This window comes from Numenius arquata, chromosome Z (assembly GCF_964106895.1).
Source record: "Numenius arquata chromosome Z, bNumArq3.hap1.1, whole genome shotgun sequence".
Classification (NCBI taxonomy): Eukaryota; Metazoa; Chordata; class Aves; order Charadriiformes; family Scolopacidae; genus Numenius; species Numenius arquata.
Window position 1 is genome coordinate 50,058,800 of NC_133616.1, and position 72,089 is coordinate 50,130,888.

General features: G+C 40.0%; 1 protein-coding gene across 1 annotated transcript; it reads right to left on the bottom strand.

The window, feature by feature from the left end:
* Positions 1–12,871: 12,871 nt before the first annotated feature.
* On the bottom strand, positions 12,872–42,700 carry CDC42SE2 (CDC42 small effector 2). The gene is made up of 4 exons (XM_074165877.1): positions 42,647–42,700; positions 19,795–19,896; positions 15,236–15,353; positions 12,872–14,791 (listed from the first exon to the last, which is right to left on the bottom strand). Exons 1-3 carry the CDS (start codon positions 42,698–42,700, stop codon positions 15,255–15,257), a joined length of 255 nt encoding a protein of 84 aa, XP_074021978.1. The 3' UTR covers positions 12,872–14,791; positions 15,236–15,254.
* Between the last annotated feature and the right edge of the window lie 29,389 nt (positions 42,701–72,089).

Consider the following 72,089-nt stretch of genomic DNA (forward strand, 5'->3'; position numbering starts at 1 on the left):
GTAGACGCATGTTTAACAGGGAGTGGAAAACTGGGCAGTGCATAGACTGATGGAGCAATTGCATCCAATGCTGGCACTGCCACCATTTTCAGTGTGCAGGAAATGGCCAAGGCAGCAGAGCTGCATGAAGTACAGGGCAGCTCTTCCAATTGTAGCTGACCAGATGATCCTAAGTGTAATTGTCTTCAACAGGAATCACAACAGTGATTGCCCTGTAAATTGGGCAGGCAGCTTTCACATCTGCTCTCATACTAATGATTTATCCACAGAGCTGGCTTCTCATCCACAGTGACAATTTGGAGAAGCATGCATGTGAGCTTTGCTATTGTACAAAGTGTGCATTGCCAGGGCTGTGGGATGGGGAAGTTTATTTTCCTGGTGTTGGTAGGGAACTATTACATGTGGTGCTAGAAATCAGCTTGTCCTGTGGAGGAGCACTGCAAGACAAAGCAAATTCAGGGGCCCAGAGTGGGAAAGGCTTGTTCACTCTGTCATCCCTAAGTGGAGAGGGACTGGAGACTTCCCAAGGGAAATGGCACTGTTAGAGCAGTGTGAGGCCCTTGGGGCTATGACAGCTGTGGTGTGCTCCATGTGGTGTCCACTCCTCAAGCTTTGGGCTGTTCATGCTATTCTGGTACTGCATGTCCTACGCTGCTAGGGTCACCTTTGGGGCAAGGAAGTTGGAGAGGGACGTAAGAAAAGGCACTGCAGGAAGACCTGAGCTAAGGCTGGAAGCTAGTCCAGTTATCTAATATCGTTCCATGTAACCTCTCTCACAAACAGCTTAGACCCAATGAACATTTTGAAAACCAGTACCAGGCTGGAGCATGACCTGAGAACCGGTCATGCTATGCATGCACTGTTTTGTCCTGTGTACACTCTCTTTGAACAGCTTATTTCAAAAACAATGTATTTCCTACCTAGTCCAGAAATGCCTCTTCTTCCACCTAGCCAGAATAAAGGTTGTTACATCAACATCTCTTTGATTTTTTTTTATAGGGAATTAACAGAGATGGAAGATGCCCAAAAGTAACAATTGTTTTCAACAGTGCTTGCCAGGTTAGCAGCGTGCCAGGTGTAAGAAGAGGCAAGAGAAGGAGATACAGAATTTAGCCAGACTTGTTGATGAAAGAGAATAGAATCATAATCTGAATTATGCACACATTTTTGTGCTAACTAGGGCTTATTTCTGAGTGCAAAACACAGCAGAAAGTATGTAGCTTTTTTCTTTGTTATGTATTTGTTAGAACTTGCTACTGACTTGCTCTAGGGGAGAGAGAAAAAAAGCACAGTCTCTAGTTGTTTCTTTGGTTTGGTTTTCAGAGATTTGGGACAGTCTTAAGGGATATGCAGAAGAGCTTTTGTGTTTCTGAAGTGGTAATTAACTTAGAGCAGTAAAATGCTTCTCAGTGTTCTGGTGGGAAATGGGCTCTGGCTGGAACTGGTGCTAAAATGCCCAGGAGCAAGGCTCACAGCTAGAAGAGAGGAGACACAGTGCAATAGGAGGTGGGGTTGCCAGGAGAAAACCAGGGGCACTGACAATTAGGATTTTCAGTTTCAGCTGAAGCAAAAAAGTACAGCAGACAGTAATACAGCACATATAGCACTGTGTCAAACAGCAACTCTGTTTAAGTTCTAGAGGTGACATTGTTTTCTGTGGCCTTTCTTGCCTCTTCTGTGAGCCGAAGGCTCCAAGAACATTGTCACAGAGCTAGTCGTAGTGGGTTGCTAAAATCTGACTGCTCTGCTGAAAGGAGCAACTCAGAGGAAGAGGGCCTCACAGAGCAGATGGGAGTGCAGGGGGAGTCCCAGGTAAACTTGGCTCAACCAAGCCAATCATTTTAAGCTGATTTGTAGTAGAGAGCATTTTAACGGGTGTCCAGGATCTAGTAGGTAAGCAATGTCTCACTAATGTGAAGAAAAAAACTCACAGGTTTTTTTATTCACATACGTGATTTTTCAGGACTTTAGACCTTTTAAAGACTGGCAGCCAAATGCTCAGTGAGAAGTGGGTTTGCCCGAAGTTTGACATCTGAGATAACCTTCACTGAAGCTGCAGAGTGTTCTGCAATGGCAAGAAAGCAAAGTCAAAGGGGAGAAAAAAACATACAGAGTTTTGGGGGGGTTTTTTGGTCTAGATTCATATGCTTCTATTTTTCTCTTAGAAAAAAGCTTTACACCGCATTGGTGTGCTTCTCACTACTTCATGTCACCTTCACCCAAAGACATGTGTAGAGGACCAAGGGCCGCAGCACACCACAGAGACTTACATGGCAACTCATATCACCACTCACAGTATGCTGGGAGACCTCCAAACCCTTGTACACAGCTTTGTTAGGTGAAGTCACCAGTGTATCCTCAGAGGCAGGTCAGCTGTCAGCCAGTATGAAGGTAGGTAGCAGACACATTCTGTGCAGTGCCTTGAAGAAAATAAGGCTTAGCACTCACCAGTCCACCTTGTGTGATGAAAGAGAATAATGACTGCCCACCACACTTCTCGAAAAAGCTCTCAGGCAAAAGGGAGAGATTAATTACAGTGATATACTGGTCTACTGGGTTTGTGTGGCAAGGTTTTGATAGCAGAGGGACTGCAGGGGTGGCTTCTGTGAGAAGATACCAGAAGCTGCACTCATGTCAGACAGAGCCAACTCCAGCTGGCTCTGAGATGGACCCGCTGCTGGCCAAAGATGAGTCCATCAGCAACAGCGGTAGTGTTGCTCTAAGATACCATATTTAAGAAAGGCTAAAAAAAAAAACAAACACTATACAACAGCAGAGTGAGAATATGTGAAAGAAACACCTCTGCAAACACAAAGGTCAGTGAGGAAGGAGGGGGAGGAGGTGCTCCAGGCGCTGGAACAGAGATTCCTCTGCAGCCCATGGCGAACACCACGGTGCCATAGGATGTCCCCCTGCAGCCCATGGAGGTCCACGGTGGAGCAGATATCTACACTGCAGCTTTTAGGGGACCCCATGCCCAAGCAGGTGGACATGCCTCTAGGAGGCTGTGACCCCATGGAGGGCCCATGCAGAAGCAGGATCCTGGCAGGACCTGTGGCACTGTGGGAGACCCATCCTGAAGCAGACTATTCCTGAAGGACTGCACCCTGTGGAAAGGACACACGCTGGAGCAGTTCTTGAAGAGCTGCTGCCCATGGGAAGGACAACATTGGAGAATTTTGTGGAGGACTGTCTCCCATGGGTGGGACCCAAAGCAGGGAAAGAGAGCAAGTAGGAAGGAGTGGCAGAGACGTGTGATGGGCTGACTGCAACTCCCATTCCTCATCCCCCTGTGCCACTTGAGGAGAGGAGGTAGAGAAACTGCTAGTGAAGCTGAGCCTGGGAAGAAGGGAGGGGTGGGGGAAGGTGTTTTTATATTTGCTCTTATTCTCATTATCCTACTTTGTTTAATTGGCAATAAATTAAATTGATTTCCCCAAGCTGAATCTGTGTTGCCCATGACAGTAATTGCTGAGTGATCTCCCTGTCCTTATTTCATCCCACAAGCTTTTCATAGTATTTTTTCCTCCTGTCCTGTTGGGAGGGGGAGTGACAGGGCAGCATGGTGGGCATCTGGCAGCCAGCCAAGGTTAACCCACCATGACTTGCAAACTGACACAGGGGCCAAGTACGGCAGGAATGGAGCAGGACTAGAAAGCTGGTTTCCAGCATAATGAATCCTCAGACTACATGTCAAGACAAGAGGCAAGTTGATGAGGAAATATGAGTCCAATGGCTTCTGAAATAAACTAAATCTTTCAGTTCATCAGCAGGGCATCACTGCATCATTCAACTTTGTCACTTCTGCACCAAAACCCAGGCCTTCATCCCCTCTGAAGGAGGCTGTGCTGCAGAGTTCAAAGCCAGTTATCAATTTTCCATGAGCTAAAAGCAGCTCACATCACTTAGCCCACCGTCTTCCTTGAGTCCTGGTGCTGACAGTCATCTGCCAGCTGAGACTTTGCACACTGCCATGTTTTCATTAGCCCAGAAGGACTAGCCTCAAAAGTGTTCCTTCCTTCAGGGACCAGCCATGGTCTTTTACCATTTTCCTCTATCTAAGCAGGTTTACCTGACCAAAGAAAGCTAGTGGAGCCTGGAGAGCATAAGTTGCTGAATTTTCCTTTTCTCACTTCCAGGAACTGCTGCCAAAGCCTGCTTGTATTTGTGGGCTTTTATACTGAGCCCTGTGCTCAGCCTCAGAGCAGCTGGGCAGCCACACTGTGGGTCTGGCTTTTCAGAGAACCACTGATCCTGCAGTACACACCTTTTTGTGCACATTCACCTCCAGGCAGGCTGGAATTCTTCTGTTGCTTCCCATAGCCCATGAATGCAAACATCAAACCCACTTGCTGATTAAAGAACCACAATCAATCAAAATCAATGTTCAATTTGCATTTAACCACAGCAGCAAAATGGCAAGACCTGAAGCATTTAGCTCTAATGAGGATATGGTGCTATGTTCACCATAGCATTCCTCCATTAATCACTCTGTCTGTAAGGAAAACTGATGGGATGTTTTTGACACGTCCGTTCCCAGAGATTAGGGCTCAAGAGTGTATTACATCAGAGTGATGATGTTGTGTCATTGGGGCTGACTAAAGGGGCACCTTAGTGTTGTAAACCATCTCTGACAATCACATGCAGGCACACTCACAGACAAAGAGATACCTGCTGAAACCATGCAAGGTTGCACAGATCTCTGCCCCTTCTACCGAGCTAGTCAGTGTGTCTGAGCAAAATGCCAATGAGCAGTCTTGTGGACAGAGCTCTCAGTTATAGCAGGCATGATTGTCACAGCTCCCCTTCCGCTCTCCTCCCCACCTTCCTTGGAGGTGTTGCTTATAGGAACCAGAGGAAAAAGAATTATCCCATCTACCTGTGCAAGTTCCTTAGTCTTGGCTCTTGTGGTTTGGTGTTTCTTCCATCATGCCAAGATGTTGGTAACAGGACTGTGTCTCTGCAGCAGCTTGGCAGAGAACAGATCTCATTCCTATGTCCCATCAAACGAACATTTGTGATAGAAGTGACTAAAAGCTGTATCTGAAGATGTGTTAGAAGTGAAAGGTTCTCTCTTTGTTCACTCAGGCAACCCTAAGTGCTCTTCCTGACATAAATTAGCAAACTAAAAGTAAGTTGCAGTGCACTCTGATGAGACAAGTTGTCCTACCCTGGCTTAGTTCCTGCAGTCTTTGGTCAAATAAATTCTTTCATTAAAACAAATGAGGCTTTTTTACAAGTGCTATGATGCCTTTTACTTTTCTCACAAGATCTATCTTTTCTTACCTTGAAGTGGTAGAGGACTCTCTTGTTATCCTGCTGCTTCTGAAGTCATCTTATCTTTCTGGGTACAGAACATAGGCAAGGGACAGGGCATTTAGTTTATGAAAAAAATATCACCTGCTTTATATAATTATTAATAAAAAATAAATTAGTTTTTCTTTTTCAAACTATCCTGTGTGCTTGTGCACCTCACTAGGAAGCTGTGAAGTGACCTTTCAATAAGTATATCTGACTGAAGTGAGGGTGAGGTCAGGGATCCCAGTCATTTGATGCAATGCTACAAAAGAAAAATGTGGCATTGATGTTATGTTTTGGAAGATGTTAGCTCCCTACAAAATATACAGACATTGCTAATGCTGCTTCAAGCACATTCTAGGGGATGTTTAGGGGCAATTTTCCTATGTTTGTTATTTCAAGCCTCACTTAAATTCATTACCTCCTGCTGCATATTCCTGATAATTCATGCAAATGTGGCTATGATGCCATTTGTGAAGGGAGGATTAAGGCTGACCTCAGATGGGAAACAAGCAACACCGGTAGTCCACAGAGTCTTATGAAATAGTTTGCAGGAGGCCAAAACCTTAAGTAGTACACAGTAAAGAAATATAAATGCAGATGATAGTGTACCAGAAATTTGGGCAAATGGTTGTGCAGAAGAAAAAGCAAGGCAATGGAATTCTGAACCGTGCAAGTGTATCCTTAGTTTTGTAAAGTCCTTTAAAATTTTTGCAGCCCTCTGATTCTGGATCCTCTTGGCCTGATTAGAAAGGGCCATTTTCTTTTGCAGGTTCATTTATACAGCCCTGAGGAAAGGGACTTGGGGGTGCTGATTGACAAGAAGCTGGACATGAGCAGGCAGTGTGCACTTGCAGCCCAGAAGGCCAATCACATTCTGGGCTGCATCAAGAGATGTGTTGCCAGCAGATCCAGAGAGGTGATTCTGCCACTTAACTGCTCTGGTGAGACCTCACCTGGAGTACTGTGTGCAGGTCTGGAGCCCTCAATATAGAAAGGACATGGACCTGATGGAGCGGGTCCAGAGGAGGTCCACGAAAATGATCAGAGGGTTGGAGCACCTCTCCTATGAGGACAGACTGAGGGAGCTGGGGTTGTTCAGCTTGGAGAAAAGGAGGCTCCGGGGAGACCTCATAGCGGCCTTCCAGTACCTGAGGGGGGCTACAGGAAGGCTGGGGAGGTTCTGTTTACAAAGGCCTGCAGTGACAGGACGAGGGGCAATGGTTTTAAGTTGGAGAAGGGGAGATTTAGATTGGATATTAGGAAAAAGTTCTTTACCATGAGGGTGGTGGAACACTGGAACAGGCTGCCCAGGGAGGTGGTTGAGGCCCCTTCCCTGGAGATATTCAAGGTGAAGCTCGACGAGGCCCTGGGCAACCTGGTCTAGTTGGGGGTGTCCCTGCTGACTGCGGGGAGGTCGGACTAGATAACCTTTGGAGGTCCCTTCCGGCCTGGACCAATCTATGAATCTATGTATCTATTTATGGTCAGAGGATTGGACTGTAGGGTTTTCCATTGCGAAACCCGTTGTGCTGTAAAACTGGCTTATACCATGGGACAATGAGCTATCTAAAGCAATTGACCATCCAGGGAGGTCAGTGCCTACTTTCCCACTGAGGAAAGCTATCCAAATGAGCAGCTGCACATATCTGATCAGTTTTCCAAGCAGTGACAGCACTGATTATTGTATTGAAAATAGCAGCTCCAGTTGCCCTTACATTAGCTGACTGGGATGGCATAACTCTGCTAAATAGGGGCAGAGAGGAGGAGGACCTGACTTTTCTTTGTGCACAGGTGGCCAAGTCCACTTAGAAAATCAGATTTGAGAAGGATTTTTCTTAACTCAGTGCAATATTATGTGAATTTGTGCTTAGGATGGTAGCAGTGCTGCCCAAGAATGTAATGCAGATGACTCACTCAGTTTGGGGTGAGGCTGGGGCCATCTCAGCTGCCCTGCTCCTGGGCTTCTGCAGTTGCAGGTGTTTGGGTGAGTCCCACCATGGCAGACCCCGCTGGCCCACGCCGAAGCTGAGCTGGGGGCACTGCATTGGCTGCAGGCTTAACCCGCTGGTGGCTGCAACGCCTGCAAGCACTGACAAAAATAGTTGCAAGTCCCTCGTGCCAAATGGCTTTCGCATTTTGGACTGGGACAAATTGTCCTATCAGCACTGCACTGGCCTCTGCCTTGCTGCCAGATGGATATTTGAAGCACTGCTGTGCTGGAGGCAGGTGGATGTCTCACACAGCAGCTGAGAAGTGCCCCGTGCCCCAGAAAACATTAGGAACTCAGAGAAGAATGTCTCATTACAGTATGTATGTAGGGGATAGCATGGGCCACTGCATCTGCGTAGGTCAGAACAGTTTAATTTTGCCCTAAGTGTTTGGGAATCCAAGTGTGTTTTAAGTGGCTGAAAATCCTATTTAAAATTGTTTTAGTAAGCAGTCATGTTGATGTAACTTTGCAGCTCTAGCTGTTACACTAGCCACACTGTTTCCTTCTGTCATGTATTTCCAGTGCTCTGTTTGTGATTCAGAGAATGCTTAGGAAGAGCGTTCAGAAAATGCTCAGAGAATTCAGGAAGCTCGTAACCAAAGCATGCCATGGCAATTTATTTCCCATCCAAGGACTGGGCTGGGTGCATCTTGGCAGTACCTGAGGAAAATAGCATCCGTACAATTGCATATAGATGTAAACAGACAGAAGTAGGTGGTTCTACTCAATCAAAAGAGATACTGAGACTTGGACCTGTAGCAGCAGTATCATCCTGATGTTGTCCAGCTTCAACAAGTGGGTTTGGAAATAGATTTATGAATGTTTTTTTAAGAGATGCGGAGCTGCATGGGCATCCATAGCCCATATATGTTCACCTTAAGAAAAATAGTTTGCATTTAATACAGACTTTGAAAATTGTCAAAGAGTCTTATTTCCCAGCTGTGTTCACCATGCAGCCCTGTTACCCTGGGCTGCTTCTACTCTGCCTGCTTATGCCAGCTGGAAACCAAATGTCTGCTGCAACTTACAGAAAGAGTAATTGGCTTGGAACCTACTACCTAAAACACTGAAAAATGAACAAGCCTTGTGGCACTGGACTCTGGTTTTGTGACTGTCACCAGAGCACCATGGGAAATTGGCCTGGGTACAGTGCTTGGACACCTATCAAAGTTTACTTTGTCCCCAACTTACCCTCCTTTCTTTTCACTCAACCACTGTTATTATCTGCCCTCCCGACAGCCTCCCATCCTTCCAAACCCAGAGTGCTGCTCACTGAAATGTGATTGTTGATTCCTTATTTCCATCTTCTGAAATGTTTTTCTCCTTTATGAATGTGAATTGAAACGCTGCAAAACACCCCCACATCCATGCGTTATCTCTGCTGCTTAATGCACACACCACACACAAGATGATTTTTACTGCTCCAGTAGGTGAAATTGTGACAAGTGGAAAAAGTTGTGGAATGCCAAAATGTACATTAGCATTAACCACCTGGAAAGCATACTCTTCTCCAAGGATTATGATTCTTTGCATGTTTTATTGCTAGTGTAAAGATGATTTCCAAAGGAAAAATCTTTCAGAATAGCCATTTCCCATGTGTTGCCATATTTCATGAAATCCGAGGACTCCAAAATCAATTCCAAGTAATACACATCTTCCTCCTAGAGGCAAAATTTTAAGAACTAGCCTTGCATAACAGCTGACCTCACACATTTGGTAAGGGACTGTGGTGAGTGACAGGAGGTGGAAAAGAAAAACCCCAGCTCCTGTGTGGTGCACGAGGGCTCCTCACACCTTTGCTGTATCAAGAGGAGTCATTAATCTGAGCTTCCCACCAGGAAATTCACAAGTGCAAAATATGTTTATATTGCCTAGCAAATATTTCAAATCAATTAACACTGATGTAATGGTGAGAGATTTAAAAAAACAAACCAAAAGCCAACAGCTTGGCTTTTGTGCCCTCGTGGCACTGAAGGCATAGCATGGGTGAAACAAAGCACATTCCTGAGAAACAAGTGCCCATAACTCTGACGTGCAGAGTGCTGGAAGAAGACCAGCACTCCCTGAATGCTGACATCAATATATGAAGCTTTGTTTCTGCTATGCATTTGAGGAAAAATAACATGTATCCATAGTGGGTGGCTCACAGTTTCATGCTGAAGTATCTCCTATCCTCAATGTTACTGTTGGACCGATAAAGCTTATCATGACTCTCTCATATACCAACACCTTCCCGGACTGCTGGAAAATCAGATTTCAGTGTTATCTATGAGACCTTGAGCCCCCCTCTGTGCCTGTGTCATGGCATTCCAGGAGTGCCTTCTACTATATGCCAAGTCCAAAAGTGAAGCATCCACCTCACTTGAAAGAACTAATAAAGCAAACATAAAACTCTACTTTTGTTTTCTGCTGATATGCTGTGTCTATCCTGTGTCTAAAAACAGATCATCAAAGTTTTGGAAAAAAAAAAAATAAAAAATTGGCTGTAGACAATCCATGCCATGAAAAGCTCCCACAAATAGCTATGTCATAACAAATGAATGTGCTTTCTGCATGACAGCTCAGTCATTCATAAATGTGGTATAGCATTCTGGATCATATTTAAATAAGCAAGCTTGGTATTCAGCAAATTATTGCCAACTCCACCAGCACTGTTTTCTGGGCTTAATAGGAAACCTGCCTGAAGTCTGAACTATTGTCTCTCAGCTTGTGTCAAGGCAGAAAGTCATGTCTTTTTTTTTTTAATTCAGAAAGGTTGATGCTTTTCCACAGCAAGGTTAGGCTATCAGGGGTCCCCATAACAGATTATTTCTGATCCCATGCCACTCACTTCCATGCTTGCTTACTCTGGATAAGCACTAAGAAACTGCTCCAGGTTAAAACTAACCAATTTGGACAAAACCCCAACCTTTACTATAGGTCAGTACCCAGTACAGTCAGCTGAGCAGCCAAATCGGTGTCAGTGCTAGCATGGACTGTGAGAGTAAGTAGATGGGACCAGTCCCAATCAGTTTTACTGGTATGCCTTTGAAGTACTTCTACTACATATTGGCAGAGCCAGGACATAATTTTCAATAAGCTTTAATGTCACAGTCACTGTATATGGGTCTACAGTCAGGACTACATCATTATAATCTGGGATGCTAAATACAATTAAATATTTGTCTATTTATTGAGTAGTGCATAGTTTTAAATAATTTCTATCTGATTTAATAATATTAAGTGATGAGGTGCGCATGTATGACCACTTTGATTCACGCCATGAATACAGTGAAAATAAACGGGTTTTCTTCTTCTGAAATACTGAAGAGCGCATGCAATTCTTCTCCATTACATAAACTTTTAAAATATGCTCACCAAAATACCATTGAATATATGCCAGTATTGTATAAGGTAGGATATCTATCAAGAGTGAGGATGTTTTATTGTGTTTTGTCTGGTTATGTGTTTTCTTTATTTCCAAGGAATCTAGCCAGACCTATACATCCACAGTGATGATTCAAGAAATATGGCTTCCATCTAGAGAGTGTTATTTGCTCAAATTCATGATAACTTCCAATTATGTTGGCTTATTGCATCTATACACAAAGATTGCTCCTAATCACCTAAAAGCGAACTTTGCAAGGACCACCTAAAATTTACCTATTGCTACTTTGATGCACAGATTTTTGCCATCAGGAAATGGTTACGTTTTCATTACATCCCGTTCCGGGGAAACTTGATCACTGCTTGGCCATTCCCTCACTCAGTATCTCTTAGCTTCCCATTGCGTGTGCCATCAGTCTCAGGCAGGTGAACTTCTTCAGAAATAAAGCAGCGCTGCGCTGATTACAATTTTTACATCTTCTTACTGTTAGTAGAATAGTTTTACAAGGAAGTCATAGCCTGTGGCTGTAACCAGCATGTTTTCATAGACTTAATACAAAAGAAGCCTCAAACTCTCATACTCTCATCTCATAAATACTAAGCCTGTGTCTTTTACTTTGAAAGTGTTTTATATCCTGATGTGTTTGTGCTCATGGAATTGCATTATACCACTAATCTGCAGTTTAGTCCAGATTTCATCATTCTATCATGTTAACAACTGTTTTTAAGGAATACGAAAATGTTAAAAAGTTAAATAGTACATAATATATTACTATGCATAATTGTGCAGTCTTCTGCGATTAGCTGTGATCATAGAAAAAGGGATACGGGAACACAGTTGAAATTCAAATAAATGCAATAGTCCCAAACTGCAAAATCCAGGATCACAATCAGGATGAAATCCTCACCAAAAGCTTCTGATCTGTGGGAATGTGTACTACCCAGGCCTCTTCCATTACACTGTGTTCACAAATATAAAAACTTAATAAATTTTGTTTGGTAAACCCTATGCTGCTTCCTGCTAGTTTCACAAGGGGATATAGTACGGGGCTTTTTTTATTTTTTTAAGGCATACAAAGAGAGGAAGTACAGTCAATTCATGAAATCTTTTCAGCAGCACACATAGAGATCTTCATAGAAGATGGAGATCAGGAAATACAATAAAGTGCTGAAGATCTATAGAATCCTTATGAAACTCAAAAATCACTTTCCATTCTCTAGAAAGGGATTTGCTGGATCTGAAGGGTGGGGTTTTTTGGTATATCAAACCATGGCAGAGTACAGTGCTACTTGGGACCAAGACTATGTTCAGAAACTTGGTTTCTAATGCAGCACCTTCTTAAAAAAAGTACAAAAGGGATGAATTGACTCATATAACTGCTTTAGGCAGCTAAACAGACTAAAGACTAAGTGTAAACAGACTGGTTTCTTCTTTCAGAGATCAAACCCCTTTATTTTTATAGATGGTTATATTAAAACATCTGCTCTTCCAGACACATCTTTGTAGAGAGTCCTAAGCTTCTAGAACCTCAATAATTAAAGAACCCTCTAGTTGACTGATATCTCATGACTTTATCTTGATCTTCTTTCCCTTTAGAGCTATCTTTTTTCCTCAACTACCAATTTCAAGAACTTGCCATGAGCTAAAGAATTCATTATGTCTTTAAAACAATTTAGCCTGAAGTTTAAACTAGTAAATTAGTGCTTAAGGAATTAACTTTCAAAGTGTCAAATATAAAAATTAATTGAGCCAAACAGAGAGTGGACAATATAGTGTCTTGCAGGTATATGTAATGCAGATGTGTAAATTATGATGCTTAGTTGTATAATTAAGATTTCTACTGACCACTACAGTAATCTGCATAACAATCAAGAAAGTAACACACATACCAGCTGCAGTCAAAAGGAAAAAAATCGTGTATATAAAGGTTTCCAATGTATGTTTTAAGAAACCTTCCCATGAAGATCCCTGCAGAAGCTCCTGGTATACACCTTAAGTCAATGCAACAAAAGTGCCAATAAAATTACGGTTTAATCCATTTCACAACAAAAGGGTTAAACGGTATGAAAAAACCTGAAGCCTGCAAATTACTTACTGACACTAATAGGTTAGTCCTCAGAGAATTTTCGCCACAAACTTGTCCATAGGCTGCAAGTATTTTCTAATGAAAATGTAACTTATGAAAAAGAAAAAGGGTAGGCCACCAACTGAAAGAAAACATTTATTGAATCAAAGTCAATACTTTCCTTTTAATATCTACAAGCCAACACTGAACTGACTTTATTCAAGAATGAACACAATGTACAAAAAAAGTATGTCTGTTATAAAAATATGTCAAATTTTTTCCTGGCTATTGAGCTGAAAACATTTTGACAAGTGCAAGATAGGTTTGGCAAGAAAATTTAAGCCGCTATTACCAATGACAAAATTCAAATAATTTTATAATCATAGTATATTTAGGACTCATTGATAAAGTGGCATTGAAAATGTTGACCCCTAAAAAAAGACATTACTGCACTGCCATGTGTTTATGCACCCCGCTTAACATCTTGATTTTCTTTTGTCATGAATCAGTACCTTTATCAGTGAAGACTATCCAACCTAATTCGAACTATTCGACCGGATAATTGACACCTACCACTGGAATACAACTTAGGGAAGGTAAACTACCTCCATGGCCCTGTTTTGTGTGTTACTTGCGAACTGAGAGAGAAGAGTAGGTAGGTTCATACACGCTTAAATCAACCTGACAGCTGTTGCAATGTGAAATCAGGCGAAGGATGGAAAAACAATAATTTATGACAGCAATCTGTAGTTATGAACACAAGTGTGTTTACATATAAAAATGGATCTGACTAGGCTCAGTTATTGTTTGGATGTTTTTGGTTTTTTTTCAGATAAAAATTTAACTACACCAGGACTCTAATTATTGACTTCTCTCAAACCACCACCAAGGAGGAAAAAAGGGACCATTTACAGAGATAATCTGAAAACAGTGCAATATTAAAATACAATTTCACAACATGTGAAAGAAACATGCTTTGGAACCTGAGCAAAAGGCATTTACTGACTTAGTAAAAAGTCACCCTGTATGTTGTTTTCATTGGCATCTGTTCTGCCAGATTAGTATGTTGCTCTTAGCAACTTCCATGGCCCCTAAATATTTAGTACACAGAAACTGCCAACTACTTAGAGAGGTCTACTAAACTTTTCAGCTAATATTTCCGGCAGTCTGACATGCTGCTACTGGAAATGACCGTACAACCTATAATTGAGAAAAATTATAGAAAGAAAAAGCAGCAGCCAAACATGATGCTTTTCTTTTTTAAATAGACTAACGTGCTTCCACAACACTTAGATACGGTACTACACTGGTTTACAGTCTCAAGGTCAGCTCTTTTAAAATAAATATACTGAACATTTACAACAAATGCCTCATGAATGCAAGCTCTCTCTTTATTATTTCAAGACCAGTTGGATAAAAACTAAAATAAAGACATAACTCTGAAGGAGCTAAGTTACAAGTCCTTTTTCAGAAACAGGCATGACTTGGTGCCACAGTAAAATTTTTCACCAGCCTACAGGAAGCTTTTTTTTTTCTTCTAGCACCAAGCAGGCCACCATACAAAGCAACCTCACAAAGCATGCGGTTGTCTACTCTGCTGATTTTGTATGATATAGTAATTTGTGCTTGCAGGTCCCAGACGTTTCAAAAATGGGAATGAACAGCAGGTGATTGACGACATTAATCGAAACTCTCTCATTTCTAAATTACTTGAGTGGAGAAAAGATTAAAGACCAAAAGGCAACAGAGTGTTGCAGATTAGTATTTGTGAGGGATGAGGAAAGCTAAGTTTGGTGCTTTAATTTGCCTTAAAACAAACAAAATCTAAAACCAATCCTGAACACCTCTATGTCCATGATACTGGTAGAGGCCAATGTGTGCATGCCACTGAAAGGCACAGTTGGACCAATCTGATAAATGGCATCATCAGAGCAGAACAGCAACTTTTCACTGGAATAATCACAAAGGGTGAACAATGATCCATCACTTCTCTCGTCATGAGCACAGAAAGCAGTCACCAAGGCAAAAGAGGGGACATAGGAAAGAAGATACAGGAACTCACATAAACCTGGAAGACAGAAAACACACAATAAGCTGACTTTTGAACATTCTGAGTAACCATTTTCCTTCTGTAACATTGCTGTTCATTGATTTAACACAATATATATTATACTTAAATGGATGGAACTGTTGCAAAAATGGTGCCCTAATCATATCACAGAATTCTTCTGAAATATGTTATACAACTAACTTCACTTGTGAAGATTTACCTACAATATCATCTTAGGTATAAAACAGGCTTATGGAAAGACTGATGCAATCAGGAGGACAGTCTCTTGTTCATTGCATAAAAAAATAACATGCTTACACAGTATTGAAATTTTTACTCAGAATTGCATTTTTAAATTGGGCATCATAAAGACAGAGCTATTTATAGGGAGCTCATTATTTATAGGAAGTTAATTCTTCCTACTACTCTTACAGTGCCTAAAAAGCAGAGTGCAATACTTACTGCAAAGGTTTCCCCAAGGTTATCCTGCCTTTGTATCTACAAGCTGCATCTGAACATTTGCAGACATACCACCTCCATAGCCTCCCTTGGATTGCATTTGGTTCTGAATGGAGCTGACCTGGAGACAGATGGAAAAGGCGGGCAGAGAAAACAAGAAAGGCAGTTAGTGAGCTGTGAGGTCTTCTTGTTTCCAATTTGATTTGTTCAGGTTTGATTTTCAAGTGCTCCTTTACCATTAAAGCTACATTACTTTAGCATGAGGACAGGTGCAGCATAGGCTTGCTGGAATTTTCACTTCTTTAGGCAGCTCAGCAGGAGAGATGGAAGAACTGGTGCTGAGGCTGAAGTTTTCCCTCTCTCCCAAAGAAAACTGGTTGATTCAGGCTTTTACTGACCCACTTGATTGGACAAAAAAAAATTAATCAAATTTCTTACTGGTATCCAACTCTACTCCATCTTACAAGCTATAAATTATCTTGTTTTATGGAAAATGTTCTTTGCCAAGTAAGATAAACCAGAGAAGTTGACACTGTTAAGTTAAAAATATAATAGACAAAAAATATCTGGATACTATCTGAGTTGTATGGCTAACTTCAGATAATTAAAAAAGGTCTTTCTAAAGCAAGAAGGAGTTTTTGGTTTGTGGAAGCATATACTGCTTTCCTTAATTGCTACTATTCTTTTAAATGGCAGGACATATGTTGTTTAAACCATATTCAGTCTATCAACTTCTCTGGAAATAGGTTATTTTAGCGTGATACAAATAAATACATAAAAATCCCCAACACACACACATAAAGACACGCACATCCCTGTATGGCTTTCATTGCCTTTATCAACAAAAGGGAAGGGAATCCATAGTTCTTTCCTGCTTGTGTTGCATGAGTCAAAATAATAATCTCCAAGTGTCTGAAGGAAGACAACTCCAACCTTACAGGTTTGGCCTTTTTCTCAGTGCACCCCAGAGCATACATAACAAGTACAAAATCAGCACAGAATAACATATTCATTCAAGGCTATAGCTTCTAAAATTGAGCTTGCAGCAGAGCTTGCACCACTTGCAGTTATTACATGTATGCTCCTTCATAGAGACCTCAAAACATCACTAGAAAGCTGTACTAAAACAGCACTGGAGAAATATTAGCTTGCATGATATCTTCCCTGTCTACAAGAACAAACTAAGTATATTCATTCCCACAGCAAAGCAAAACACATGCACGCACATGAAACGAATCATCACAACTCTATCTCACACAATGTTTCTCAAACCAATGTGAAAAAAAGAACCTGTTTTCAGATCTTTGTTTTCAACAGTATGGCATACTGCAATGCGGTGCAAAAGATCTGATTTTTATTTACTTAAGCAGCACAAAGTAAAACCATTTTCAACATTGGCGCTTTGCTCAAGTAAGTGATACAGCTGAAGCGAAGTGATGTTATATTCACAATTTCCTTCATGGAAAAGTGTTCAGGGCCAATACTCAGTGGTTCTGACATCACCGACTACAAACTCAGTAAGGAAATGTGGAGAAGTGCAATCAAATCACCAGGGTGGTGTTTAAGAACTCTCACGTTTCATCAAGCTGGTTATCTTAACCAAGCATCTGCTGTTGCTCATTGGAACAAAAGGAGTTTGAATTTAGTATTTTTTTCCTCAGAAAAGAATTAATCTACATGTAAATGTGTTCACAAGAACTACTTGAGGATGGCATTAATTTCATCTGAATGAACCCTGCCTCTAGTGAAAAAGAGCAAGAGCATGTCACCTTCCACCCTGACAACTTGCCTTCATGGCTTTAAAATTTTGGAGAACAGCAAATCAACACAAATTGCAAGTCACTTGTGTAAATTTTTTTGAGTACTTCTTGTAAAGGTTAGAATATTTTCTCTGGTACTTGAGATACAGATAGTAGGTAAGGAGGTATCAGTCTAAAATGCAGAGGCTGTTACACCTAAAGCAAAGAGAGTGCAGCAAAGTAAACTTGATTGCATTAACAGTTCAGTGGCTATTTTGTATATGAAAATTTATGTAGGAGACATACAATGTTAAAAACACTGAGAAAAATCAGGTATAACAATTGTAGGCTTATAAGGTGGTATTCCTTCTGAAGCATTGTCCTTTTGATCCAGTCTTGAGTTACAAGAACAAACACTACGAAATGCAATTATTTTTTTTTTTTCCTAAAGATGCAATTGCCTTCCTTTGATGATACATAACAGCAAGGTTGTTCTCTCTTATATCTAATTTAGATAGGATAAGACTTTGGATGGGGAAGAGGATTGCACCAATTAAAGATCATACAATCTGTTGTGCTGCTTATCTATCTCATTAATTTCCTTCTTTTCTTTTCTTTCCCTCCCTTTCAGAAATAGGAAATAGCATAGATGGTCCTTGAGTGATAATAAGGGAATACGAAGTGAAGGATGGAATACATTAAATCAAAAACTAAACTGAGGAGTATGAAGCAGAAGGAGAAAGTGAGAGATTTCACCATAGAATATGAAGGTAAAATAACAAAGTAAGTGATGAGAATGATGAAGGAACAGTGCACAAAAGGCTCCTACTGTTTAAGTGTACCTTTAAAAAAGGAGCAAGGCACTCTACAGAGAACACAAACAAAAAAGCAAAATATTTCAGTAGTCAGGATCTGTACTCAGAATCACAAGGATATGTAATGAAGAACAGTGCTGATGAAAAAAAGCAAAGAGCAGATAGTGGATGAAGAACTAAATTTATATGGGAAAAGCTAATGAAACTGCAGGAGGCCCTCCCAAGGTATTCAGAAGAGAGAAGGCACAAGGACAAGTCTAATATCCATACTGTAAAGGAAATAAAGCAGCAGAAAACCATTTGAATGTTAACATCATAATCTTGGAATTTACACTGTGAAGAATGAACAGGAGACTGGCTGCAGTACTACGACAGCAAGTCAACACAGAAGAGGCAGGAAAATAAGCAGTGTGGAAAAAGTAGAGATTTGTGCATCTGAAGAGAGAGGAGAAAAAGGATTATTTTTTGCATACAGATGCTTTCTATCTGGATTCAGAAAAATCACTGTCCACTGATGCAGCACATTATCCAAATGAAAAAAAAGTGAGAGAGAGAGATAGCCAGTTATGAGCATTCAAAATGAAAAAGTTTATGTAGAGAGAAAATAATGATTACTTACTATCTGGAGACGAACTGGATATTATTTAAGGCAAAGGTGAAGGCAAACAGGGGGAAAGTCTGAGGTGAAAAAGCAATCCCCACAAACCTCACATGAGGCAGGTCAGCTGTGAGAATAAGGAAGATTCTCACAGGAGGAACAACAAAGCAAAAAGCTATGCTTTAAAAAAAAAAACGGAAGCAAGCTGCTCACTTTATTATCACTTTATTATTTCAATTTGTAATGGCTTTAAATATTAATGTAATATATTGTATTAAGTAAACAGCTTTAACTTAATGTTATCAAGTTGAAGCTGTGTTTGTCCATTTAACTTGCTTATAGATCTTTTAGTACAAATCACTTCCAATCCATTATGTTGTTTTTGGGAAAAAGTAGTATTTTGTTTCTCATGCAGATTTTCTACCTTTGCCCTTCCCCAATATGTACCGAGTTACAAAAGCTTTTGTCTGATCTCAATAAGCTGTAAAGTAGTTGAAACTACAAATGACTTCACCTGCCTATGTTAAAACTGCCTCTTTCCCTTACAGCTGTCCGATACCTCTGACAGAACACTTTCTTCTCCTCTGTCAAGAACTATTATTAATCATTTTAATCTCACAATATTTCTTTCCTTTAAGGAGAATTATTACAGCCAAGAAGTATTTTCCATCATTATCTATATACAATCCTTTCCTACATTGCATATTATTGACCTTAAAAACAGATTGACATTTCACATAAATAGGAAGCTGTACAAAAGGAATCTATCCTCATAAGCTGATTTTCTGTATCTATCTTAGCCTCTGTTTTTCACTTCAAGAGAGACAAAAATATTTATCGCTCCTATCATCTACAGGAAGCCACAAAACCTTGCCTGTGACATCACTGCTTGCTCTGGAAATAATTCACACTGCAAAAAGGGCTACGGAGCATAGAAAAGCACAACAACAAGGACACCCAAAAACATTCGTAGGCACCATAAACCAAGGTAACAGAGTTTTACATGAGCTATATTTAAAATAGCTTGAAGTATTTAAGGTAAGAAATCTAGTCAATTATAAGACACTTTAAAAAGTTTTCTCTAAAATAGTCTAGTATATTTTCAAATATACCTCTATTTTACTTCATACATGCCATCAGAAAGACTTTTTAAAAAGTATTCTACACATAACCTGCACAATTTATGCGGCATCTACTATGTGTTATCAGTAAATACAGAAATTTTAAAAATGGTATTCCATAATCTTGAATGTAGGTGTTTAAGACTTGGAATTAAGATGCTAGCAGATTGTTCTTCGGTTTTATAGAGATTCTTTCTTATAGCTGAAAGACTCGTTGCTTCAGTCACAATATATATATATGGTGTTCCTGTATTCTAAGATGAAATATTATTTACTCGCTCATGCTTACCGAATTCATTCCACTGAATAGGTCTCCTGATCCTACATGAGCTGTGTGAACAAAGTTTGTTGGCTCCCCAATCATGCTTCGGTCAATCCGCCGTCGTCTTTTCTGAAAGGAAGGTAAAGAAACCATCTAACTGAGAGTCACTGAAAAGCCAAAACCAATGTGTGTCATAAATGTAAAAGTTAACTGTCCACAGGATATTTCATACACTGTAAGATATTTTCATAGAGTCAAACAGCAGAGTCCAAATTCCGAGGTTAACCAAGACATTGGTAATACTGTCCTTTGTTTTTACTTGGTGGATCTAGAGCAGATCATTAAAGCAGCACTGATACCACTCCTAACATTTGGGCCAACAAACCATTCTAAATAACCTTATTACATTCCAGTTTATTAAGTAATATTTGCAACATTTCAGACAGTAACTTCTGCCTATATTTGTATTTAAATCATGATGTGACAGATAAAATTTGAGGTTTAGTCATTCAAAACAAGAATTAAGGATCAAAGAGTATTAGTATAGCCTATGAAACCACTAGCATACTGATTTTCTGATTTACATGCTGTGTCAACTTATGTCACTATTTATAATATATTTCATGGCGATGTTTAGAACAATGCCTTGAGTTGATTAGGGTTAGCCACAGAGATGTCTTTACTGAGCCCCATATACTAGGATAACTTCCAGTCTGCGTGATTGTAGAGTGTGAGCTGAAGGAGTGCTCTTTACTGAGCCCCATATACTAGGATAACTTCCAGTCTGCGTGATTGTAGAGTGTGAGCTGAAGGAGTGCAGTGTGATAGTAAGGCAGGACGTGAGATTAGGGACTCTGATTCCTGTGCCGTGAGACAGAAGGCAAGAATTGCTTAACCTCTGCCTCTCTTTTTCTCAGAGTCACAGCTTCATTTTTTATTAATGTAATAACACGCAAATGAAAAACTGGAGGCAGTAAGGACTTCCTCTAATTCTAGCTTGTTTGGTGCCTGCCTCCAGCTAAGCCTTGAATCTAAAGGAATAAAACAAGAAACCTATTCCTTATTTCTTACGCCAGAGCCAGGGAACTTACACAGAGCAAACCATGCAGTGTGCAGCCCTGCATATGCCCATATCCTGTATTTGAAAAAACCCCACAATAGCCATGAAGCACAGTATGAATATCTCAATTCAAGGTGTGTCACACATAATACAGTGCAATAGCTAAGAAACCACTTGAGCTCAATTAAAAGCTTCCCATCATCTTAAAGTCCACTCAGTCTCATTTTTAAAGGCATCTCCAGTTCTAATCTGCAGTGAGATCAAAAGACCACCCAAACTCAAGACATGAAGGTACATGCCTCACAAGTGGGCTAGCTGCTACTGAAACACAGCTACAGATTAAATCTTTATGAATCAGGGCCCACAACTATGAGACTACATCATGGGGTTTAGCCAGCAAGTACAAAACACATTTAATCTTTTCCTGTACCTTTTCCATATGACTAAACCCAGATTTCAGTAGGTTTCAGTACCTTACAACATCATATTAATAGCTGGTGTCAGGAGAAACACATAAAACACTCCTATAGAAGTAACAAAAACAAAATGACCCAATCTATGCCAAAACTATGAGTGAATTCTCTACTCTCAACAAATTTCACAAGATCAACCAAATAAAATAATCATAGCTATAAAAATATCTTCATGTAGTTTGAGGGCTTTCACAAAGAAAATGTTTATGGAAATTAACCAAGATGTCTCAATTACAGAAAACATTAGTACAGTTCACAGAGCCATAAATAGCCACAACAAAATCTATTACCATGTCCCATTGATGGATTACATTTCTAGAAGTATATATCTAGAAGTTAAGCTCGCTTATACATACAACAAACGATTTCTTAAGTTATGCATGGTATCAGCTAGTAAAGCATATGTGACAAACTTGGGGGTAGAGACCCCACACCAGGTTTATGCTTCCACTGGATAAGAACTGCTCTCTGACATGTTCAAGAGGAGAAGAATCTCCACCAGGTGCGATGATTATTTTAAATGCACATTGTGTATTTACACAATATAGTGTTGTTAATATGCTGTGAGTATGACACAGAAAGAAGATTTAGAGAGCTATATGAAACACACCACTCAAATTAAAACATTTAAATTGTCTCAGGTCTGCAGTAGTTGCCCCTCTCCCCCTTCTAAAAATATAACAACCAGAGTCAGATTCATTTATATGTCCAAACAATACATCCATGATTTCTTGGTTTTCGTATAGTTTTGAAATGCAGGGTTTTTATGCAGAGAAGATGTAGACAATATCAAAGATTTTGGAATTTTTTGTTTATTTGTTTTACAGACATCTTTGGTCAACTCAACTTACTTTCCTCCTTTACCTGTTGCTAAGACCCCTGGCATGCCAGTAACAGTATTAGAGTGCTGGATCTTATGAACGACTGTAAATGACTCTGCTAATCATCAGCTAGTCAACCAGTAACCACTAGTTAAACTCTCACCATCAAACTATTTTTCTTTTTTCGATCACCATCAAACTCTTTTTCTTATCTTAAACGAGTTTCTTATCAGAGGCCATCAGCCAGATGTTTCTTTAAATAAATAACTGCCACCCACTGATGGGTCCAGAGGTATGTAAAATTTCCTTTTTATTCCCCTCTACCTTTGGCTTTCTCCTCTATTTTGGCTCTCTACTTTTGGCTTTTCACTTCATAAAAGAAGTGATCTTTTTTGACTATCTCCAAATTTTGTCCAGAGGCTAGGATGTTCTTCTTTAACTCAAACCACTTCATAGTGATTGCAACAGTTCTGAATTAGGCAAGTTCTCTGCTTGTATATATGCACATAAAAAAGAAAAGTTTTTGAAATTTTTCTCCTTCGCTCAGTCATGGATCCCTCTCTGCACTTCATGTCAGGCCTTCTGAAAAAAAGAAAAAGAAAAGATATGTAGAGTAACATCGAGGTCTCAAATATATCAGAAAATATTTGAGTGATGTCACTTAGATCTTAGCAGGCTGATAATTACTTTTCTGGAAGCTGCTAAAAGAAGTTGCAAGTGAAGTCAAACAGAATATCATAGAAAGTTATCCCAAAGTCAAGTACAAACTTACATATGCTGGGGATCAAAAACAAAGAAATCTCTTCTATTTATCTGGCAGAAAAGCATGTTCTGCAAAATCTACATCAGATTTTTTGACATAGCTGCAAGATACATACCCCAAATCCAAGTCTGAGTGAAATAAGTGACACATAGCACTTCAAAGGACCCTGCAACACAAAAGCCTGCATGGATTTGACCTGCAGAAGGCTCCATTTCAATCCTCAAATGGAAGTGGTATTGCAGGTGCAGAAAAGGAACATGCCTTCTAAGCAGAACGTGATATATGATAGAAATTGAAGCAATTCAGAGGGGATAGTAAGTTATTGCCATACTGTAAACAAGTAGTTTCTGAATACAATGCTGCTTTATTAAAATTCCCACATATGGCACTTTTCTCCTACCACCTACCATTTAATTTATCTCCACTGCCAAGTCTTTTTCCCTACACAGCAATACTCTTTACCCAGCTGTATGTGGTCCTGGCTTTTTACATCTTAGGATCTCAGTCAAGTAAACTGTAAGAAACCAGGCAACAGAATACCTGCTGCCCTCAATGCTAGTCTACTATAGGGAACAGACCGAGCACACCTACACTAACAACAAATTAGTGGCAGGGGCAGACCGGAATTTTGCATCTCACATTAAGAATAACAAATTTTGGTATCTATGTAACACAGATACAGTTGCTTTTCTATTGAGGAGAATATTTTACTATTATTTATTAATATCATCAAGCTACCCCAAGGCAAGGATAACACTTCCCTACTGCTAACTTTGTAACATTTACCAAAACAAGTGTCATTTTTCATGACTGCACTTCCATATATATAGTTTTGTGTTATTTTATATGCATTAGAAATATATTACACAAAATATATTTATGTATTACATAACAATATACATTAGTATATCATATATTACTTTTCAAGGCATTTTTCTGTCACTTCATACTTATCTATGCTCCAAGCAGTGAAGGGCACAGTAAACTAAATTAGATAAGAAATAGCATGCTGATTGATCTATCCAGTCTAATCTTGTGCAACATGTTTCCATCCAGACTTAAATCAATATAAAGTGATCCATATATAAAATGACAAGTGATGGACCTTCCTTTTTTTGACGGAGTTCTTTTCGTCTTTCATTCTAACTAGCTGTAGAAGAGAAACTTTCATTCAAATTTGTCATAATTTCTCCTTATTCTCCTTATTCTGCAAGACTAGCTTTATTATTTTTCATTTTGGCTTCTCTTTTATTTCAAGACAAAATTTGTATTTGCTTGCCACAAAGACTCACATGCACAAAATCTAAGAAGTGACATTTACTGAGACATAATCCCTGTGCTTTATAGTGTCCCTTTCAGAATAAAATGAGAAACTTCTTTGTATTTTAACTTCAAATGAGGCTTGACGCGTAATCAGAGAAAAATGAAACAAAAAAAACAAAACACTGGGCTTTGGCACCTCATCTGATGCAGAATAAAAGCATAAACTTCCCAAGATTCATTTTCCAGTCTCTAATTTCAGATTTATTTTTTTTTTAAATGTTCTTTAAAAGGAGTGCAGATTGTGTAAATCAAGGTACTCATAATATTCCACATTAGAGTGGGCACAGCAGGAACATTTGAGGCTTCAGTGGGCCCCATTCACCTGCCAGGATTGTCTTCATCAAGTCAGCAATGCTTACTGTTGTCTTGCAGGCTCAGTAACTTAGATAGGACAAAAAATATTTTTTTCATTTTCTTACATGTTTACTGTCATAAACCATGCTTATCTCTCTTGGCAAGAAGATAACTCAAGAACGTTTAATTCCTCTCTGAAGTCTAGTTCAAGACAACAAATTTACTTGCTAAGGCCCTACTGGGAAAATCCCTGGTGAACAGAAGTGTATGATCCATCTGGACAGTATAAAGAGTTCAGCTTTGCAGAATGAGTTCCTGTGGTCAGATAATGACCACTTATATTTATTACCTCCAAAAATTTTTCACTTTTCAAAGCAGAAAGACAACCGTGAATTCATAAAAACTAGAAAGTTACTTAGCTTTTAAACTTGTCTCCACAACATGAGGGTCAATTTTTCGGACTGCTCGGTTACTGTTATCTCAGACATTAAAATGTGTCCCTGCATCAAATACAGTAAGAAGCAAATCACTCTCTAAGATAGCTCTTTGCAAGCTTGACTTTTAAATAACAGCAAGGTAATTTGAACATAACGAAGTATAGTAACTTTTAACCACATCATCTAATCCTTTGCCACACTAAGAGATCTAGAGTTAATACCTCTCTCCAAATCCCAAACTCTCCTAAAATAAAATAAATCCCAGTAGAGCCACCACAGCTGCTGTTCTTATGGTAGATAGTACAAAAGCAAACAAGGAATACATTCCTGGTTCTCCTCTGTTCCCACGTAGTGCATTTGTTTTCATGATTAGGAGTTAGTTGGCTCATACATCTAAAACAGTATGGACGCACCATCAAGACAGTAGGTACGTGATTTGCTAATTTTTGTTTTTTATTTTTTAAATTGAACCTTCCAGATTTATATGGAGGCTCATAGCTATTGTGTTTCACCTTCTTTCACAAATAACCCTCAAACAAGAACCCTTTTTTGGAGAACTTCTGTTACCATTCATTCTAGTGTTAATTTCAGGCTAACCCAATGCAAAAAGCAAGTTCTTTTCATCTGCTAATTTACTCTCTTCGCAACCAGTCAAGATAGGTGTCTCATAACTTTATTCCAAGGGCAAAGTGTTCTGTTAAACTTTTCAATTATATAACTCTATTGAAATAGAGCTGTTCGCTAGCTTTGTATTCAAGAACTCTGCTGAAACTTCAAAAGCAGTGCAGGCCAAAGATAAAACTAAGATAGAACTCTAAAGAGAGGATTTAATCAAAGACAAGATAGTTAACCATTTCAAGATAGGGGATTTGGATGGTTACAGGAGAAACTGAAGGAGAGAAAATACCCTTCATTTTATTTTCCTTATTTGATCTCTCCTACTTTTTATACCTGCTCTAAAAAGAGCACGAGCAGCAAAAGAGTCCCTATGCTGTGCCACCCAGCCGATCGTCCACATGCTAACACACAGGAAGACTTAGGTACTTGCTCAGAACAGGAGGTATCAAACCACCCTGTAGAGGTGGCTTTCTGTCCTCCCACATACCTGCTGTTCTGCTCCCAAAATAGTCTGATGTGCACAGGATGGCTTGCTGCCTCTCCAGACAAGCTGTGGTCTGAGTTACGTGTCTGAGTTTCCCATATTGACCCATCAAAATTACCTTAAAAGGTCTTAATGAGTGTCTTTCATCAAACCCTACATAAAGGGGCTGCAGAGGGAAGGGTGTCTCTTGTACATGTTTTTGTTTTTTTCCTCCGTAATTGGGAACCTAGAGATTCATGGTAAAAACAACAAAAAGCGTGTCCATAAAGCTGGAATGCTAATACACTCCCATCTCTAGCTACAGGATCATTATGTAGCAAACTAGTATTGTGAAACGAATGGCTGGATGTATATGATCATCATATAGCCAGTAGGCTATTTTTGAAGAAGAAAAGGCATGCCTCCTAAACATTTCCCTGAATATTGTAGTATTGTCCATTTTTTTCCCAGTTTTTTAAACCTATGAGCTTACAGTGCCAATTCCATCATTTATTCAATCTGCACTATATGAATGTTGATGAAATTAAAGAGACACCATCCACAGTAATGTTAAAATTCCAGCCAGGCACTAGCATTTGTGCTAACATTTAATTTAATTCTTGAACTATAAAGTGACACTGACTTTACTGAACTGCAGGAGAACACGTCCTCTCTGAAGAAGCAAGGATGATTAATTAGACCTTTAAGTTTCAAATGCCTTAGGTCTACCATACAGAAGAAACACAGAGAAGCACAACTAAGATATTATGGAAGATAAATTAAAATGCTAGCTAAACCACCAAATTTCAGTGATTTATCATATTTATTCTAAACCAGTAACTAACGTAATGGGTATCTAAGCCAAGCGTAGTGGTGTTCTAGCCAGCACTGTGATCTTCGTCAGCTGTGAAACACCAAAGCTGCTACCATTACTAACATAGTTCCTTATGTGGGCAGTTTCTAGCAGATTGCTTAAAGAGTCTTGAGTGCTTATGGATCTTACAAACTATGGCTTTATCAGTACAGAAGCAGGAGGAAACCAGGAGAGGTTCTCATGCCTGCTGTTAGGCAACAGAGACAAGTAGCAGGCCTTCAGCACACTCAGCTTTCATCAAGTTTTCCAAAAATCCAGGATGCTTCCTGACTTCTCTAGCTAAAGGAGAGTTAGGAAATTAAGGCAAAGGATTGAAAAGAGGTACATTTTTAATGTAAGCTATTACAATTAGCATCCAATAAATTGATTATCAAATGTACACTGGATTTAGACTTAGGCAAAATCACTTGGCATTTGCTGACTCAAGTTGCAAAAAAAGAATGAGTAAATTTGATTGCTTTCTGAACTCCCAAGCAAAGGTACTAGCAGTTCCATTAATATTTAGAAAAAGACAAAAGTAAAGGGAAAATAAAATAATCTAAAATGGCAGAGAAGCTGACTTTATAACATCTTCCAGCCTGATTTTAAGTACAACTTCACATCACGTTAATATATTTTGTACATTAATACCTCAAACAGGATTACATATTGCTATCTCAAACAGCTCCTTTGCTTTTAGCAAATTCAGCATCTTCTTGAATCTTTTGATGTGTACACTTTTTTCATCTCTTTACACAATGTTCCATTATATTATGATGGTGTTAGTCATCATATGACAAAACTGGCAACTGTAGCTTATGTTTTCTAAATAAACAGGAAAATTTGCCAGATGAGGTTAAATGACTCTGAAAGACAATAGGTCCTTTAAGAAATGTGTTTAGCTCACACACTAAAGGGAACTTGTTCCATTCCAGATGTTTAAACCAGCTTTAAGTCACAGAGTAAATCAGAATCAATTCCTTGATATAGCTAGTAAATACTGTGCTTTTCAAAATACACATTAGCACAAATTTAAGATGACATTTACAATTTGTAACTTAGTTGTCATGTTATACCACAAACTAACTTATCTTTCCGGTAAGTTTATTTTCATTACTTTTGGTGATTAATGCCTCTTAAAACAAACAAAAAAAAAAAACAAACAGTCATCTAAGATAATAATACTGGTTTTCTACTATATGGTTTTCTACTTCTTTAATTTAGACAGACTATGCAGTCTGATTGTAGAGTGACAGGTAATTCATCAATGATAAAAATACAGCAGCACCTGATAAAAGGAACAAGTCTGTGATACTGGCTTGTGGTATCTCAGCAAAAATCAGAACTTAGTATTTAACTCTTTTCTTACAGTTGCCAAGCTGCCTAACTTCCAACATGTTAGCTGTTGCTTGGAACAAGTGCTTATTACCAGCTGTGCACAAAGCTTATCACTGCACCTTTTAGAGTGAATTCAGAGCTGTGACACAGGTAAGGGACAAAAATTCTGCTGCACATGGTATAGAAGGAGAGACTGACTGGAAGAGTGAGTTTGTTCACCCTTAAGAAAAGAAGAAACATCTGCTTACGGTCTTAATGGTCTTCCATTACCTAACTGGAGGGTACAGTACACAAATAGAGGTGAACAGTGATAGTATGAGAAGCCACAACCTGAAGTTGCAATATATAATAATTAAAATAAATAATAATTAAATAAATTAATATAATGGTAATAAATAAATAAATTATTATAATGAATATAATAAATATATATTTAATAAAATAATAATTAAAATAGATAATAAGTAAATAAAATAAACAATAATTAAAAACAATTTTTATGTAGGTGGCCAAACACTGGACCAAGAACACAATGAAACTGCATGCCCATCCTTGGAGATCTCCAGAACACAAGTGGACATGGCCGTGTGAAAGCCAGTCTAGTTGGTTCTGCTTTGAGTAGGCGCATTGCACGAGATAGCTTCCAGAGATCTCTTTTCACCTAGACTATTTTCCAAGTCTCTAACTTCAGCTGGTGAGGAAGAGGAAGAATGTAGAGCAGGCTGGAATTGACTTTGCTGTAATACAGATGCACTATATACTGCCCAGTGATCAAAATCATGATGTTAAAGGATACAGATTAAACAAACGATGTAAAGAAACACCACAATACAAACTTTCTGGAAATTTCTAATAACTTCTTAAAAAAGCAAATCACAAAGTCCTGGTAACAACATGCTGCGAACTGCATCATATTAAGCTCTCTTTGCTTTCACTCATTGACCTTTTCCAACAGGAACACAGGAAATACTTGAAAGGTCACCTGGCATGATGAGAGCTGTAGCTGTCTAGAAAACGTGTATCAGGATTACACCATGTAGCCCCTCCTGTTCAGCCAAATGAATGTCACTGTCCCCCAGCTACAACACAAACAAAAGCTTCAGTTGTTCTTAAGTACACTCTGTATTGAAATTCTTTCATTAAGAAATTATATTTCACGATCACAAATCCTGTGGTAAGACTTCCTAGAGCTAGCTAGATAATATAAATAGGTTTGTTATGTCTTGTGTATGCAGGCAGCTGCACACATTTGCATCTATATGGAAGCATACATGTTGCATAAGATATATTAAATACAAGCCTTCTGTACTCCTATGTACACCGTCCTGCTTCTGGAGGGGATCGGGTCTGGCGGGGACACAGCTATTCCATACGATGCAGCCATGCCCAGCCTATAGCCGGGCGCTGGTCGGGGGGAGGGGGCAGGAAGTCGCTGCTTGGGAGCGGGCTGGGGCGTCCCGGGTCCGGTTGTGTGAGAGGTGGTATCGTAATTGTGCTTGTACGATCCTCTGCCAGTGTTATTGCTGTTGTTTTCTTGTTCCCTTTGCTGCTCTGTTAAACTGCCTTTGTCCCAACCCTCGAGTTTTCCCTTGTTCTTCTGATTCTCCCCTCACAGCTTAGCGGGGGGGGAGGGGCTGGGGGTGTGGGAGGCCGAGAGAGTGGCTGTGTGGTTCTTTGTTGCTGTCTGAGGCTAGATCACGACAACACCGTTATTATATCAGATATCTGTATCAGAATGATACGCACATACCGAGCTCCATTAGAGAAAAGTACAAGAAGAAAAAATAAAACTGAAATATTACCTCCAAACACATAATATTTCAGTTCCAGATACAGGATCTTCAGTCACACTCAGCATACAAAATCAATCCCTTAATAAGCCTAACGCTTTCTCCGGATCAGCTAGTAAAATCTGAAGATGATGCCTCTAAACGCCTTGTTGTATGTGCTCGCAAGCAGCAGTTTGGTACTGCACGCTGTGATTCACCCTCAACTATGACAACAAATCAGGCATAGATTGTATTTTCAGAAGACCTTTGCACACAAGTCATAGTAATTCCTTTAGTGGGAGAAGATAGATCTTCATGGTTTTGGCACTGATATTTTTTAGCAGTAGGATTCATGGCTGGAAGGTCTAGTACTTGTGCCACAGGCAAAACCAAAGCCACAATATTTGATAATAATATCCTCGGGAGTTAGCACACACAGACACACGGTGAATTCAGCAGCTTTTAAATGCCTTTGCGAATGTCATCTTAGAAGCCTGACATTAGTTTGCCCAAATAGCAGCAGCTTCTTGTTTGTTTATATACATACGGAATTAAATACCTAAATGTTCACCTGGATTTCTAGTGGTGTACTCTACTACTTATTTCTCAGTGAAGTTTTATAAAAATGAACTTGCTCTGAATTAAGATACTTTTTTGTACAAATCCTTTTTTAAGGAAAATAATCCCATTATAGTTTTGTGTGTGTCAGGTCCATGAGACACGCTCCTGACTGCTGACCTTTCTGTCAATCTTCCCATTCCTTGCTAAGTTATTTGTCACCTGTATGAACTCATCATTATCTCTGGGTTCTCCCTGCTGCTCCATAGACATCCTGACCATCCTCATCAGCATATGAGCACTGTCACACAGCCTAAGGTACACTGTTTTGCAGTGGGGAGGAGCACTCATAAACATGGAATCACAAATTTGATTCAGAGGCCATCCCACTTCTTGCTCCGGCGAGGACTTCTGCAAAGCTCCCAAATTTGACTGTCAGCATTGGAAATCTTTTTATCCAGTTCATTATTTAGCAATGGCCCAGTATTGTATCTTAGATTGCCCAGTAGGTATCTTATGGATGCTTAGATGCCAAGCCTACACATAGCATGGCTAGAAGCATCTCTGGAAGAGTACTCTGCCAGCAACTCCTAAGAAATGTTCAAATCTGCAGCTGCGTTCAGACTTACAATAGCTTTCTGTTCAGCTTTTGACATATTCAGAATCGTATCTGACACAGAGCAGCAACACAAAGGCCTGCACCCAAAGTGTGGCAAATGAAGAGAAGTTATTCAGGAGCTAATTAACAGGTCCCAGGAGAAGCATGGGGGCAAAGGAAGACCAGCATGGTGTGCCATTGCAAATCCGTAGGCTCAAAAGACAGACTATGAAGAAAAAAGACCATTGTGACGGAAAACTTTTAGAAAAGCACTGTATTTCTACCTATTTCAGCTCAACAAAAATCATAAAAAGGAAGTTCTTTCAAGGAGTGTTCTGCTTTCCCTGGCAAAACAAAGGAATCCTGGCTGCCTTGTCCAACCTCCTATCAAAAGTAAAGCACCAGTTCTAAGCATGTACAGGCACTTTTGCATAGTCTAGCTGAGGCATGCCACAATTCCACAGGTCGTGAGTGTAAACAATCATTAACTATTTAAATTTCATCAAGTCAGAAAGTGCCCCATATTCCTAATTAATTTGTCAAATTCTACTCTTCTAAATAGAGTAGAATTGCTGAAAAGAAGTATTCAGGAGCTGAAGCAATAGGTCCTTACTCTTCCACTAACTGCACTAAGAAGACACACAAATTTTGTTGAGAACAAACCCTCAGGTGCATTCAGTATTCAGAATTTACTGCCAGACTCACAACTAGATCAACAGCCCATCCACACAACCACTTCAGAGGCAATGTTGGCTGCTTATAAGGTTCAGAAAAATCTTTCTACTTACTAATTTATTTCTGTGGCAAGCCTATTCTTCCTCGTTTTGCAGGTCTTCAGCACTAAGTTCTCTCTGATAAATTTATTACTGTGAGAGCAGAATTTCTATTACTGTATTATTGTATCTCTTACTTGCATACTTTTTGACACCATTCCTTCAGTCTAGTACTGGCAATTCTGAAGTTGGATCCAATGTAGAAATCCAGGAAATATAGTGGCTTTCTTATTGTTTCAGAGCTAATGACCTTGCCAGAATAAGCCCATATTTAGGAGCTTCTTAAAATAGGAAGAATAGGAAAGCATGGTTCTTTAACAGTCAGCAAAACTGGGGAAGCTTTGGCACTGCAACACTGAGCACCATGGAGGTCTCTGAGACTGCTCCAGGTTCTTGCATTATTGACAACTTCAGGGCAACTGCTTCCCAGTTCCACATGTATAGTCAGCTTCTATCAAAAACAAGATACAGCCAACATCAGCTGATGGCTACAGATTTACAGTCACTGGCAGTTAAAAAAGCAGTCAGAATGAAGAGAAGAAAAAGCAATAATCATACAGAACAAAACCAGTTTTTCTGAAGAGCTGCAGGCTGGGAATTTCTAAATTGGGTGTGTAACAGTAAGTGTAGATTACTTATAGTAAATATTTTTCCTTTTATTCTTCAGCAAATGGAACCATATGATACCTAAAAAGATAGGTACACAACTCCATGTTCCCAAAACTGGATTTCTGAACACAGAATTGAATAGTAATTGTTGGTAGGAAAATATCTACTGTTCCCAAATTAAAAAAAAAACGCCAACAACAACTGAGCTACAACACTACCACCACCACTTTGTTTCATAGCCTGAATGTTAGGTACCCTTTTACCTGGCACAGGTCTCCAACATACAGGTCTCCCGTGGACTCTGGCAGCTATGCAAATAAAACAAGTTGATTTTGAACAGCTGGCTCACAAGCATGACAACTGCCAAATCCTGATCATGTCAGATTATTTTAAGAGTTCCCTGTGCCACAGTGTTATCAGGCTATATCACCCAGAAACATACTTCTATGATCAAGGCACAGAATTCACAAGAAGTTAATTTTCTTCCCAGATTCATAGTTTCTTTCCAGATTTTCATGGTTCTACGCCTCAACCTTGCTTCGCCATTTTACTGAGTTTCCTTGAAATTCTGTGAAGATCCATGGACACAGGCATTAGAGTAGCTGCCTACAACTGCTCTCTTGAACAGACATTGCCCCTTCTGTACTTCTGAATAGCTGAATAGCTTCAAAGTTTTACACTAAGGAAAGCTGCATACTACATCAAAATACTTTAGGACAAGAAGAGATGCATCAACGTGAAAACTTTTAATAGGCAGAATTGGTAAAACACCAGTTGTTACTTTATAGTTACCCTACAGAGAGCTTCTCAGAGCTTCTTTAACCTTTCACTTTACATGTCTGGAAATAGGGCATTGGAGATCTTTCTGAAAATCAGGAGGCTGTGGTGGTCCTGCTGTCCCTCTGGTGTTTGCTCCATATCCCTTTCTTCACTGCCTGCTGGAACGTACACACGTGCAGGCATGGACAGCCAGGGGAATGCCACTGTCCACTCCATACTCGCTTCTCAGGAGCCCCCCTGTCTCAGCTCCTTACTCTTCTCTATTATAGTAACTTTAACTTCTGTCCTGGTCCCCTAAACGTACTGGTCAACTCTGTCGTTTGACAGCCATCCAGGCAGGAATTTCACCCAAATGCTGCTGTTTTTTCTTACTGGGAACAACAACTGATTTACAAGTTACCTCAATCCCAAAGGCTGCATAGCTGTAAGACAATAGAGAAGCATTAAGAAATCCTGCCACTTTAAGCTTCTGGTTATTCCCTCACCTTTCTTTGTCCTAAATCATCTGTAGCAGCTATGCTAAAGTCCCTCCTGAAAAAAAGGAATCGTGGTAGCTTTTCAGAAGCTTAAAAAGCTTGTCTTCATAAAAACAATGTATACTTGATTTATGTTTTTATGCAAAGCCAAATATTACAGCTTCAGAAGTGACATACACTGAAAATGCAAATACACTTAAAGTGCACTTTTTGGATCTAATATTCTTTAAAACATAAATTTCTGCACTAAGAACAGCACAAAGGGGTTTTTGTTTTCCAACCACAAAGCTAAAAAAGTCAGAAGCAGAAAGACGCATGCGTTATCAAGATACCGAACACTCCCTCTTTGGGATCACTAAGCAAAAAATTGAGAAATCCAAAACTTGTCCTTCCCAATTGTTTCTCTGCAGGCTTCATTTTCAGACCACTCCTGTGTGTTCTGAGATTGTATAGTTACAACTCATTTCTGTTTAAGAAACTAGGACAAGTAAATTTGCATAAAACACAACCTAAAACTCAGGTGTGTCTGTTTATCTGGGCAAGAGTAACAGCATGAACCATACCCCAGTTAGTCCATCCTGCAGCATTTCTTGTCTTATGCACTGCAAACATAAGGCTCTGCTATGTTTGGTCATAAAAAATGAATTATCAGTGATATTCACCCCTGCAATGCCTGCAGAGCCAACACTGCTAAGAGCCTAAGTTGAATTCTATTCCTTCTTGGGCACAACCAAATTATTTACTAAATTCCAGTGAGCTGAAGTAAAAGGATTACTTGCAGAAAACTTACTCTGCCAGTGTGGGAAAAAGATTCAGCTTGACTCTCTGAACCCAGAATGAGTTTGTAGACCTGGCAACTGGAAGTTTTACTGATTTTCAAAAGTGGTTCCTTGTTAGAATTGATCACAATGTACTTTATGGAGCAACAACCAACTATACGATAAAACAGAATTTCAAGTTGTATTTCAGAGCAAGCTTCAAAGGGAAAGCTTTGTCTGACTTTTTAGATAAAAAATAAAAGGACATCAAAACCAAATAAAATCCTCTCATTCCCTTTATCAATTTTCTTTCCTTTTCATTTAGTAGTAACGTGACCTGACTAATTCTGGAATGCTAAATGACATAAGTTATTGTTTAATGTAAGGTACAGTAGACTACCTGATCATTTTTCCTAGTATATAAAGTAGAGATAGCTCAAACTGATTTAATCTCTTCTGTTCACTCTGACTAAACAGAAATTAGTATTTACACTGGTGTCAAGCTCAGAGAGAGTGAGCAGAAGACAAAGATAGCACAGAATGTCATTCTGGTGACATGAAGCATGCTACCAGCAGCATACAAAGACACTAATTTTACTGTCTTCAAAGAATGATCAAGATGCCCTCACATTTGTAAAATATAATGGCAGATGCTACAAAGCAGTTATTTCACGCAAGTACTGTCCAATTCAGAAACTCCTCTTGTATTATAATCTCTTAGGTATAGAAAAGCCCTTTACAATGAGCATCGAGTAAGCAGTTGTCTAAAAAATATACATGTAATCTATAATTAACATAAATTGTTCTAAAATCTAGCTTTGCCTTAACATTTAGCATGTGCTGCCTTAAAAAAAAATCATTATGCTTACACACATTCCCCATAAAAACCTACTACTGAACATCCTAAAGTTTTATATTTTTATTATTTGGTAGTGCTTGTCCTCAGAGGATCTCAGCATAGTTAGCAGGATCCCAGACTGGCACTCAGAAAAATACTCTGGCAGATGTTTTTTCCTGTAATTCAGCAGATTATTCCATACACACACACCCCCCAAAAAAAGGCTACCAAAACACCAAAATAAAAGCCATCATCCAAAACATACTTCACAAATCAGAGAAACCAGGAACTACAGTTTGTATGGTTTTGCTATGTAGAAACCCACTAAGTGTTGCAGCCTGCAGAAAACCCCATACACTTCAGTTCTTTAGCCACTAAATCAGCTAACACACACACACACATCTTCACACATTAGTCAACTTCTTGCCAGACTTTAATGTCAGTGTGTATGTATTTGAATGTGTAAATTTCCTCTTGATTATCTTCTCTGTGTATGAACATTACTCTGCTTTTATAATGGACATGTTGGCATTTTATTCCTGAGTTAAAAAGAGCATCTGAATCTCACTGACTTGAGATATGTCCATATGTTTTATGTCTTAAGGAGTAGGGCCATACAAAGAGTCCCTGATAGACCCTTTCTAGTCTTCCAGCAGTCAGTTTAATCCACACTGCTTTTACCATGGCCACTTTAATCACCTCTTTTCCCTCATTCTCCCTACTGGCAGCAGCCTAGCATTGGTTGCATAGTGTTTTACAGATTTGCACTGTCTTCATGTTTAGTTTACAGAAAAGATAATATCTACATAGCAAAATGGGCTTAGAAATCTTAGACAGATTTTAAAATAGTTTTTTAAACCAATAATTAGGTAGCCTCAGTTCTTCTCTCTCACATGTAAGTCCCGTTTCTTCATTCTCTGAAGTACACACATTGCAGTTATTTTCTTTGCTCCCCTAAATCTTCCTTTCTTTGCATTACAAACTGAAGAGGCATTTCATTTTCAAAGCTTAACTCTGATGTTAAAAGAAAAAACACATTTGATATTTTCCCATGGAGAATAAAAGGCCCTGTAGGCTCTTTTGCCTGCAATTCTGTAGATCAGCATGCCTGTTCTTGTGTTGCCATTTCCTCTTCTTTTTACAAGTTCAGCAATGCCGTGCTGCTACCACAAACACAAGCAATTCAGTGTTACACATACGTTACATACATATATGTGTGTGCGTTTGCATACCCTAGCAGATTTGTTTGGAATATGTGCCTAGCAGGATTTATTGCCCCATTTTAACAGTAATCTACTATTTAACCATCATCCTAGAGCCTAGGAACTAAATGTTTCTTAAGTTAACTGGAGTACAGCAAGCTGTATTTAAAGTAATATTTGTTCCAAATAGAGTTAAATAACATGTTGTTCTATATTAATTTTACTCAAGTCTTTCAGGAAATCTTCCTGCAGTGGATTTGGCTTGGAAGCCCCCTATGTTTAGAGGAACTTGATGAGTCATAAGAGTAATTTCCTTTTATAAATAATACACTCCCTTGACACACAACTAACTTGAGTTCCCAGTTGAACATAGCCAAGTGTGCTTTCTTTAAATAATTTCATTCCTGATAACATCAGTTTTTCAGTTCACTGAAACTGATAAAGCACCCAAAAAGGCAAGTTTTATGCATATATGCTTATGAGCTAAAGATTGTTAACTACAGTTCATGCAACCGTCTTTTTGAAAACCTTGATGTGACATCACATCTAAAATTTTATCATTCTGGCATAACCCCCAGTTAACATCTATTCATCAATTCTATTGAAGTCTTTTCCTCCATTTTATTCAAATCCAATTAACTGGGATCTAATTCATTGGGCTCTATCACTGATGTCCAGATCAAAGGGTACAATCTATTTCCAATCCATGTTTAGCAGACAGCCTGAGCTCTCTAGAGCCTGTAAATATTAAAAAGCATATTATGTCCTTCTTCATAAATGTTGATAATGGCAAGACACATTCCCCGGAACAGAAAGCTGGCATAATTCTTGTTTTCACCCATCCCATTATCCATCCCATCAACTATTATTATATTAAATAAATAGCATCAATACAGCTAACTAAGAACTCCTGAAAAATTCACTGCCATAATAAAGGACTGCAAAATGGTCAGATACGTTTCATTCAGGTATTTATACGTAACCACAAAATACTGACTTTTTTCTTTCCTTTGTAAACTTTTAGTACTTCAACATCACAACAGATATTTTAAGACGTTTGGGGGCTACTTTAAAGGTAAAAGAAAATTCGAAAGCAGCTGTATCAGGCTGAAAGCAGCAGAAACAGATCAGGTTTGAGAAATAAAAGCCAAACATTTTGCTGCTTATTTAACTCTGCCCCCTTTGATAAGGTGTTCCATCAGGTTCCTCCTACAACAGCAGTAAACAGGAAACAAAAGGAATTTGAAACATCCAAACTGGCAGCTCAATATGTAACTCAGTATGACAACTCTGAAGTCTTGAGAGCTCTCAAGAGTTGTCACTTTTTACATTTGAGTCTTTCATGGGCTTACTGAATGTGGTAGGCTGATCAAATTTACTGAGTAAGAGAGACTGGGTTTTAGTCATTTTGAGTGAAAAGCTGCCCTTGCACAGCAATGCAGTAGTGAACAGCAAGCCTGGCCCAGTACTTCTTCCGTTACAAACACCTGATTTTCTGTGCATGCTTACTGAAGGTGATTTATTCTGCATTTGTTATGCATACTGAATGCTTCATTATCTTTATTGTGTTCACATTTTTAAGAGTTGCAGTGGTAGATGTATCCTTAGCTTTATGTATGACTCCTCCTCTAGAAAAAAAACTGGAACTGATAATACCCATCAGTGGTTAATTTCCTTAAGTAACCAGAACCAAGATAATTTATGTTTTCTGTAGCATTGAGCATTCGGTTCTGTTGATAACTACTGTAGTACGTGCAGGGCTTCTTCTGCCTGTATTTTAAGATGGACCTGCCCACCCTAAATACAGATCTGTCAGTCTTCTTTCATGCATCAAAAAAGACACATGGAAACTTCACTTTCTAAACCACTTTAAACATTTATGGAATAGCACGCAGCAAAACCATAACAGCCCTTTGACAAAATACAAAATGGAAATTATTTAAACAAGAGTGAAGTAACAAAACAGAAACTAATTAACTAGAGAAGGAAGCTCGGGGCAAGAAGGAGGAAAGCACAGTTCACTCTTTTATAGTACAGCAGTAATTTTACTGCAAGGTCAAAGGAAACTGAAGAGCTCAGCTGTACTGAGCAGTGACCCAAACCAGGTGGGAGTGCACCCAGACCATGACCAAAAGCTTCTTAGACCAAAAATTAACTTTGCAAGTTAAAAATGGACAGAACAAAAAAAGTGGAGGAAAATAACATATTCCTGGTGTAGGCGACGAGCTCTGCCTAAGAAAGAAACCATGGACGTGTTCTCTGAAAGCCTGCAAGATAAAAGGCTCTTTAAGCTTCTGTTACCAAGCAATGCATCTGGTCATGGGGATTTGGCAGAATTTACTGAAACACAGCAGTGGATGGGATGATAGCACATAGGAAGCATGGGAAGAAAGACTCATCTTGTCACTGGGAAGTGCATGAGCAGCTTACAGAACCCATAAAGAGTATCAGTGGGAGGTGTAAAAAACCTGGTGCAATCAAAGAAAGTGCTGCTCTTCTCAAAATAAAAAAAGGTTTGGGTCAGATCATAAGAGATTGAATTCAGGCTACTTAAACAACCAGGAAAACCTGAAAGTAGTTATTAAGAGATTAGTATCTCCTCCTTGGTATCATGAGGTTTTTGTCGATGTTAGGTTAATGGATGGACTAGATGATCTGAAAGGCCCCTTCCAACCTAGATAATTATATGATTCTACAATTCTGTGAAAGCAGACATAAAAGCAACAAGTTGTCTGAAGTCTTCAGTGTGGTAAAATATATTATCAATCCAAATCTAACATAAGAAAACTAGAAGTTGATATGAGAACACCTTCCCTTTGGCTCTTGTTTGCATTCTACTGTGGTAAAGACAGTCTATTAAGAAGCAAGACCTAAGCCATCATCAGGAACAATCTTCCTTCAACTGTATCACTACCTAGTTTTGTTTCTTTGCATATTCAGTGTCTTAATTTATGACCCTATTTCAGAGAAGCATAGAGACCAATGTTCAAACATGCCCCTTCCATGACAGTATGAGTACTGCAGTCTTGGAAAGTGAGGTATTTAGCAACTAAAGTAAGTTAGGAGAGAGAGTAAAACACTGCTTTCCAAGATGCCTGTGTTTTATTTCACAGCAGCAAGGTGCATCTGACAAAGACAAAAAGCTGTGCTGTGACACATTTCAATAAAAGATGATAGTAATTCTTGAATACTGTCCTTTAATTAAGAAATCTCCTAAAGTGCAACATTGTTACTGTTCTGCTCTGGGGTATGCTATTAAAGACGTTATGGCAGTAAAATTAGGTAAGTAATGTGTTCTTATTGACATAAAGTTTGCAAATCTTATCTAAAAGATGTGGTTCAAATCCATGAAAATGCACTGGAAAGCACCAGTATGCAAGCCTGGAAGGCATGCAGAATATTGGCAATAGCCTAGAAAATGCCTTTGTATACAGTGCGAATAATAGTCTTCTATACAATTGACTGAAAGGACTTAGTGCATTTTTCATTTTAAGTGCACTATAGCTGCAAAGCATAGAGATGCCATACTGAAGATTCCTAATATAATACGCTAGAATTTTGCCAGAAGAAAGCAGCAGGGATGGTCCCTGCATCCCAGATTTCAAAGGAGGAGGAAAACTTCTTAGCTCAATGGAAGCTATAAATATCACAGAAACATGCAACTACTGTAAGTTCCCAGTTGTTTTTTTTTTTTTTTTTCTCCTGTGAAGAGGCTTAAAAATTATGTTTCAGAGATTATAAGTTTAAAAACAAAAGGGACTAAGCATTGATCACAACAAACAGCAAATTAAGTAACTTCCTGCTTTCAAGGTCTATTCTAAGAGGCTGGTGGTTGTTAGTGTTGCTGAACATGAAAGTGGTGGCTGGGACACTGTTAGTCAGGACGTGAAGAAGTTGAGATGCAGGAGATAAAATGAAAGAAGGCACATTAAAGAGGTGAAACCAGGCAGATGAGGCATTTCTCCTGAGAATCTGGACTAAACTGACAGATTGAACAGGCAGGGGACAGATAAGTAGCTTTTATGTAACTTTGCATGTTTCATCTATCTTTTGATACAACAGGGCAGTAAGTACCAGTATTTTGGGGCTGAAACCTAGTGTCCCAAACATGCAATCACCCAACACCTTCAGAGACAGGGAAAAACTGCTTCCTTACCTCTTGCCTGGTTTATCAGTTTGTTTACACTGACAGTACATGCTTTGCTACATGCCAGAGAGGAAAAACATTCCTGTAGTTACTCAGATGTATATATATCTGATTAAATACTCCACTTACTGTAACAGTGCATGGCAGAACAACTGCTGTAGAACACGACACAACACAACACAGGAAAATGAGCTGAGTAACTGCAAGGGAAGGACAACTAAGCGCCTACTGTCAAGCACACCAAGAAGGGCCCACAACTTTTTTCTGAGATGCATCCTGAAGAATTTTGGCACTTCATAACAAGCAAGACTCCTACAACATTTGAAAGGCAGATTTCAGGAACTGGGTCAACGCTCAGCAATGTGCTCTTTCTATCTTAAACCTAAGAATGGTTTTAATTTTCTAAGCAAATGCACACTACCAGATCAGCAGAAACATATAAAAATGGGTTGTTTCCTTTTTCTATGCTTTTGAAGTACAGTCCCACCCTTTCCATGAGTCATGACCCACAGATCACCACATGCTGTATTAACATACTGTGCATTTCTTGGGTAGTAACTGTATCATAAAGCTTGAGTCAAGATTTTATAAGGACTGAGCCTCAGGATTCTTGTAAACAAACAGAATATGCCATTTTCTATCTCAAAGGTTTTTAACAGTCACGGCTTACTTTTGAATGAAATATAAGTTCCAAAAACTAGACAAATAACTTTGGCTATATCAGGACACAGGTAAGCATTTTAAAGGGCTGAATGGTGTTCAAGCAACAGGAGGGGACTGCAGCTTTCCATGATAGTATCTTAAATTCATCTCCCACAACTCTACTTGACTAAGAGTGAGAAAAAGTTGTATTCATTCATTAGAAATGTTAATGACCACACTTCAGTATTTGCGTTGCCACCCAAGGATTAGTCTGGCATTCAGGCTTTGTGCAAAGACAATGCCTAACATAAGATTGTTTTTTTAAATCTTTTGGCTTCCCTAAAGCCAAATACTATCTGAGCATATTAATGTGAGTTTGCTGTACTCACCCTGGGATTCTCTTGGTCACCGTAATTTCTTTAGTAGTAACTGGGCTCTTTTTCATGAATTTGCAAGATGACTGTCCTTTCTACACATTCATTTAGCTTGATCTGGATGCCACAGTATACAATGATTTTTCTCACAGTGCTAACCATATTCCTGGTTAATTCCACCTTGATGCAGGCAAACTTTCTGCAGAGAGTGCTGGACTTGTGAACACACTCTAAAAAAGGTACTTAGAGTATATGAAACCCAAGAATATTTCTGTATTTTGTCTTCCTTACGTATGCTTTGAAATGTTCTTTTATCCAACTGTTTGCTATGTACTTTTTCACACAACTGCCATTCCAAATTCTATTTAAAAAAAAAAAAAAGTTTTTACAGTATGAGTGCATACCTTCACTCTCCTAAGGTTTCATCTAAAAATTAACACAACAATTAAGGCTTAATTAAATTAAGGTGGAGGTGGTCTGGATTTCATGCTGGACCTTTTAAAAGAATCCTTTCCTTCCTTTATCATTGTCCAGTCACACCTGAAGGCAGGCTTTAAGCCATACAGAAATCAGGACATTTACAAATCTCCACTCAAAAATTACATTTTAGAATGAATAGTTCAGGTCCTCCTCACCCTTCCCCCTTCCTTTCCTCTCCTCTTCAATTCAAACACATAAAGGCTCTTTCCAAAGACTTTGGACAGATTTGATCTTAAGGATAGGAAAATATGTGTGACAACAGTCTAGAACAGACATTTTTTTGTCCCCACTAAGCAAGGATGTTAGTTAATTCCTTATTTCTTGCTGAGCTTGGCCAGACAGCACTTATTTAAAAAGCTGTAAGAAAACCAGAAAACGTAACCGATGTTGTTAATTATATGAAAACAAAGCAGTGCCAATATTCATACTTACAGGCTGAGGCTGTTCTGCAATACAGCAGTTGAAACACAACCAAAACTCACTCATTCTTTACAGTCTGATGTGGGAACGCAGATGAAAAGCAGGACGCAACCTCTCTAAATCTGTCTCCAGGTAGCAGGTTCTTTAAATAGTTTATTTATAATGGTTCCAATGTGAAAATATTCTCTCTGTGGAGCTCTTCTCCAAAGACAAGTCAGTCCGAGGACAAACAACTTGAAGGCAAAAAGTTATTTCAGCGTCTTCTTTCAGAAGGTTGGTCCCAGCACCACAGAAATATTACATATGCTTCTTTGGTCCTAGTGTTACGTGAACCTGAAAACAGAAGTACATTACATCAAAAAGAAAGAATATACAGAATCTCATGCTCCCAGACAGCCACCCACATGAGTGATTTCTTGGTAATATCTTGAACCACAGACTAAAGAGACACTAGCAAACAAGACACATGCTTATTTCTACAGTGACTACCAAAAATTGCGAACACCAGAAATCTGCATGAGGCTTACACTCCAGCCTTGGTTAGATGAAGTGATATCAAGAAGTAGTGTCCAATCTTTTGGCAGCCATCTCTGATCTGTTTCTAACTTCCAAATATAATTTTAGAAAGTGACAATTGCCCATACAGTCCTTTAAACTTCTTAGGGAATTGTGCCTATTGACACTTCATATTTCTCAATGGAAAAGTTCCCAGTCCATTCATAGCATGAGGTTTAAATAGTATTAAACCCCAATCCTGTAGCACAGCTGTCAAACACAGGTATGCTTTTCTAATTGTTGAGGAACCAAATACATACATTTTTGTATATGGAAAATTTTCAAAATGGCTGGACTTGGTCAACTCAAGGTATTTTCTTTCCACTCTCTCTACCCTCCTGCTTCATGTACAGTTGGCTTCAAAACAGGAGATTACTTATAGAGTTTGAAACTGTTTCCTTAAACTTCTGAAATTCCTCATGCGGAACAACTGTGGCTCCAGATCCCAACCATTCCTTTCCTAAAATAATGTTTATTAGTTAATCTCCAACCTGGTTTATTTCAGTAAGAGTTCAGTAAAAACTCCTGTGAGATTTCACCCTGGTTGTTTATCTTGCCATCTATCACAAACTTTATTTGCAGAGAAAGTGAGATAATGAGTATTCAGAAGTTTTTATATGTATACTCCTTGATACTTCTATATGCAGCTGCATCTTCATTCATAGAAATGTGTGCATAACTATGTATCATTATTTGTATGCAATTCCTCACAGTAAGTATGAAGTGGTTTTGAGAGTCCATGGGATACATAAACTACATATATATATATGTACATACACACACATTCTGTGGCAGAACAGTCCCACTGTGCTACTGATTTCATCAGTCCTCTACATGCCAAACACCTAAGCAATGAGGTTCTCTCATTTACTACATATATGCCAAGTTCCTGTACTGTGCAGCCACTACTAGCCAGGTACTTTCCAGGACTGCTGGCTACAAAGCACACACATAGATATACAGTAGCACCTTTCTTGTACTAAGCCTAAAGCCTCTGGGAGGCTTTTCCACGTCTTACCTTTTAAGAGACAGAACAGCTTGATGGTAAGAAAAAAACTAATCAAAACCTAAAAAATCCTTCTACACCACCTTTCGGCCAACACTTCAAAAAAGGTCTTAGTACAGTGCTTATGTGACATATTTTCACTACTTAAAATAAGATTTTTTTTTCTACCTCAAAGATGATTTTCTAAATCTCATGTATGTACCAAGAAGCTGCAATAAAACATGGGAATTATCAACCAACAGTGTGAAATCCAAGAATGAAAATAAGTTTACAAGTCTGTAAGGAAGTTCTCACTTCATAATTAAGTAGCTTCACATCATTTTCTCAATTCTTCTGGTTACTGAAAGTTTGATCAACTTTGAATAGCAAAAGCTGAACTAACATAGAAAAGCTTGATAAGAAAATACTCTAGTGTTCTCTGCAGTCTCAGAATTTGCATGCTACACAACTATTTTCTAAACTTGATACATTGCGGTGGGCTTCTCTTGCTGCGCAAGTGACCCAGTATTTTGATTTGCAGCTCCTGAAATTCTGACACTCATATTATCACTTACTCACAATCTCTCTTTGACAAAGTCCATATTTAACGTATCAATTTCTTGTTCTCACAGAGGGTTAACTTCCATCCTGCTGTTACATCCGTGTACAGAAGAAGTACATGGAAAGGGCAGGGAAATTCCTCTGCTGATCAGTCTCCTCATTTGCTCACCGATTGCTGGCATGCTCCTCGAACTCACTGCAGCATTAAGTGCCCGTCTTGAGCTGAAGCCATGAGAACAAACCCGAAGGGCTTGCGCATGCTCCTGTGAGCCTGGAAGGCTCTTCCTGGTTACAAAATACTAAAGGGCGCAGAAGAGTTTCTCCACCCAGCCACTCTCAGCACACAGGACTTTTGCCCTCCAGGACAGAGCTCTCTTTGAAACTGACTCTCCCCCTTAAATCAAAAGTTGTTGAATGACAAAGTCAAGCCAGAGACTGTGAATAATGGTCTCTGAGAACACATTCATTCTTAAAAATGTATTTTATCTCCCATAGGCTGTATAGTGCCACATTTCCCTTTAATTTCATGGTTCTGCAATCAGTAACAAGCAGGTCTTCAATCCTTTTTCTTTTGATTAAAAAAATGGTGGTGGGAGGACATATCTGTAAGCCTGGAGAAAACTGACAGTAACCACATCTCTTAAAAGGCAAACAAAAGCATAGCAATATCTGTTAGAGCGCTGGAATTTTATACACCCCAACTCTGCTGAACAAATGATCTTTACAGCGGCCAAGTTAATATAAAAGATTAGGTATGCTGCGGCACAAAAATGGAAAGAAAAGACAAACTGAAGGCAAAAAGGATATGGCAACAGCAACATACTAGGAATTCTCTTACACAGGTAGTTGCTTGTTTAAAGAACAAGTTGAAATGGGAAAACTCTGCTGTTCTTTTCCAAATTATTTGCTATAAAGAAAGAAAGAAAAAGCACCTTACTGACCTATTGCTACCAATCAGGTAATTATGTATTATCAGCTCACTCAGATTGAGAGTATTAGCAATCTCACAAGAAAGTGTTCCTGCAAAGCCTGGACTGCACCCCAAACCTAGACCCCAAAACGTGTGCAATATTTCACAGCTAGTACTCTGCTTTGTTGTAGGGTCAAGCTTTTAATGTGGTGCTGTTTGCAAGTGTTGCTGCATTTGCCAGATGAAGAACACAGTTCAAGACAACAGCTATGTCACTCTTTGTTTTCACTCTTTACACAACTTATGGTGCTTGGAGTGACAGAACACCATACAGCTCATGACGAAAAGACAAGGCGCTTATTCTGTCTGAACCAGAAAGTTAATCAGAGTGATGAATGGTGAAACACCTATTTGCTTTTTCCCATTTAAGCTTTCTGAACTCTGAACGCAATTTATTTTAGAGCATACGATTCACACTGACTATCATGCTGAACAACTTTGTCACATATTAAGTCTTTTATACCTTATGAACAACTTTAATTTCATCCTATTTATAGAAATTCTAAGCAGTGTGAAGAAATGAATATATTAAAAAGGATACATTGTTTAAAATTTAAAGTGAAAATCAGTAAGGTAATGTTCATTACTCTGAAGTCTATTCCACAGTAAGCGATCCAATACCAAACCCCAAACTACTGCTTATTGTTAAATACCAGTCATAAAGGCAGTAAGTGCATTAACAGATAGTGCGGGTGGAGCACATTCTCTTACAGTATCAGCAATTTTTCTTATTAAAGCAGCATTAACTTTTCTGTAAGAAATAAACAGAGCAGGAAAGGAGGAAGGGTAAAAAAAGAAATCAATCTCCCCTCCAAGCTCTTCACATTTACCGGCAAAAAGCAAGTTACAGAGCATTTACCTTAGCTGATCCAAACAGGAATATGCTGCGTGCTGTGAAGGGTCAGTTAGAATAAAGGTACTTATTAATTATATAGCTTAAAAACAGAATACTGTTTTTAAAAAAACACCTATAAAGTTCCTTTTAAGGGTGAACCCTCTATATCCTTTGCCTGCATACTGTTCGCTATTGGTTCAAACAGGAAGTGCGGTAACAACGCTCTGACAATTACTTGAAGCAAATAAAACCACAGGAAGAGAAAGAAAATGAGTGCAGGTGTTAGCATCCGAATTTAACTAGACTTGCTCAAAGGTCAGACTATTATTTAAGGGGGGGATGGGTGGTGTGAAAAAAAAAAAGGGGGGGAAGCATGCAGACAGTCATGACTAAGTATGCCATGTCATAGTATGTCATGATATGACTTGGTGTACCATGACATGAACATGTATGCACAACACCAAGGCCAGAACTACTACTAGTTTTTTAGTCTCAAGTACTTCATAAGAAAAAAATTTGCAATTATTCTTTATATGAGAGTATCATTCTATAAAAGACAAAATTATATATATTTTTTTTTTTTGCCTTAAAGGCTCTGAATAGCTCTACATCTACATCAAACCTGCAAGTTGTAAGTAGAAAATTTTAATTTCAGATTGTATTTTTAAGACTTCTTTCATATTTTTCACTCTAAATCTCTCTATTGTAGCGATGCTATCTCCTCTTACTGCTCAGCAGATACAGTCAAGTAGCAGCAAGAAATGACGAGGGGAGGGGATTAAGATGCGTCCAAACTAAAAGACATTGCGCTGGTGCACAGTTTCATGCACTTATAGCTGTAGCAACTGGAGGATGCTCTCCAGCTCTGAAAGGAAGTGAGAAGTGTTTACTCTTTTGCCATTTTTTGAAATAAAACAATCTAGACAAGAAAAAATAGAAGTTTTAAACAAAAACTGCCTATAGGGAAAGTTGCTTTCAAACATGAGTTTTGTATCAGAAACTTTATGTCACCAGGGCAGTGTACTTGCAGAAGCACTCTTCCTCCCTTCCCTTCTAGCAGAACAGGCACTTCTGGGGACTTTGGCACTGCTTTTAATGCACCAATTATTTTTTGCACTTTCAGATCCTGAGAAACCTGAGCTGCAAGTAACTCTTGCCAAAGAACAACATTCACCATCAGCATAGGCTGAATAAGGCTGAAATCCCTTTTTCACTTCCTCATAACTTTCCCATATGTATTCTGCTCCCCCTCACCTCAAGTGCTTTAGGTTTTAGTTTCAAGACATTGAAGAAGTTTCTTCAAAGCTTGACTTAGACTTTTTTGTGCATTTTCAAACCCTGAACGCATAGGTCCTGACCCTAAAAAGGTATTTTTTGCATGTCTCTATGATAGAGTTCTGACTAAAGCTATTTCTAAGATTTTATTATAGGGTTTTATTTTGGAATTATTGGTCTTTTGAAGTAAGGGTGGAGGGTTTTTTGCCGCTATTTATATTGCGATCATTTTCATTAGTGTATTTCCTTAAGCAAATTCAAATCAAGCTCTACACAAATTAATAGCCACAAATAAGTACATATTATGACAGTGTTTCACTTCTGAAATAAAAGTTTCAAAGAATATTGAAAATGGTAGAATAGGATGAAGGTACTCTTATGGCTTACTTAATGGAGAAAGATGGGTTGTTTTTTTAAATTCTTGTTAATAGAATGGAGTCTAGCTTTAGGAACAATTTCATCTTTCACTGAAGCCAAAACACCTCCAGTTTTTGTTTGTGTTTTCAGTTTGTAGGAAGCTACCACAAGTTTCTCTGCAACAAGTATGCCCATCTGAGATAATATGTGGGAAGGCAGCAAAAGATATAGGAAGGCAACTGCAGCAAATCCGTAAGGAGAAATACTAGGCTTTTCACATCAGGTCACTGACAGCATGAGAAGGAGCTGTAAAGCAGGTGAAGGCAGAAAAGCATACCATTCAGTCAAGGAAAAAACAGCTCACACAGTGTGACAGTAATCACATTGTTTGTGAGTCCCAGCTGGGAGCTTAAAGCAGAGAGCCTTTAAGTATCTTCAAAACATTTTGATAGTGTGAAACTCAAACACTTGTTTTATCACTGACAAACGTCCTGGCCTTCCCACCCCTCCTACCCCCCCCCCCCCCTTTTTTTTTTTACAGCGTCCACCTGCAATTGCCCGACTTTTACTCTCTAGCCATTCTGTCAAATTTGATTTCAGCCAAGTGGCCTGGCCCTCGCATAGTCCTTATTACTTTGTACACAAAACCAACATATGAAATAGAAAGCATTACACTGGTCCCATTAAAATTCCCTGTGTCCAGTATGAAACACAAAACGTAGTTTTTCAGGACAAAACCAAATTTAACAGGGAATACCGTGTTAGTGACTGAGTAGTGCAGGTAACCTTTTCCCCAGCACCGGCATTTCAAAGCTTCCTGTGTCTTCAGTTAATAATTGCTTTCAATATACATGAGTTCAATGCAGCTTCCTGAAACATCTGATACTATTTCAAACTATTTTTCACACAAACATGCAGACAGAAACCTACTTCTCTGAAAACCACAGCACAGAAAATCTCTTAGTTCTGCACTATGAAAATATAGAAAGACTAACAGAAAAATAATGCTCCAAATTTATTTACTAAGTAGCAGCAAGACAAATCAAAGATAAAATAAATACGTTTTGTCCTACATACGACATAGTCTAGGCATAATATATTTTGCCCTACCTACAAAATCAGTCAGTTAAGAACAAGAGAGAGGCCTTTGAGAATCCACTCCTATGGCTTAGGAAATGTGATTTTATATTGCGTGCCCATTCACATTAAAAACATACATAAATCCTGTTGGTCAAATTTTTAATTGGTCAATAACATTATCTTCTTAATTGTTAAGCCCTATTGAAGGTAACACAAAAGAACACTTTTCTCATTGGCCTCCTTGTTAATTCTAACACGTAATACCAGTCAGAGAGAAAAAATAAACAGGCAAACTAGTGGTCTAAGGCAGGCACTGAATACGGTACCACTTCCTTAAAGAATGGAAAGAATAAAAACCAACAAAACAAAACACCAACAAACCCCTAAAACCTCTCTGAAGAACCCCCTGTTATTACTTTTCAAGTAATGATGGGAAATGCTCAACATCAGCATCCAGAGAGTCCATTATTTTAACAACACTGTAACATTAAAAGGAATGGAATAGTCTATGGGAAAAAAAATACCCATGACAAACTATGTGACAGACCATACAAGATATTCAAGGGACCTCTACCTGTTTTTTAGTATTACAATAAGTAAAAAACATTATTCACAGCATTTCTAATATTCATTTCTCTACAGAGAACTAATACACCAAAGCAATTTCCAAGCAAGGTTTAGGAAAGAGGAAAGGAATAAGTGGGAACAAGGGAAGAAAAGGTCATTAAAAGTGTCTTGAATTCACAGAGGCAAACTATCACCAGTACAGTAAGTGTTTTGTGTCAAAAAAACCCAAACTGGTACACTGCTATTGCAGATTTTAAGTTACTATTATAAGATAAACAGCCTTGCAACAGAAGCCTGCCATTGTATCTAAAGTCATTTTAATGCACTTCAGTATATTACTGCTGTCACTTTCTCACCTCTCACTCAAGTACAAAGCAATTATGAGACCAATTGTAGTAAGCAAAGCAGCATCACGTTTTGTGGGACTGGATAAGTAAAGTTTACACAGTCACCCAGTAACATTAGCAAGGGTGCACATTTGCCTGTTTGAAAAGCAAGATGAATCACCTCTGTTCAAGCCCTCATTGGCATGTGGCGATGAGATGTTTCCAACAGGAAGAGTGCATCACCTCAAGTAGCATGCTTCCGCTTTAGCTTTCAGTTCCGTTATCTTGCAAGCAGCAAAATAGCAATAGTTTTCTGTTCAAAGTGCGACAGAACAGCATATCTTTCCTCTGCTAGCACTTAAGGCCCTACCATTTCTTTATATTTATTTTCTAGCCCTTTTATAATTTCTATATTATTATTAGCTGCTTTAGATGACTTGAATTCTGTACACCTGCATGTATGCAGATGGAAGATTGCTTAAGGAAACTTTAAAACTAAGACAAATCACATTTTCATAGATACTTGGATCACTCTAAAATAAGTTAGGAAGGAAAAGCAGTATGTTACTGGGGCATATGGCAGAGCCAGGAAGCACAGAAGTTTTAGAACCAGTGAGAGGTGGCAAGTGCTAGCTGCGCCTGTTAAGATTTCACTCTAAATACCAGTATGGGGAGCTGCACCAGTACGCTGACAAAGCAAGTCTCGAAAGAATGCTTTAGTAAGAAAGATGTGTACACGTAAACATGCTTACCATAGCTACATATGCTTTCAGACCAGAGCATGTGGGGGAAAAAAAGTAAGTAAAAATTGGATAAATTGCTTAGCCTTTTCCTCTTCTCCCATCAATAGCCAGATATCTGCTAGCACAGCACTATGTAACAAGAAGCACAAAGTCAACCCCGAACGGGAGGGTCAGGTTTCATCTTTATCTAGCAGCATACAACAAAAGAAGATTCTCTTCCTCTGCCTCCAGACATTTCTTAAGTCACTTAAGGGAAAGGAAAATTTAAACCTAACTGTGCAACAAATTAGTTGAGTTCACGTATCATAATTTAAATATGCCATCATCCAGAAGACTATCCTAATTCTATAATCCTTAAACAATTGCAAAGAAAACAATGACATGAGATACAACCACTAAGTAAGAAGTATGCAGAGAGATCCTAGACATCCACAGCACAGATAGCCCCTCTTACCTACTTCCACACCAAAGCAGCCTACCAAATACCATGACTGCGTGTGCATGCATGCATATGTCCATATGAAGCCACATGCACAACCTATAATTCAGTAACTGAAGCAATCACAAAGTACTTAATTCCTATGGCTAAAGCTATCATGCTATATAGAGCAAGTATGAAAATAACTGAAAGCTAATAAGCTTTTACCTCTACAAACTTTAGACAGCTAGTCTGTATTAAGGAGAACAACTACAAAATCAAGAAAGTCTCTAGGGACAGCTGGTAAAGAAAAATTTCACATATTAGAGTTGCAGTCAGTACAGTCAGTATGAAATGACATTTTGCAGGTCAACAGCACTTTTTTTTCTGGAAGGAATACTCATTTTTCAAAAAAAAAGAATGAGATTAAGGAAGGGGAGAAAAATGGACAAAAACTATTTAGGAGATATTTTTTATCTCTACAGTTGTTCACACTTAGCCATTATGCATGCACACATAGACATAGCTCATTAGTAGCAATAACATGTTTCATAGAGGAAATGCTATAATTCAGTATCCTATTTTGGGACTATCTTCAGACTGCAGCTTGATTCAGGTACTGCACATTAATTAAGAGGAATTATTGCTCTTTTCCTTCCCTCAAGTTGAGAGTCATTGCAAATAATACTTAATATTCAGTTCAATTGGAGTATTTACTCTTTGGAAGAAATACTTGACCACAGAGAGCTCTGGTATGTCTCTTGCAAAACACTGATAAAATGTTTGTCTCCACAATCAAAGGCAAGAATATGCAAAATGTGATTGCACACAAAATCTTGAAAATCCTTGTTGATTTTCATTTTGTGATAGATATTTGGTTATTAATTTTTTGGTTGGAAGCACAGATCAAGCTTGTTGTTGGGCAAGTCTGAGACGGATGCACTGAGTGAACAGTGCTTTGGCTCAGGCATCACTGACAAGGTCTGACTGAAATCAGCCCTGCTGTACAAACCATGAGAACCGCTAGGCTGTATCTTCACATGGACTAAGGAATCTAGGCCATGTCTTATCAGGAGCTAAACAGTACAAGCCTGAGTTGGGTCTAGACAAAACTAGAACTGCTACAGCTGCGCACATGCACATATAACAAAGCATGGTTTGACTACAAGTCAATCACTTTACACTTTACACTTTAGTAAGAAAGATGTGTACATGTAAACATGCTTACCGTAGCTACATATGCTTTCAGACCAGAGCATGTGGGGGAAAAAAAGGAAGTAAAAATTGGATAAATTGCTTAGCCTTTTCCTCTTCTCCCATCAATAGCCAGATTTTACTTTACACTTTACACTTTATGTGTATAAAGTATGTATATGTGTATAAAATATGTGTAGCCCTGCTGAGCCCACTGAACGGTCCTGTAGAGCAGCTGGCTGCATGGCAGTGATCTCCCCCTTAAGCAGGGACACTTCTCAAGGTTTACTCCTCAAGAGAGACCCCTTACCAAGCATCTGTTATCTATAACGAGGTAAACAAGGCCTAAAAGTATCACAGAATCATAGAGTATCTTGAGTTGAAAGGGACCCATAAGGATCATCAAGTCCAACTCCCTTCTCCTCATGGGACTATCTAAAACTAAACCATATGACTAAAAGCATCATCCAGAGGCTCCTTGAACTCTGAGAGGCTTGGTGTCATGACCACCTCCCTGGGGAGCCTGTTCCAGTGACCAACCACCCCCCTCAGCGAAGAATCTTTTCCTATTGTTCAATCTGAACTTCCCCTGACATGGCTCCTTTCCATTTCCTCGTGTCCTATTGCTGGTCACCGGAGAGGAGAGATCAGCACCTCCCCATCTGCTGTCCCCCTTGAGGAAGTTGTAGACTGTAATGAGGTCACCCCTCAGCCTTCTCTTCTCCAGTCTGAGCAAATCAAACGACCTCAGACACTCGTCCTAAGTCTTGCCCTTGAGGCCTTTCACCATCTTGGTCACCCTTCTCTGGACACACTCTAATAGTCTGGTGTCCTTCTTGCATTGAGGCACCCAAAACTGTACAGAGTACTCGAGGTGGGACTGCACCAGTGCAGTGTAGACTGGGACAACCACCTGCCTCAACCAGCTAGCTGTGCTGTGCTTGATTCACCCCAGGACATGGTTGGCCTTTAGGCTGCCAGGGCACGCTGTTGACTCCTATTCAACTTGCCATCAACCTAAACCTCCAACTCTCTTGCACAGAGCTGCTCTCCAGCCTCTTGTCTTCCAATTTGTATGTATAAGCAGGATTACTGCACCCCAGGTGGGGAATCTGGCACTTGATATTGTTCAGTTTCATACTGTTGGTGATTGCCAAGCTCTATAGTCCATCCAGATCTCTCCATAAGGCCTCTCTACCCTCAAAGAAGTCGTCTTAATTTAGGATCACTAGAAAACTCACTTAATGTACATTTGACTCATGCATCCAGATCATTTATAAAAACCTTAAAGAGCGCTGGCCCTAAAATTGAGCCATGGGGAATCCCACTGCTCACTGGCTACCAGCCTGAGGTAACCCTATTTATTATAACCTTTTGAGCCAGTCTCATCAGCCAATTGCTCACCCAATGTGTTATGGACTTGTCTAGCTGTATGCTGGACATTTTGTCCACAAGGATACTGCGAGACAGTATCAAAAGCTTTGCTAAAATCCAAAACCCCATATCTGCTGGTTTCCCTTGGTCAGCTAGATGGGTGACCTTGTCATAAAAGGAAATTAAGTTAGTTAAGCAGAACTCTCCCTTTGTGAACCCATGCTGGCTATGACCAATGACTGCATTGTCTCTCAAGTGCTTTCCAGTAACTCCCAGAAATACCTTCTCCATGAATTTACCAGGCAGTGAAATGAGACTGACAGCCCTGTAATTACCAGGGTCTTCCTTCTTATCCTTCTGGAAAATAGGGTTAAATCACCACTTACTTACCATTCAATTATTGCTTAATTTATTACCATTTCCTTTTCATTCAATCATTGATAAAATTATCATTTGATCATCATTTAATCATTAATAAAACCCTTTAAGTTAACCCCATAATGGTGACTTCTCTAAATAATTCACCTGCAACACATCTTTTTATACACTATATATATAACATGGACAACTTTACCAAATAAAGTTTAATTATAAGTTAATAAAGTTTAAGAAATCAGGTAGAGACGAGCAATTTAAAAACCAAAACACACATAGAATACGCAGAAAAATAGCCAAGCATACATATAGTCCGCCTAAAATAAAAAAAACATGATGCACAAACAAATCTCCAACACTGAAATGCACTTTCAATGGAGATAGCAGAATTATTGACCTAGTTAAGGAACAAAATGCTGTACAAAAAAGGGAGTTTCAAAATGTTCCAGAAATATTTTAACAAAGTACATATTCTCAGCAGAACAGTTACTGCTGTTCTGAAATCTTAATGCACAGGAAGCTAAATTGTCCCCTCAGAAATGACCTGCCTATCTTGCCAAGAAACACTGAATTGTGTTCCCTGTGTACCCACAAAAAGTTCAAGGCCATTACTGCTAAAAATGCTCATTTGGAAAATGCCCTGTGGGTCATATCTCAGTGGTGGTTAAGTTACCTGGAGTTTTACTGCCAATGTAAAACCACTGTAAATCTCAAATGGTTTGGATTTCCTATGAAAACCCCGTGTATACAGCAGGATATGGCTTAGCTACATCGATAGGTATCCAGTAAGCAAAAAACCTAGAATAAAAAGTGCGTCAAGACTAAGAGTTATCTTTCCAATGAGTTTTAAAAGAAGTTGTTCATACCTGTAAATGCTAAACAGGTTCATCTCAGCTCCCCAAACTGAAAGCTGCTGAAAAAAACATAAGGAACTTGCAATGCTTGCCTACTAAACATGAAAGAAACTTTATGTATCTCAATTCTTAGTTAGTGGCTCGTAATAAGGAAGTTAATAGGCAATGTGAAAAGTGTACTCTGACACAAAATAACCCCAGGATGACACTATTTAAACTCCACAATATACTTCTAGTTGTATTAACTAGAGCTATTCAAAATTGTAGTTTCATACAATAGACATAAAATATCTGTATAGCATGTACTTAGAAATTTTACTTCCATACATCCTGCTAAAAACCAGGCATACCACAGATAGGATATGATTTTCTGGATGTAAATTCAGTCTGCCAACAATTTAAAGAACTAAAATAAACTGCAGAGATTATCCTGTGTCACAGACTATCCAATCTTATCAAAGAGTCACTAACAGAATATGCTTAAAAATGGTTCAGAAGACAAACAATTGCTCTTGTAAATTCTGAAATTTGCTTTTTTAAAGGAAAAAAAATATTTCTAAAAACATTAAAAAAAACCTTCTCCCATGGAATGAATTGTGATAAATACAAACATTTCTCAAAACTGAAGACCTTTGTGTTCTTTGTGATGCAAAGGAAATATTTTCTATGTATTACACTAATATGCAAGAGAGGACTGAGATGGTACACCTGTTCACTTCTGGTTTGTGTCTCTGAACATAGCCATACAAACTTTTCAGGATCCATCTGGATTCAGCAGGTGGTTTCTTGTCCGCCCTTGAGATATCTACCTTCTTGGTTGTGTCTATTTCACCATTAGTTTGAAAGTTTTCTGTGAAATAAAAGCATTTGGTTTGTTTAATACTTGGGCTATGTGACAGCAGGGGATGACAACCAGATCAGCAGGTACACTGTCAAGATCTGGAGCAGCTTCTTGACTGAGGGTGAAGGAGGGTGGGTGGGAGCAGCCAGTGGGCAACCAGCTTGCTGCAGGCAGAACAGCCTTCCCCTGGGATCAAGCCCTGGGTCAGGGACCCTCAACTCAGCTTCCCAGCTCCCAGGTATGGCCTCACTCATGTTATGCACATCTGCAAGTATGCACCAGTGCAGATAGCTGAAAACTTTTTAAAAAGCTGGACAAGATAACAGATGGATACTTAGATTACTAAGATTTTCTTTTTCTCCCCAGTGAAGAAATCTGATTCACCTGCACCATGTTTACTCATTTATTCTGACTGCAAAAGTACTTCAGCCAGTTGGTTTTGATGTACTCATGCATCTGCTGTTAATTCTCTTCCTTAAAAACACTGCTTTTTATTTGCTTTTAAGCATATTTTGCACCAGAAACACAGAAACACCCTTCCTATTATTTTCCCAATACATTCTAGACTAAGGTCATGTCACAGGCAGAACCACTACACCACATTTGCAAAGCAGAGTCATGCCAGCTATTCAATACGACCTAGTTGAAAACTCAGAACTACTCATTTTCCTCCTAAAAGCCAGGGGGCGGGACAGGAAGTACACCAAAATACATTAAGAATCATATGAAAAGAGACTAACTTTCAGGCTCCAATCTCAATCCAACCACTGGATTGGGAAGAGAAGGTACACACTGCCACTGACATTTCCTCACAAAAATCTTAGTGCTGCAGCTTTCAGTGCTACCTCCGCTACACTGCAAATGCTTTTGCTTTACATGCAAGAATGCTGCAGCATGAAAAACAAGCCATTCTAAAGCAAAAAGTGCACACAGTTGTCAATCTGCTCTGTGTTTCTATTCAGGGCAATAAAGAAGATTTAAATAGCATGAGATTTTTTGCCCAATTTACCTTCACAGTCACTGGTTTAATTGCTAATCTTCCTGTTGGTAGAAAACGGGTTTTGTTCACTAAAACTCAACTTGCAGCAAAGCTACCTGCTTCTCAATTTAATGCAGTTTGAAAAACTGTCCTTTTTATCATGCTGTCAGGTGTTCAGAAATAGATGTTGTAAATGCACTGTCAGCCACAGTGCTTGTGCCATCTGGAGTCTTAACTAGGCTCTGATTTCATTAAACAAAAGTTAACAAGCTCTCCAGCTCTTATCAGGCTTAGTTCCCACAACTGACTGGAGATCTCTATTCTGGATTAGCAAATAGCGACCACAAAAGCAGAAGACCTTCCCAAAACGTCCGATAGCCCCCCACCTCCTCCCTCCCCCCCCAATAATCCCCCAAACAACTACACCACAATCCTCCCTACCCCCAAATAAGGGTATTTCATGCTTTCCCTCAAAGCCAGATAGCATTTACTGCTTACTTCCTATTAGCTTTCAGTTATAGTTATGTTCCTACACTATGACTTCTGTCTTTCAAAGTCTCTGTTCTTAATATAATTTACAGATAAAACTACCTTAATAACAAAGAAATCAGAAAACCTGTTCTGGAAAATAAAAAAAAAGCAACCAACCAAGAACATGCTGGATATGAAACTAGATTTGCCATTTGTCACATACATTATGTCTACAAAAGGAAGAGGTCGGTGCTCAGTTGTTCGAGACGCGATTTCATGCATAATCATTGCACTGCATTTCATCTACTTCCCATGTGGGCGAGAGTGGCTGTATGTGAGGAAGATGACTTTCACAAGCAGAGTAGTTGTACCCACACCAGACAGGATTTTTAAGCAGACTACAGAAAGTAAGTATGGACTAACTACTGCAACTTCCACATATTGACATGACACAGACTCACCTAACCTCAGAGCATGGCCACCTGCCAAGTGTCTCTCCACTGCCTCTCACATGCTCTGTATCTCATCCCCTGCATGGGCATCTGTGTAGAAAAGGGGATTGATTTGTGCACGGTTGATAGTTGGGCACCAAAAGCTAGCTCTAGCTTTAAGATATAGCCTACAATGCAGTGTATTGCTATCTTGCATGAAAGAATCAAAGCTAAACTAACTACTTACAGGTTACTGTAACAACAACAAAAAATATCTAGACTTAAAGGATTTGTTTTTTCACGTTCTTATTCTAGCAACTTCATGAATGAAATGCATTTATGGGTACAGCAGGATCACAAAACACGTATTTGTCAATAATTAGTATGTATTACCTCAAGAGCATCTCAGAGTACACAGCCAACTCAGACACTTTTGTATGACACTTTTGTTTCAATTTCACAGAAAGATTCTGTTGCCCTGGGGGGCGCAGTTGCCTATACTGAACATAGACATTAATTTCTCATTTAGTTGATGCTAGAAAGCCCCCTACCTATTAAGTCAATATTTTTAATTACCAAGAGCAACTAAGACACCAGTGCAGTGTTTTCACCAATGAATGAAAAATCAAAGTAAAGTTACAAAGAATAAACATGAGATCAACTGATCTAGCTTATTTATCAAACGTGGCAGTTTTTTATTCACAAGGTCACACTTACAGATGACAGGTAGAAGCATGAAACACACCTTTAATTAGAAAAAAATTATTATGCCCAAAAGCACAGATGACTGTTGATATAACTGGGTAATTACACTTTCGAAGACAGGTTTGCAAATCAGCACTTCTGTACTTTGACACCCAGCCTCCAGGTCCCCTTCCTACTCTAACACAGATTTAATCAATTTAACCCAAGCTAAATGAGGATATAGCTTAATGGTAAAAGCTATAGGGGAAAAAAAGGAAGGCAATTATCAAAAAAACACTTCCTTTTTTTCTTTTCTCTAAATCATAGGACAGTCTCAGTAGGCAAGTGGTGGAAGTTCTAGCACATGAGTCATTTAGTACTAAACTGTACAGAACATTAGTAAAAAGAAAACGAAAGAAAACCCCACACACGAACAGCCACATCTTGGCAAAGAAATTAACAGATGAATGAGCAGATCTTTTCCATTCCATTTTTCTTAATGATTCTGTGGGAAAGAGATCAAAAGGTCTTTAATGTACATTTAAGAACTGCATTACCAAAAAAAAAATAAAAATTTAATCAGTACCCATTTAAAGACTTGGCAAAAACTTTGAGAACCAGTATCGAGCAAATAAAACTACAAGCACTACAACTTTTTTCCTAAACTTAATAAACTCCCAGCACTCTAACACAGGCATAACTCTTCATCTTGGATCATGATGACTTCACTGATACAGTTTGTGAAGTCAATTTTCTATGACAGGATTGTCATAGCAAATGCTGGTACTTACAGAATTATTGTAAAAAATATGATTACATGTAAAAATCATTGAGTAGAACCCATTATGATGGATCATATTGCTAACTATTTATCAGGAATTAGTTTAATTGTTAAAAAAAAAAGACACAATAAGGAGGCTTATGACAGGCACAGGATTTGCCACGAGCACTCTGACTTTGAGGAAGTCTCACCTCTTCCACTTTACATGTGTGGGAAATTGAAGCATAATGACAGTATTATTTTACAACTCAATATAGTCGAGGACATTCTTACTCAACTTAGTTCTAAGCACATGCATTTCCAGCAATTTATGGATTTCACTGTATGTCTTCTTGCAGAGCGAGCACATAGAAACTGCTCTGTGATGCTAAAGACAGACAGGCAAACCTTTGCCCTGCAAAAGTAACCAACAAGTGTTTATTAGTTTTTAGAATTCTATATGTTAATCTTTTACATTTTTATGAGCAGACATTGGAAAGAACAAGATAAAAATACAGTATCTTTTCATATAAACCAACAGGTATGTTTCTCAGCAGAACTTTTTCTGAAATCTGCTCACAGAACTCTGAAGTTGCCATGAATGGTCACCTCTTCCATACAGTGAAGGTGAAAAACAACCCTTCAAAGTGATTTGAACTAGGTGCTTCTTGCTACAGGGTCCTTTTACACTTATATGCCCAGAAGTCTGGTTGAAAGAGAAGGCCATGCTTCCTGTTCCTGCTCTGTATTATCCAGCCTGGCACAGTCTTCAGACATTGCTCCTACCTACTTCCTGCTTTTGCATCTCTTCCTCAAGAGAATCTATACTTCTGTCCTCCATGCACACATAAGGTAAGGCAAAAAAATTCACTAAATACTGCATTTTGTAATGGCCAAAATAGTATCTACTTACAGCAGATATTATCGGTGTGAAATAAAGTCTTACCACTGCAAGACAGCACAGCAATGAAGTTACATTCTTTTTCCCATTGTGAGCACTTCAATTCCACTGTCATGTTACCCGACAGTATTTGCGTACCCACACCGAAAGAACACTTTCAAGTACAAAGACCTAGCTCTGGAGAATTTGTTTGGGAGAGTGGAAAGGGAAAGAGAAGAAATTAAATTATTTATGAGAATACACATTTGAAAACACTATCAGCAATTAAGGTATGGATCAGAGGCATACTGTTTCCAAGCAATCTCTCTTGCATTATTTTAATTAGTTAACTTCTTGCAAACAGGTAAGGAAGGAAAAAAAACCATACACAAAACCACTGCTCACTTCCTTCCAACTTTCTGACCTAAACAAAACCCCTAATGGAAGCCTGGAAAATAAATAGTGTTTTGACCATGATATTTCTCATGCCAAAACAATCACTAGACATACAGTACTTCTGCTAATAAACCTCTAAGGTCCTGAATAACAAACATGAAGTATAATACTTGTGCTTCCTTCTATGAAAAGAATGCTGCTGCCACAGAGAGTAAGAATCTCTATAAATATAAGCATGAAGGCTCAAATGTTTCTCATTTCTCACATCAATCAAAACCATTTGCCCACTTGAAACAGGGAAGTACAAGTTCCTTTACTCAAGATCAACTGTGAAAGTTTTCCAGACAGCCAACATGCAATCTTTTTGTAACACACATAACAAAGCAGAAAGGAAAATGACAGCAGCAACCATTGCAGCTCTTCATATCAGGTAAGACCATCAGGTTCCTCCTGGATTTCTTTTGTAAACTATGCTGATAAAGACTGCAGATCAAGCCACAAACTGTGAAGTGAATTACAAGGATTAGCTCATGATGGATTTAACATCAGATGCTTCCAAGTTTAAGCTTGAAATAAAATGCTTTGCCAGCACCACCTACTCTGTTCTCCACCGTCTGTTGTATTATTCTAGTCTTTTAACAGGTAAACTTAGTTAATCAGAGTTATTTCTCTTGATGAATGCTTAGTTCCCTAGCCCACCTGGTAAATATATATTAGCTATTAAGAAGGATCATTCTGGCTCCAAGTGTTCTTATGGAGAAACATGAAATACCATTACAATTTCCTAACATACAAATCCACTACCTTTTCTGGTACTGCCAGGGTCAGGAAAACCTATGGATACTCGTACATGCTCCCCTTTCAATGAGAGTATGCCTGTGATTTAAACATAGGGGAACTTTGTCCTGTGCCAGAATCAGAGTGATTTGGAGATACAAAGCACAAAGTAGTACAACAGCTTCATTTTCTCTCAAGAACTCCTGTGGCAAATGACCAAGAAACCGGAATTAAACAGACAAGTTTTGGAAAGACAAAAATAGCCCAAACTAGCCCAATGCCTTTTACAAAAGAGGTACAATTGCATCTTCTCTAAAAATCAAAAAACCTGCCCTATTTTCTTTAGTCCTGTGGAGTCTTTTGCCCCTTTCCCCAGTTACCTTGAATTCCTAGGAAGTTTTGCAGCCACTTTTGAAGAAGAGATTACAAAGGTTTGAAGTATGTACAATCAGTAAATATCTTCACACTGACCTTGCAAACTTTGTGATAAAGCACACTACCGAACTGCTGGCAAACTCCATTATCATTGAAAATTTAAGCTGTAAAATATAGTAGAATCCTCTCTGTTCAAGGGAAAAAAAAAAAAGGTCTTACCTGCCTTCACATTTCTCTTATTTCTGTTTGGTTTTGTTTGGGGTTTGGCTTTTTGTTTGTTAGTTTGTGGGTTGCTGACTGCATGTAGTACTTTACTTAAGTAAATCAACTCAAATGAAAAGCAAGCAGCAACTACTTTGACTAAACTGTCAAACAGTTGTAAGGTGGCAATTCAGTTTACCACACAAAGTTTCCCTATTTTGAATGATATCCTATCTCCTCCAATGCCCTACACTTTTATTTTTTGTGTGTGAGTGGGGGGCATTTTCCTTGAATCTGCTGACAAAAATATCCTGTGAATATTTTTGGAAAACAAAACAAAACAAAACAAAACAAACCCCCACACCAATTACTTTACCTGGGATAAAAATTTTTATCTGAAAAATAAGATTAACATGTAGCAAGTATGCATTTAGATAAAAGTTACAGTTGCTCTCTAACATGTTTTTCCATTATGGTTACTCTTTTTCAAATAAAGGAATGGGCTGTTAAAGGGGTGTCAAGCTCTTTAAATTTGCAACTTGGCTTTCACTAACAACTCCTGCAAAGTCCACAAGATACAGTTGTTAAATCTAACATTTAAGTCTAACATTTTGACACTGCCTCCTACAGCTTTATCCTGGGGACACTGGCTGCTTATGGCTTGGACAGGAGTACTCTTCGCTGGGTAAAAAACCGGCTACAGGGCTGAGCCCAAAGACTGGTGGTGAATGGAGTTAAATCCAGTTCAGGGCTGGTCACGAGTGGTGTCCCCCAGGGCTCAGTACTGGGGCCAGTTCTGTATAATATCTTTATGAACTATCTGGACGAGGGGATTGAGTACACCCTCAGTCAGTTTGCAGATGACACCAAGCTGGGTGGGAGTGTCAACCTGCTGGAGGGTAGAAAGGCTTTGCAGAGGGATCTGGACAGGCTGGATCTATGGGCTGAGGCCAATGGGATGAGGTTCAACAAGGCCAAGTGCCGGGTCCTGCACTTGGGTCACAACAACCCCATGCAGCGCTACAGGCTTGGGGCAGAGTGGCTGGAGAGCTGCCTGGCAGAAAAGGACCTGGGGCTGTTGGTCGACTGCCAGCCGAGTATGAGCCAGCAGTGTGCCCAGGCCAACAGCACCCTGTCCTGGTTCAGGAACAATGTGGCCAGCAGGACTAGGGAAGTGATTGTTCCGCTGTCCTGAGCACTGGTGTGGCCGCACCTCAAATACTGTGTCCAGTTTTGAGCCCCTCACTGCAAGAAAGACATTAAGGTACTGACGTGTGTCCAAAGAAGAGCACCAAAGCTGGTGAAGGGTCTAGAGCACAAGTCTTATGAGGAGCAGCTAAGGCAACTGGGGCTTTTTACCCTGGAGAAAAAGAAACTCAGGAGAGACCTTACAGCTCTCTACAACTACCTGAAAGGAGGCTGTAGAGAAGTGGGGGTCAGTCTCTTCACCTAAGTAACAAGCAAAAGGACAAGAGGTAATGGCCTCATGTTGCACCAGGGGAAGTTTAGGCTGGATATTAGGAAAATTTCTTCACCAAAAGGGTTACGAAACACTGGAAACAGGCTATTCAGGGAAGTGGTTGAATCACCATCCCTGAAGGTATTTAGAAGATGGGCAGAGGTTGTGCTTGGGGACAAGCTTTAGTGGTGGTTTTGGCAGTGTTATGTTAATGCCTGGGCTCGATAAACTTAAACCGTCCAACCTAGATGGTTCTATGATTCTAAGAACAGCCTCAGATCCTATCCCAGCCCAAAATATTTCCCTCATTTTTCCTAACCCTCACAAAAATATGAATAATTTCAGACTCAAGGGGTCTCCAAATATTTCACAGGTGCCAGACTTTTCCCTTTGCACTCTGCAGCAAGTCAACAAATACACCTAGTAAGGGAACATGCTCTTCCTAGCTTTCACCTTCAGTCTTCTTTCATTGCTCAGACTGAATACAGAACAAGTGGAGAAAGAGGCTGTCCTGGCTCTGGCGGGGATAGGGTTAATTCTCCCCAGGATCTGGCAGGGACACAGGCATCCCATGCCATGTGAGCCATGCCCAGTCCATAGCTGGGAGCTGGCCAGGGGTGGGGGGAGAGGGCAGGAAGTCCTTGCTTGGGAATGGGCTGGGGCGTCCCGGGTCCGGTTGTGTGAGAGGTGGTAGATCTTCTGCCAGTGTTATTGCTGTTGTTTTCTTGTTCCCTTTGCTGCTCTGTTAAACTGCCTTTGTCCCGACCCTTGAGTTTTGCCTTGTTCTTCTGATTCTCCCTGCATGGCCTGAAGGGGGGAGGAGGAGGAAGGGAGGGCAAGAGAGTGGCTGTGTGGCTCTTTGTTGCAGTTGTCATGAGGCTAAACCACCACAGTCTTTTTTGTAGCCCAATGTGGGGCCTCGAAGGGTTGAGATAACGACAAATCTGACCAGAGCTTGTTAAAATGAATTTGTTGTGTGCATTTATTATATCAGTTAAATAGCTGCCGGTCACCATGTTGCTTTGGTTGTTCTCATGACTGTGTTAGGTAAATTCCTTTACGGTTTATGTACTCCCCGCGATGCTGTTTATCACCTCTGGGAGAGGGATCAGGATTATCATTTTGCTGTCCTGTCTAATAGCAACTAATGATATCATAACATCACTGTTCAGACGATTTGGGGGGGGGACGGAGTTTATGTGGTAGTGTTGTCCTGTCCGTACCATGGGCACCGTCTCTCAGAATTTATTAATAATCACACTGTCTATGGGGGAAACAGGGGAATACTTTCCCTGGCTCTTTCACCTCCCTTTTCTCCTTTGGGCCAGGCATGACAGCTTTTGAGAATTTTTAATATCCTTGGGATGCTGAAACCAGCCTAGTCCTGTTCTTATGTCTCCTGGACTTGTATAGGGTAAAACAACTATTTAAGACTACCACCCAGAGATCTGCCCCAAGGCTGGAGAATCGTGGGTGGCATGGCTTGTGGGAGAATATGGGCAGGTATCTAGAGAGCTTCTCACCTCCAGTGGTCTGGGACTTCAACCCCAAACAGCTACAGGACCCTGATAAAGTGATAGAATATTTGAAAGGAAAATGCTGTTGCTATTTCAGAGAGACACGACTCACCGCGCTGTGCTGGGCCCTGGCCAGCATCTACCAAACACTGCTTGATATTGCGCAGCAACCTCAGGGGAAAGAGAGGGAAACCAGATGGACAGACACTGCAGCTACTTCAGCCCCTGTGACAGACACTGTGGCTACTCCAACCCCAGTGGCAGGCACTGCAGCTGAACCAGAAATCCAACCCGTGCCCTATTGGTTGCCCCTATCCAGAAGAAGAAATACACACAGAAATCAGTTTGCTTAGTGAGGGATGACGATGAACCAGGGCCACCAGGAGAACAGAAGGAAGAGGCGGAACCAGAGATAATCACCTGATCCCTATCCCTGAGCGAGCTGCAAAGAGATTTCAGCTGACTTCCAGGAGAGCACATTGTCACCTGGCTGCTCTGATGCTGGGATAATGGGGCCAGTAGCCTGGAATCAGAAGGTAGGGAAGCCAGGCAGCTGGGATCCCTGTCTAGGGAAGGGGGCATTGACAAGGCAATTAGAGGTAACTCCTGTCAGGTGTGAGGGAAAGGCACTCTTTCAATGAAGATGTTGTGTATCATCTGAGCAAGTGGACCACCATGGAGAGAGGTAGCCAGTACACGAGAGAAATAGCCTTGCGGGAGATGATTTATTATGACCTGGACAATGCACAGTTATTCACAGAGCCCGATGAGGTCCAATGCACAAGGCCCATGTGGCAGAAGTTTGTACAGAGTGCACCACTGTCATATGCCAACCCATTGGCAGTAATGGGATGGAACGGAAAGGTGAAGAGGGACCAATGCTGGATGAGGTGGCTGCCTGACTCCATCAATATGAAAGTCTCTCTCCCCACCTCCTCTCAACTGTGGAGATGCTGTCCCAGAAGGTCCAGCAACTTCTACTCCCCACCTGTATGGGCCAGTATCTCAGCTATTAGGGGCAGGTGTTTCTCCATTCTAGAGAAAGAATACAAAGGGTACAGACCACAAGGGACCCTGTGGTTCTACCTGCATGACCACAGAGAGGGCATGAGGAAGTGGGATGGACAACCTGCCTTGATCCTACGGGCACAGGTCCAGGAGTTGCAAGGAAGAACAAACACAAAAGGGCATCCCTCCAGAAAAAGTGCCACCTCAGTTTCCAGCAGGCAGTTCCCCAGACAGAGTAGAAGGCCTAATCTTAATTCTGATCCTCTTGAAGGAACTTCCAAGTCATTTCTGCAAGAAGTGAGTAATGGATACTAAGACCAGGATTAGAGGGGCCCTGCCTCCAGCCAGGTGGGGGAAATAAACTGGGTTTATTGAACTGTGTGGATTCAATGGCCTGGCACATCAAATCCACAGGAGTATAAGGCTCTAGTGGACATAGGTGCACAGTGTACCCTAAGACCATCAAGCTATAGAGGGGCATCTGTATTTCTGGAGTGACAGGGGGATCCCGGGAGTTGACTGTACTGGAAGCTGAAGTAAGCCTAACTGGGAATGAGTGGCAAAAGCATCCCATTGTGGCTGGCCCAGAGACTCCATGCATCCTTGGTAGAGCTTAGCTCAGGAGAGGGTATTTTAAGGACCCAAAAGGGTACCAGTGGGCTTTTGGCATAGCTGCCTTGGACATGGAAGAGACTGAACACTGTCTACCTTGCCTGGTCTCTCGGAAGACCCTTCTGTTGTGGGGTTATTGAGGGTCAAAGAACAACATCTGCCAATTGCTACCACAACGGTGCATTGGCGGCAATATCACACTAAAGAGACCCTCTGATTCCCATCCATAAGCTGATTCGTCAACTAGAGATTCATGGAGTGATCAGCAAGACTCACTCACCCTTTAACAGTCCCATATGGTCAGTGTGAAAATCTAATGGAGAGTGGAGGCTAACTGTAGACTATCGTGGCCTGAATGAAGTCACCAGTGAGCACTGCTGTGCCAGACATGTTAGAACTTCGATAGGAACTGGAGTCAAAGGCAGCCAAGTGGTATGCCACCATTGATATCACTAATGCATTCCTCTCAATCCCTCTGGCAGCAAAGTGCAGGCCCCAGCTTGCTTTCACTTAGAGGGGCGTCCAGGACACCTGGAATCGACTGCCCCAGGGGTGGAAGCACAGCCCCACCATTTGTCATGGAGTGATCCAGACTGCACTGGAACAGGGTGAAGCTCCAGAACATCTGCGATACATTGACGACATCATGGTATGGAGCAACACAGCAGCAGAGGAAGTTTTGAGAACGGGAATAAAGCAGTTCAAATCCTTCTGAAAGCTGGTTTTGCCATAAAACAAAGTAAAGTCAGGGGACCTGAGCAGGAGATCCAGTTTTTAGGAATAAAATGGCAAGATGGGCATCATCAGATCCAAATGGGTGTGATCAACAAAATATGTTGATCAGTTATGTCTCCATCAACTAGTAAAAAGGAAACACAAGCTTTCTTAGGCATTGTGGGTTGCTAGTGCGGGCAGGAGATGATGTTAAAAATGCACCCTACACCACAGCTGGGGAGAATGGCCCTACCTGGAGCCTCTGGCAGAAAGCACCAGGGGAGACTCGAGGTCAACCCTTGGGGTTTTGGAGTCAGGAATATACAGGATCTGATGCCTGCTATACTGCAACAGAAAAGAAGATATTGGCAGCACATGAAGGGTTTGAGCTGCTTCAAAAGTAGTTGGTACAGAAGCACAGCTCCTCTTGGCACCTCAACTGCCGGTGCTGGGCTGGATGTTCAAAGAAAGGGTCCCTGCCACACCTCATGCAACTGATGCTACGTGGATTAAGTGGATTGCACTGATCACGCAGCGAACTTGAATGGGAAACCCCAGTCCCCCAGGAATTGTGGAAGTGGTCATGGACTGGCCAGAAGGCAAGGAGGATTTTGGAATATGGCCAGTGGAGGAGGTGACAGGTGTGGAAGAGGCCCCACGGTATAATAAACTACCAGAAAATGAGAAGAAATATGCCCTGTTCACTGCTGGGTCCTGCCAGATTGTGGGAAAGCATCAGAAGTGGAAGACTGCTGTATGGAGTCCTACAAAACAAGTTGCAGAAGCCACTGAAGAATAAGGTGAATCGAGCCAGTCTGTGGAGCTGAAAGCCATTCAGCTGGCTTTAGACATTGTTGAATGAGAAAAATGGCCAGTACTTTAACTCTATACTGATTCATGGATGGTGGCAAATGCTCTGTGAAGATGGTTATGGCAGTGGAAGCAGAACAACTGGCAGTGCAGAGGCAAACCCATCTGGGCTGCTGAACTACGGCAAGATAATGCTGCCTGGGTAGAGAATCTGGCTGTGAAAGTACGTCATGTAGATGCCCATGTACCCAAGAGTCAGGCCACTGAGGAACATCAGAAGAACCAGCAGGTGGATCGGGCTTCTAGGATTGAAGTGGCTCAGGTGGATCCGGACTGGCAACATGAGGGTGAATTATTCATAGCTGTGTGGGCCCATGATACCTCAGGTCATCAAGAAAGAGATGCCACACATAGATGGGCTCATGACCGAGGAGTGGATTTGACCATGAACACTATTGCACAGGTCATCCATAAATGTGACACATGCACTGCAATCTAGCAAGCCAAGTGGTTAAAGCTTCTTTGGTATGGAGGATGATGGCTGAAATATAAATATGGAGAGGACTGGCAGATTGATTATATCACACTCCCACAAACCCATCAAGGGATGCACCATGTGGTCACAGTGGTGGAAGCAACCACTGGATGGCTGGAAATGTGCCCCCTTCCCCATTCCACTGCCTAGAACACCGTCCTCGACCTTGAAAAGCAAGTCCTGTGGCAACACGGCAGCCCAGAGAGAATTGAATCAGACAAAGGGACTCATTTCCGAAACAGCCTCACTGACACCTGGGCCAAAGAGCATGGCATGGAGTGGATATATCACATCTCCTATCTCACACCAGCCTCTGGGAGGATAGAATGATACAATGGACTGTTAAAAACTACACTGAGAGCAATGGGTGGTGGGACTTTAAAAAATTGGGATACACATTTAGCAAAGGCTACCTGGCTAGTTAACTCCAGGGGATCTACCAGTTGAGCTGGCCCTGCCCGATCAAAACTTCCACGTACTGTAGAAGGGGATAAAGTCCCCGTAGTGCACATGAAGAATGTTAGGGAAGACAGTCTGGGTTAGTCCTGCCTCAGGCAAAGGCAAACCCATCCATGGGACTGATTTTGCTCAAGGACTGGGATGCACTTGGTGGGTGATGTGGAAGGATGGGTAAGTCCGATGTGTACCTCATGGTGATCTGATTTTGGGCGAGAATAGCCAGTGAATCAAATTGTATGATGCTAATTGCTAAATGACCCTGCCACTGTACACCCTCATTTCTATAACTGCTATCGATTGTACTACAGTAAGAATCACCCAAACTAATGACAGATGGACTTTGATGAAAAAAGCAAATAAAGTGCATCTGTGAAGGGATCAGAACTGACCTCAGCAGCTGGCACCCAGCAATTTCATGGAGATCGACATCTTCAAGCCATGGACCATGGGCATGAGCTGCACCAGATATATCAGCTGCAAGCCCCAAAAATACAGCATGCAACAGTCCACACCATCTTGCCTGCCCTGAGAGACTGTTCTAGCAGATGGAGCCCAAAGTCATGGAATAAATGAACTCAACGGATGTGTTAGAGGGATGGCCCGTACACTAAGGACATTATATCTGTATGGATATATATGTACATATGCATATATATAAGAAAGTGGAAAGTGGTGGCAATTAATTGGAAACTGTAAGATCTGGGCATGGCATAGATGGTATAAAATAAGGGGTGGATAAGGTCCTGGTTCTGGCAGGGATAGGGTTAATTCTCCCGAGGATCTGGCAGGGACACAGGTATTCCATACGATGCAGCCATGCCCAGTCTATAGCCAGGAGCTGGTTGGGGGGAGAGGGCAGGAAGTCGCTGCCTGGGAGTGGGCTGGGGCGTCCCAGGTCCGGTCGGTGAGAGGTGGTATCGTAATCGTGTTTGTACGTTCCTCTGACTGTTTTTGTCCCAACCCATGAGTTTGGCCTTGTTCTTCCGATGCTCCCCTCACAACTTGGCACGGGTGGGCGGTGGGAGGGAGGCCATGAGAGTGGCTGCATGGTTCTTTGTTGCTGTCTGAGGCTAGACCATGATAGAGGCAAAATTGAAAAAGGAAATTCAATAAATGAGTAACTCCTCGCATCTACAGTTAAGATCCAGTAAATCTTGCTTCAACAGTTTAAGAGCTTTCTACCCAGCTCCTGTGCAGGACTTTACTGCCTGTTTTGCAAAGTCAGCAGAAGGGAACGTGCTCCTGACTTGCAGTTGCCCCACGTCAGCACATTGGCCTGATCAGAAAACATCACATCTGCTGCTCCATTCACTCTGATCTCTGACTTACAATCAGCTTGTTGCACAGATGCTAGAGACTGCATATAGGAGGTAAGAAAGTGGAAGAGAAAACAAACAAACAAAAATATCTGTACCTGTCTTGCAAAAAAATGGCAACGGCATTTGTCAAAATACTGGAAAACAGAACTGAAATAATAAAACTTTTCATGTCACCATTCTTCGTTACTGTAACTAGATGAGCATGATGCAGTTACAGCACCTTCAGCACTTGCAAGGTGCACTGTCTTCCTAAATGGATTTGATTTCCCCTTCTTCTCTCCAAAAAGGAGGAGTGGTGGCTCACGTGCAAGGTTCAGCATGAAGGGCAGATATGGCTGCAATCCTTTCATGCAGGATAATCAGTCAGTTCCCGAAAGCCATCTGTGTCTTCCTCTCAGCCACAGATCATTTGGTTTGAGGTATTCATTATTCAATCTCTCCCTCAAACGCCCCCTTTCTCCCAGACATGTGGCCAGAACTGTGGCTCGTGAATCACTATCCACAGCTGGGTAATTAATGAAGCCTATTGTATTCACATCAGTGGCATTATCGCAACTCATTCACAGGACTTCCCACGCTAATAGATTGGAGTGCCACACCTTACAAATGAAGTATTTAACATTAATTTCTCTATTCTCTATGCTCTGTTAAAATAAGCATAACCACTTCAGAAGCATCAATGCAAATAGTCCTGAGAATTTATGTAACTTTTTTTTTTTTTACAATAAATTAATTTCTCAAACCACTGCTTCTTCAAGGATTTTATGCATCTATACCACAAAAATCAACTTAAACTGAATTCCTTCATGCTCTTTAACTGGTGACAATTAATTGTGAGCTGTATCAATTCTCTAGGAAATACACTATGAAGTTAAGACTAAAATCACACACACACAATTTAAAAAATCAAGAATTTTTACTACTTGTTATGAGAACAAACTTACAGTGTTACGTTCAGTAAGAGAAATTCCTGAAGCCCAAACCAAGATACAGTTAAAAATGACAAACAAAGGCACTGGCAAGTCTTAAGTCACTGATTTATAGTAAAAATCACAGAGAGAACTCAGTCTAAAGGTTAAAATTAAAAAAAAAAAAAAAAAAAAAATCCCTACGAAGAGTAACGGGCACATAGGTTCTTATAAGTATTATGCTACTGGTTTAATTTGCTCATCTTCAAACATGGCCATCCTCCGTTGGTAAGCTGCCCTCATTCTTTTCTCCAGGCCCTTGTTGCTAGGGTTGCAGCTGCACAGCCCATTCCTGTCAAAGCGCATGTCCTTGGAGGGGGCCACAAAGGGCTTCATTATATACTCCTCCAAGCAGGCGCAGTACCACCAGAATAGAGCATTCCCCCTTTTCCCCTCACCAGAAAGTGGGCAGGCACCCATCACCACTCTGTTCCACCCTGTCATGTCCATTTACATAGAAAGGGCTGCAGAAGCTGCCTGCCACCACCACAGGTTGCTGCCCTCTAGGGATGGCTCTTAAGAAGCTGTTCATTTATGATCCAGTCATCTTTACTCATGAGTTGATGGGAACTTCAGACTGCAGTTTGACTTAAGAACTAGTGAGATGAGATTTGTTTTTTTAAAACCAGTAAGAACAGTCTTCTAATATTTCTAATCGTCCAGAAAGAGTTGTGCTTAAAAGTCCTGGACTTCTCTGGAACATACAGAGATTGAAGACATAAATCAGAGAAGGACACAACCACCAAATCCACACACCATGCTGTGGTCCAAAGTGCTGTTCATTCACACT

Bases quoted from the DNA above. Each gene is read 5' to 3' on its own strand.
- CDC42SE2 (XM_074165877.1), bottom strand. From the start codon at position 42,700: ATGAGTGAGTTTTGGTTGTGTTTCAACTGCTGTATTGCAGAACAGCCT. The intron at 19,897-42,646 runs GTAAGTATGAAT...CCTTCCTTTCAG, and splicing joins TTGCAGAACAGCCTCAGCCT to AAAAGACGACGGCGGATTGA. The intron at 15,354-19,794 runs GTAAGCATGAGC...ATCTGTCTCCAG, and splicing joins TATTCAGTGGAATGAATTCG to GTCAGCTCCATTCAGAACCA.